A 72,089-nucleotide genomic window follows, 5' to 3' on the forward strand; every position below is an offset into this window, starting at 1 on the left:
TAAAAGCTGCTGAGAGCACTGGAAAAATAAACATCACAATAGCCCTGTGCAGTGTGTAATGGAACAGGGCACCCCTGACTGGGTACCTCTGTTGACAGATACTCCTAGTGCTTCCCGAGGGCTCCAAGCTCTCCACCAGACACCGTAACCACTTCAGACCCCACAAACCGATGCAGCTTGGTTAGGGACTCGCCGTCTCTTACCCACCCTGGACCTACGACGAGGCTCCAGGTTCCAGTGGGTGAACCTCTCTTTCCCCAGAGAGTGAAGCAGAACAAGCTCTTACACAAGCTCAAGAGCTTAGTGATTATCCAAGGGAGTATGGAAGACCATAGCAATCCCTTGCAGCATATTCCCCCAATAAGAGACAGGACTCTAGATTGAGGGTGAAGTAACTCTAGAACAACTTTATTGAACAAGAAACATACTTATATACAGTTTTCACCCACAAGGTTACCACCCAGGTGGACCTTGTTGAAGACTGGACGTAACATTCACAATCCAATAGGAACAGAGTTTTACACATACAGTGTACACAATCCCTCCCATCTGGCTGATTACAGTAGCATATACAGATGAAAGTGTATACAGGAACTAAACTAATTACAGTATCTAGCCATCTGGACAGAACAATGTGAGTTCATTAACATTTAACAATGGGACAGACAGGTAAACTTTAACACAATACACATTCCCTTCCAATACACAAACAATAGGGAAGTCTGCGAATGACAGTCTTTGTGTCTTTCTCACAGCCAAGCATGGAATACACTGTGTAAGGTGGTATTAAATCTTCATATTTCTATATGAAGATTTTGTTGACAAATATTGAAGCAATCCAAACCATTACTTATCTGTCTTTCACTCATAGTGACGGTTAGTACCGTACCACAGTGTAAGTTACATTATGTCAGAGGAATATGGTTCCAGTGTTACAAATTTCCTGCAAATTGAGGGCAGGGCAATGTGCATTTATTCTTTTGATTAGAAGTGATTAAATGAAAGCTATTTAATTTGCAAGAGCACTATGTAACAAAAAGAAAACATGGTGCACGTTTTTAAATCCTATTACTGCTCTCTATTGCTCATCTCCTGCGACCACTATACAGCTACTTAATGACTACATGCATCCCAATGATGGCTGCAACAATGGACCATGCCTGCTTAACATGTATTGAAAAAGAGTCTTTATCAGAAACCCATTTCATGGGATGATTAGGAAATCGCACATTGGGAGACAGGGACAAATGTTGTCACTCTATATCAGGAAGGTCCCAGGCGTATGAAAGTGAGCGCTGGTGATATATGAAAACAACAGCTAGCACCAATAGGTGAATATATAACCTTCAAAGAGATATGTAACCTTCATGGTATATTCGCCAGATATTATTTTAAAGAATGCTTTGGATTTTAAAATATTTTAATTTACTTTTGAAATCACATTAACAAATTAAAGCTAATATGCTATTTTAGTAATTGAGTTTACATGTGTTACATTTATTATCGTGTGTGTTATTACAAATCAAGAACAAATTCAATACCAGCATTGCCATCAACAAACAAAGCCATAACTTCCATTGACCACCACTAACAAAATCTATGACTCCTTATAACTGTCATACTAGTTTTAAAAAGCTGCACAGTGTGCTCAATTTTCAGAAAAGGCCCCTATATGTTCTGACCTTGAAAATGTTCCTGGTATTTTATAACTCAGTCTTTTCTTTTTTTTTTTGTATGCTGAACACATTTGCTACTCTGTATCTATAGAAAAGAGAGAAAACAGCACAAAAGCTCCAAACACTGCAAAGAGCCAATGAGGGATGCTTATGATTTATGATAAAAGATGCGCTTTTTTTTCCCCAAGAATACTGTGATACATTTCTACAAGCACCAAAAAGGCTTTTATATATAAAATATCATACCGAACATAAAAACTTCTATTTAGAAGTCAGACAGATACTTTGGGTATATTTAAAAATATTTCACTAAACATTCACTGGTGGTAGATTAATAACTGTCATTTAAAAAAAAAAGCACATTCACCTGGAAGATTCACTGCTTTATGAATATATGTGAACCAAAGATAAAAATGCATTTACTGTACATACATAAAAAAAATAAAACTGTACAGAAATCTCCTTACAATCCTGTCTATGGGCAACGATGAGGCAATTCAACTTACCATTGCTCACAAAAAACTGATATATTACATGGGCACTGGTGAGTTGAATGCCCATAAACTGGCTTCTCCAGAGCAGACACTTTGGGCATGCAATTTTTTTAAATTATGAATAGGTATATAGTTAAGAGTATGGGGTGATGGGGTGATTTACTAAAGGTAAATCCACTGTGCACTAGAAGTGCTCTTGGAAGTGCAGTCGCTGTAGATCTGAGGGGAAGATCTGAAATGAGGGGAAGCGCTGCTGATTTCTATCATCTAATCATCAAGAAAAAATGCTGTTTTTTATTTTCCTTGCATGTGTAGCCAGGTTGGAATATGGCGTTATATTATTGACTTGCAATTTAAGCCTGGATCAGTTGCTCCTTTAAGAACTGTGGAAAAGAAGATGGGTCTCTCCCAGGAAGCCTCAAACTAGATTATGGGGATGTAGTTTCAAAGAAGGCGGAGACCATGGATTGATGGATTGACTGGATCACACTCCCAGGGAGCCTTGAGAGTATGCAGCGGATCATGGGGAGAGAGATAAATTGGGGGCGGGTTCAGATGTGCGCTCTCTTGCTTCAAAGGACTGGTGGAGTGCGGGTGTGCGGAGGAGAGCAGCTGGGCGGACTGATCAGGAGAGAGGCCGGAGGACAAGGCCTAGCTTGCGGAGAGAGAAAAGGACAGCAGAAGTCACAGTGAGGTGACCGGTCCAGTGCGGGGGATTGAAAGGAGAGAGAGTGGTGCGGAGATAGAGAGGCCTACACACTAAGAGTGCTGAAGTTGCCTGTGACGCAGCATCAGAGAGAGAAAGAATCTTGTGAAGGGCTGTGACGATCACTGCTGGACACTGTCGCTACAGTAAAGTGCCTGGTGATCTGTGGAAAATCGCAAGTATATCTATATCTGCATACAGCCTACATTTACACTAGGATCTGGATATCACTTATACCCCTTTTGTGAAGTACAAATATCACTTAACTAAGTGATTAGAGCTCCAACTGCCAGCAAAGAACTGCAAGGCCTTGCTAGGGTAGTGACTCCATTTATAAATTCTTAAAGGGGGCCCCCAGATTGCTTAAGCCAGTAGTTTAGACTAAATCTTTTTAATCTAGATGACATAATAGTTATTGCTGAGTGTATTAAGTTTAAGTTGCTTAATAGTGAATAATACATTATTGCATCATAGTCACTCTCACTTACTACCTATATATAAAACAATATATATTGTTAATTATCTGATTTAAGTTGGAGTTTGTGTCTCAAGTCCCACATTCATTATTGGAACTTGGGAGATCAAAATCTCCCTAATTTCTGATTGCATATTTGTTGTGTTAATTCTGTATCTGTTACCTTCAAATTAATCCAGTAAACAGTTACACTAGTATATAAGTGTCAAGAGTATTACTATTCTAATATGTCTGAACCTGTAGTGCCCAGAGAGTTGGAGATGCCTCAGGGTCTAGAGAGTGCAGAGGAGGTGCTATTACCAAGCAGCCCCCATGGGGGTCCTGCTACACATGTCTCCCTCAGATCTACAGCAATTGCACTTCCCGGTGCACTTGTAGTGCACAGTGGATTTGCCTGTAGTAATTAAACCCCTATGTGCCACGGTTCTGAATACAAGAGGCTATTAAAGTTTTTGTGGTATACAGACAGTCCCCGGGTTACAAACAAAATAGATTCTGTAGGTTTGTTCTTAAAGTGGTTCTAAAATCAGAAGGATTTTTTATCTTATTTCAGCCCCCCTAATACTTACCTGAGCCTATCTCTATCCAGCATTCTTGCAGGAGTGTCTCGGCTGCCCAATACTGTTCCTCCTGATTGGCTGAGACGGCAGTGCGGCACAATTGGCTCCCGCTGCTGTCAATCAAATTCAGTGAGCCAATCAGGAGAGAGAGGTGCGGGCCCAAATCTGTGTCTGAATGGACACAGGGAGCTGCAGCTCAGGTGCCCCCATTTCACCTCACTTTCTGTCCCTGTGACAATTGGATTTTGACAATGTTGGGTTGTTGTGGAAGCAAGGATTGGTGATAAAGCTTCACTGGAGACAACTTTTTCCCATGATGACTCTTACTGGAGTGAATTTCCCTTCCTAGGGGTAAATTTCTTCTCACTTCCTGTTGTCTCCCTCAGTTTGTAAGTATGAGTCGTATGTAAGCCGGATGTTTGTAACTCAGGGACTTCTTGCAATGGTTCTGGTTCTTTTTGCCTAAAATCCACTGGTAGTCCTTGAACACACAATGGGAATCTTCAGAAACCTGTCATCTGGCCATTTTACTCCAGGTCATGATGGCATCTAACCATTCCTTGCATTATTTAAAGTGATACTAAACCACATCATTTAAAATGGTCTGTCTGCTTTTCTGAAACGCCACCTTTTTTGTATGCATGGATGACCCCCAAACTGCTACCTCCCCCCATCTTGTTTGTGGGTATCTCCTTTGTCTAGCTGACACATGTGCATGTGTGCTCCTAGCTGGGGCTGGGACTCAGCAAGCCATCGCTCTGCTCCCTCCTCCCAGCTCCTGACAGACAGCTTCAGAAACCAATAGCTCACCTCTACCATACAACCAGGAAGCTAGGGTGAACAGTGCGATCATGGATGACCCAGCTGTGGTGACAAGAGCAGCAGGTAGGTTTTGGAGATGAAAAGGGGGTTGTACTCCTTTTTTACCCTAATGTTGTAAATGTGTTAGGATAAAAAAGAATGAGCATTTAATACTTCTTTAAGGGCACACACAAATGGGCTAGGTCTTCTATGTGGAGACAAGGACAGCTAACCAAGTGTGCTAGGGGGGGGATGGCGAGAACATTGGGCAAGAAGAGGTTGTAATCGGGGGGTAGAGTTGGTGTCTTGGGTAGCCTAGGAAACCTACCATCCTAGGAATAGCCGATCTTTTAACCACTTGCCGACTGCCTAACGCCGATCTACGTCGGCAGTCAGCCCCTCACAGGCAAAGTGACGTAGGGCTACGTCACTAGCTTGTGAGGGTCTAGGGAGCGAGCGCGCGCCCCCGGAGGCGCGCTCCCGCTCCCGCGTGGTCACGGACCCCCCCGCGCGTGTGACCGGCGGACCCGATGTCCGCCGGTCACTCGGCGATCGGCGGGGGAGAGGGAGAATGTCAGGCAGCTTGTGTAAACAAGCTGCCTGTCATTCTCCTTGCTGTTAGGATACTGATCACTCGGATCTAGTATGTAGATCCGTTGATCAGTGTCCAAACAGCTCAAGCCCCAGCCAATCACAGTAGAAAGCACGCCCCTAGGGATACACACAGCCCCTCCCTCCCAAATAAAGTTAACCCCTTCACTACCAGTGTATTTTTACAGTAACAGTGCATATATATAGCACTGATTACTGTAGAAATGTCACTGGTAACCCCAAAAGTGTCAAAAATGTCAGTCAAGGGTCCGATCTGTCCACCCCAATGTCGCAGTACCGCAAAAAAAATCGCAGATCGCCGCCATTACACGTTAAAAAAAAAAAACAACAAAAATGACAGAAATCTTTCCCTTTGTTAGTAAACGCGATAACTTTTGCGCAAACCAATCAAAATACGCTTTTTGCGATTTTTTTTACCAAACATAGGTAGCATAAAACAAATTGGCCGAAAAAGTAAAAAAATTTTGATTTTTAAATTTTTTTTTTTGGGGAATTTCATATAAAAAATGTGAAAAATATTGCTATTTTTGCAAAATTGACGCTCTTTTTTTGTTTATAGCGCGTGATCAAAAAATCGCACAGGTGATCAAATACCACCAAAAGAAAGCTCTGTTTGTGGGAAAAAAGGACGCCAAATTCGTTTAGGTACAGCGTCGCACGACCGCGCAATTGTCCGTTAAAGTCACGCAGTGCCGAATCGCAAAATACCCCCTGGTCGGAATGGGGGTAAAATCTTCCGGGGCTTAAGTGGTTAAAGCTTCAGCAAAAAAAAACCTCAGAAAACCCAAATGATGCAACATTTCCTTCTGAATATCCTTGTTGCAAGGCTGTTATGCAGATCCCTCTGCTTAAGCATTGACAAATTTACAAATTTAAACCACAAAATGAGGTAGTTAAAAAAAATTAAAATGTTTATATCTCTTGGGGACTCTGTAGGCGAGGTCTCAGCTTTGTACTAGGATCTGTACACCTGCTGTGGTCATTATGAGGGGTTTCCACTGTCTCTTGTTTGATATGGGAATTCGGATACGAAGATTTCAGTTTTGAAGTATCCACATACAAACATAATACTGTGCACTGACCTATTAAAGCTTCACTTTAGGATAGACAAAACCCCCCTTGGAGCACTAACCTCTCCCACCCCTTTAACCCCTCCACCCTACATTGGAAGCACTCGGTCTTGCAATTTTAAAAAACATTTAGTACATACATATGTTTTTAAAAGCTGTCCTCAGTTTGGTCAGATGATATCTCTTGGTCCTTATTTTTGTTTCTACAAAATCATGTGGCACTGTTCCCGACATCAGGCTCCCGTGAGTCTAGGGTAGCTTGATGTCATGCACCCGGTGGGTTCATCCTTGGTTTACTGGGCTCACAAAAAGTGGGTTGGATGACACTGGGTGTCATTTGGTCTAAAAGAAGACCAAAAACCAGAACCAGAACCAGAAATAGACAAGGAGCACATTGCTGAACAAGGAGATGTTAAGAACTATTTGGGATTTTTTTTTTTTTTTAATGAAAAGTGGAGGGTAGGGATTTCAAAATAAAAAGCCCTAGGAGTAGGGCTATGATTAATATTTTCAAGTGTAAACAAAAGCTAAATTCTTTTTTAGAACAATAAATAAAACATGCTATTTTTTGCTTTGGAGTCTCCATGATTTTATTATTCTTCCCAGCATAAAACTCAATCTTTCACAATGGAATTGTGCTTAACTAAGTAGAAAGTAGGTATGTTTTTTTTTGTTTTTTTTTATTTAAGGAAACACTAATGCTTCTGAAACAGCAAAACACATTCATCCTCAGCACTATATTTTCATAAATAATGTTTCGCTTGTAATAATTTAATAGCATTTCTCGTCTCAGTCACATATCTATGACATGTAACCCTGATGTTATAAATATTTCAGGAGCAAAGTTGCCACCATCAGTTAATTATGCCGACCATACGTGCAGCGGCTTTGGCAATTTGCCGAATACATTGTGTGCGCACGGTGCCGACTGAATGATTTAAAAAGGTGTCTGTTGGATTACTATGGTCATCAGCATATCTGTGCAGTCACCTGCTTATCATGCTAACGGGCCCCCATGTCACTCAACCATTCTCTCTAATTTGGCCATGCAAATGAGCAATCAATTGAGTAACAGATATTTGTGCTTGGCATTCAGATTGTGCACCTGGTTTAGCCAACATGTGACAGACATTAGTGATAATGCCGATGACAGTTTTCAGTAGCATTTGAAAAACTGCCAAACAGCAATACCTATGCTTAAATTCTTCAGATAGACTAGCTTATATAATATATTGGCATGTACTGTATGATGTGGCTGCCATATAAGCATGCTGAGTGTACAACTGCCAACTTTCCAAGATGAGAAGCACAAAGTATCTACCAATAGACCCAACCCTGCTAAATCACCAGTTAGGTGGACCATAAAGAGATAATACATCATAAATGATTGGTTTAGCCTTCAAGCACTTTTTTACCATTATACTGTTTTTTTTTTTGTTTTTATTTTACTTTTTAAGATAACATAACTAGAGTTGAGCAGACACCTGGATGTCCGTGTTCCGCGGGTTCGGCCGAACTTGAAAAAAAAGTCCGGGTCCGTGTCCCGGACTTTTTTCGAACTTTACCCGGACACCGAACCCCATTGAAGTCACTTTCAGGCACTAAAATGGCTCTAAAAAACCAATGGAAAGGGCTAGAGTGCTGCAAATGGCAGCAAAATGTAGTTAAGAGCATGGCAAATGCTCTTAAAAAAATCCCCTTTAAAATTGTAATTTTTAAATAGCAGATTAGAACAGCACTCTGTAGTAAAATATAGCTGAACGCTGCACACAACAGACTGATAAAAATATATTTGTTTCTCCCTCCTCCTCCTCCTCCTCAGTGGGCTCAAGTGAGGGCAAAAAGATTGTTCACTGCACCACCCCCCACACAGCAAAATCGATGTAGATCGCTAACGGACGATTGTTCTGTCCTGTGTCTCCTAATCTCTCCCTGCCTAACCTCTCCAGCCTGTCCCTAAAATGCTCAAATATCTTTCCCTGCCTACACTCCGACCTGTCCCTGCATTCTTTTCAGCACAATGTTGTTTTACCCTGTCTGTCCCTAATCAGCAGCAGCCAGCACCGTTCAACCCGAACATACAGTAAAGTTTTCGGGTCCGTGTCCGGGTAACAAAAATCCAATTATCCAGTCCGTGTTCGCTCAACACTAAACATAACCAGTCATTTAGAGTTTGGATAAAAGTTTTGGTAGTAGAGATCTCTACATCCAACCGAAAAAGAGGTACACCTTATAAAGAAAGAGGGGCAGAGGGATTTCATACTGAAAGAAGTTTAGTTCCTCCAAATTGAGGTCAGGTTCTGTATGGATAAGTATTTAGTTTTCTTGCCAGCCAGCAAAAAAAATTAGATGCAAACACAACCAGAACACTACCCGCTTGGGGTTTGTATCTACTGCCCCTATTCCAAGAACATTTTGGTAGGCTAACAGGAAAGGGCAATTGATGATGAGAAATTTCCCCAACAGGGACAGAGACAAAAACACGTTTTTAAAACTTTTTGTAAAGGAAAAACTTTTTTTTGTAATTACTTTTGAATAGAGCAGGTAAGGATTATGCTCAATTGTCAAGTGTTTTTTTTTATCAAACACACATGAATCAGCACAACTGTGCATGCAGAAAAAATATGAACTCAACAAAACTTAACCAAAAAAACTTTAGCACCACCATATATTAATGCATGTATAGAAAAAGTTTGTCAGTAGTAAGCAGGATCTAATATATACAAACCAGACACCCATAGTGGCCTAGTGGCTACCCTAAAATGCACATCACATGTATTAAAAAAATTACAAATAACCCTGAACACCCAAACCCATACTATTGGCCTAAATAATTATGGTTTGACCAACCAATCCTAAGATTCACCAACTGTCTCTGATTGAAGTGACTTGGGTCACAACCAAATATAGCGCACCAAATCAAATTCAAAATACATATATCAGCAAAATAGACACATATAGAGAGAAATTAGCAATATGAATAACACAATAAGGTGCTATAACAAGTTTTTGTTAGTGTCTGTGTTCACACTGAATAGAGTGGCTTCATTTGTCCTAGTGACCATTGTCACTGAGATAGAAAATCCACAATTTTAGAGTTGCCACCTTAACAAGAGTTGAGGGTAAATTTTTCAATAGACTCAGCAGGTGACAACTGTCTAAAATGGAAATTCCCCTCACATTAGGTAGGTTTCCCTATTATTCCTGGTGCGCGGCTGGGAAAGAAAATTGAAGTGGAACTTTACCCACAACAACTTGATAAAAATAATGTTGTTTAGCAAGGAATATACATTCCACATTATTATTTATGCTAGTGTGTGCTGTAAATTACCTCCAGCATTGTTCCTGCTTCTTCTTGCTAAAGGCTGCCATTTTGCTGAAGCCCAGAGCAATATATACTTGCAGAGTAATTTTACAGAAAATAAAAAAATAAAAAGTGACAAATGGTATTAAACAATGTTAAATCCGGAAATAAAGTCCTACAAAGAAAGTGACATGTGCTAAAAAATGATTATTATAAGTCCATATATTATTATCCAGATATCGCAGTGTGCCGGTGGTCTCACACGTGCTCCCTTTTTTGTAGGACTTTGTTTCTGGATTTAACATTGTTTAATAGCATTTGTCATTTTATTGACATGGGACCTGTCACTTTTATTTTTTTTTCTGTAAAATTACTCTACAAGTATATACAGTATATATTTTGTTTGGATTGATTTCACAGCTTATATGAATACAGTAAACATACACTTGGTTGTATACCTTTTGTAAATTTATCAATTTGAATTATTTGAATTATTATTGGAATCACTATACCATATCTAGTCACTTTATATAATATAGTTTTTAAAAATAAGCAGCGCCACACCCACTTTCACTAAATCCATTTTACAATGTCTGTCACATGTTGGCTAAACCAGGTGCACAATCATAAAGCAAAGCACAAGTATCTGTTACTCTATTGATTGCTCATTTGCATGGCCAAATTAGAGAGAATGGTTGCGTGACATCGGGGCCCGTTAGCATGATAAGCAGGTGACTTCACAGACATGCTGATGACCATGGTAATCCGACAGGTGCAAGAGACATGGGAAATTATCAGTTCACAAGATTTATGGCAGGATCACCAGATATTTTTGTACTGGTCATATACAGTAGATATAATGAAATAAATCTTTTTAATAGTATATTTAACTGACCAGAAGGGAAAACAAACAGAGCATGCTCAACCTGCATCTGAAAAACCTCTCTGGGACTGAAAAAGATTTGAAAAGAGTAAAACCATTATAGTTTTTGCAAACTTTTTTATACTTTTATGTTAAATTGCATGTTACCATTGAGAGAAAATCAACAGTGACACTCATGCTGTAAAACTTTTCAGTTCCAGAGAGGTTTTTCAGATGCAGATTGAGTGTGCTCTGTTTTTTTACGTTGTGGTCAGTTAAATATACTATTACAAAGATTTCATTATATCTATATGACAAGTGCAAAAATATCTGTTGGTCCTACCATAAATCTCAGAAAACAAACAGGCGAAGCGCCTCTAAGTGCAGTACGTTTATTGAAATTAAGGCACACAAGATGAAGCAACTCACATGGGATGAGAATAATTAGGCTCAATCAGAAGTCCCTCGTCGAACTTGAAATCCAGAGTCCTGAGTCCGGGAGAGGAGATGGTCAAGGCCGGTAGATGGAGGTGGAGGACAGAACAAGCCGGCTGCTGTCTTCCGGGACCGGCTGATTTCCGCGTATCAGGCTGGGACGCAGCGTCTGCAGCGTGACGTCACCAAGGTCAGAGGGATACACGACGCGTTTCAGAGCATGCGCCAAGCTCGCAAAGAGCATGCGCGCTCTTTTCTCAAGTGTTGATGAATATGTCTACATGCCATGTAATTTAGGTACTGTTTTGTAACCCTGTTTTGATCTTTTTATTCCTTGGCTCCCCCCCGCCCCCTCCTCCCTCCTTCCTCCTCCCTCCTCCCCCCCTTTTTATGGTTACACTCGTCACACCGACCTAATCACATTAGACTAGAGCGCTAGCCATTCACTGATTTTCTCTACCATAAATCTCGTGAACTGATAACTTCCCGTGTCCCTTGCACCCGTTGACTACAAACAATTAACATTGTTCACAGTTCTCTTGGTGGACTACAGAAAAACATTAGATGAGAGGGGGAGAAGTTCTGTAGTCCTAAAGCATTTGCCGTCCTAGGGTGACCACACTGCTCCTCTAGAGGTAGAGTTCATTGAGTAAGTGTTAATTCCCTTAGGACAGGAACTGTGTTACTGGCATGATCACCAGGTAAAAATGAAAAAAAGAAATAAAAATAATAATAATATAAATAAATAAATACATAAAGATGGAAGCTAACTCAACCACCACATCTAAGGAACCCTATGCTGCATTACATGAAATTTTTGTTCTTGGGTTTAGACATCCTTCAAGCTTTTTCCACCCTTCCATAACGTGACTTCATCCAGCAAAGCAAATTTGCACATTTAAAAAGGTGGCTACAGAAGTTAATTGAAAAATGTAAGACAAAGTTAGTTTTAACACTTTTGATGTAGTGCTGATTCTGTTCTGCTCCTCTGTTGTAAGTTGATGGTAGGCCTGCTTTTAAACTCTTTCCTTTTTATCAATTTGTCTCCCTGTTAGGCTTTTGAGTTTCTTGGCAATAATAACAGGACATAAGTCATTAAATGCAGACAACTGTTAATTATTAGGCTATATTTACGGTTGTTTTCTCTTTTACCAAGCTTGAGCTTTTGAGATTAGAATTGGAGGTTGTGAATGAAAGTCTCCAAGTGCACACAAAGCTGCTGATTGCTGTGGATGATACTGGCACAGTTGCAATTTGTTCAGTTTTTTTGTTTTAGGACACAGTACTAGATATTTAGATGTCAAAGAATTAAACTGGAGCTTCTCAGCCTGAAAGTTGACAGCAAATTAAAAGTTTGAATAAGACAAAAGACTCAACATTTGCTGAGTTCTAAGGCCTAACTGGAATTTAATGTACTACAAGAAAAATGATGATGTATTTGGCAGGAGCCCAGTTTGAAGTCTTGGTTTTTGTTACTGTTATGCAGTCTGGCTGCATAAAATGTACAGAATATGTTATTTTTTATGTGTTAGTTCTCAGAACTATATGAAGCTGCCTTGTTTCAGAAACGTGTTGGAGATCTGGACCTCTACTCTCACACAGAGCACGGTGGTCCAGATCTCTAGTGGTCCAAAACATCCCCTGCACAGTACTCCTGCAGTTAAAGCAGCTCACTGGAGAGTCTGGGATATGACGACATCAGCACATTAGTGCCCTTCCAGCAGGTTCCAGCAGGTTCCAGCAGCTTCAGCGCTGTTGGGGAAACATTAACTTTGATAGGCCTCCAGGAATCTGCCTTCGGGATCCCAGTGCAACATCCAAGCCCATGAGACAGTAGGGAAGAAAGGCAGAAGGTTTAGGGTACATTTAGGAGAAGGGGAGAAGGGGAACCCATGCATCCCATGCCACAGTGGTAGTGACACATTAGCAGGCCTACTACCCCAAGCTAGAGTACCTTTTCTACTCTTCACTTGTTCTTGATTTTCATCACAGCAATTTTACTCTAACATAACTTGTTAAACAATCTTTTCTTCACAAAGAGGCATTTCCACTATTTAGCTACTGACATACTGCTTTATTAATTCTACTGTCTTATTGTTTTATCGTTTTAGTCTTTGTAATGTACTTGTTGTACCATGTATTATTATACTTGTGTTTCAATAAAAACGAATGAAACAAAAAAAAGAGGCATTTCCAGCATGCTCTCACAGCAACTAAATTTAAGGATTTTCCCATTTCCCTTTCTGTCCCAGTGACAATGGCTAGCAGCGGGACATAAAGTAAAAATAAAATGTTGGCAAAGAGTCTAACTCTGTCAACTACTAAAAAGAAAAATTTTGCAGATGCATGTACTTTCATTTTGACTTTTCTATCGACTGCATTGTTGAAGTTTCTCCAACAATGTTTAAAAAGAAATTTAGCAACAATAATTTTCCTCATCCCTAATAACACACCTAGATCTACAGAAAAGGCAAGTATATTTCTACAGCATCGGCCCCGTGTATCCAACCATCGTATTTCCAAGCTCAGGACTAGTTCTGATTAGAGCTACTGACAGCCAGCCAGAGGGTATGTTAGGAGTTCTGCCCAAGAATTATCCATTGATGAACTGATTGAGTGGTAAGACATATATACACATGCATCTCAAGGAAACAGCTGAAAAATGCTTGGGGAAAGAAAAGACAACAACGTGCTTCACATAAGAAGACCATATAACTGTTTTTGGTTTGGCAGATTGAGCTGCATAGCAGAGGTACACTGCAAGCCATAACAGCTAAAGACGGCGCTTCATTAGTCTATTTCCACAACAGAACTCTTTGGACAAAGAGATAAACAGTATAGTGGTTTTATCTGAAATATATAAATGGAGGATTTAAAGGGGCTCTGACCTCTGTTTGCACAATATAAGATATCAGTGGCTGAAGTGTGGAACACCACTACAGGAAACTATGCAAAAATAGAAGGATTGTGAGCTTGCCCATGAAAGATTTTTTGTGTTCTATTAGGCCAGTGGTGTCCAAACCTTTTTCAAAGGGGGCCAGATTTGATGAAGTGAACATGCGTGAGGGCCGACCATTTTGCCTGACATTAGAACCATTAAAATTAAATATACACACACATTATATATATATAGAAAATAATAAGCATCAGTACTTTATGAATAAAATCACACTTACTGAAACAGGCAATAGGATTGTAGAAGTGACACCTCCTCACACACGCACGCACGCACGCACGCACGCACGCACGCACGCACGCACGCACGCACGCACGCACGCACACACGCACACACACACACACACCTCCACACACCTCCACACACCTCCACCTCCACAGGATCCTTGGTCGGCTCCTACAGGTGGCTGTGTGCAGTGAAGGAGAGAAGGCATTTTGCACTCCTGCGCAGTCGTGGATGGCACTGGGAAGATAGAGCCGATCGGGGGGGGGCGGAGCTGGACTCGGTGGGACTCAGGAGCAGCCGAGCCATCGCATCGGGGCGGGGAATTGAGGAGGCATTGACAAAAGTCAGCAGTGTCTCAGGGGGCCGTATAAAACTAAAGGACGGGCCGCAACTGGCCCATGGGCCGGACTTTGGACATGACTGTATTAGGGGGATTTTGCTTCACTTCCTGTCCTTTAGACACAATAGTAACCTAGATAGCAACTCACTGAATGTGTGTTGAATTGTAAGTCTGTTAACTTGCTGCATATTTTCACTGCCAAGTTGTACACTTGCCGAACACTTGAAGCACAAGTTCTAGTTGACACTTTTCCAATTTGTATCAAATTTGTGAGGCAAGTTTCTAGCAAGAGCAAAGTTGCAGTGGCGAAAGAAAGTTGATCTAGAGTCATGCAATGTGGACTTGCTGCAATTGTGCAACAAACTTGTTGAAGCCTGGCAAGTCTAGCAATAGCTTAGCAAGTCATTTTCAAACGTGCAGCACAATTGCTTGCTATCTGGGAAGTGAGAGGGTATTTCCAAAGTATGTGAAATCTCCTTTTACACAATTCCTCTCAACGGGAAGCATAAACTTTGCAGAGCTATACATCTGACTTAGTAGGGGGCATGCTGGGCCTCTGCAATGGGACCTCTGCTTCTACCCAGTGACCAATGGTCTCCACTGTCAGGGGACTGGCTTTTCTATGGAGGCTATAGATGCTTTAGAAAGAAAATAAACAGGAAGACAATGTAAGACACAAGACCTTTTGATTTGATGCACCTGGGCTCTATTTAGCTGATTTAAACCAAGGGTTCAATTGGACTTTAACTGCTGGTACATCAACTTTGTTGGAGGAAACTGGATTACGGGAGAGTTGGGGTTTTTCATTTCTTCACATCAGCTGCAAGTTTAGGTTTTTCTTTTTTTTTTTTTGTTTTCACAGACTTTTATATCTTTATAATTCTATCAGTCTATCAGTTAAGCAGCTCCATATCACTACACACTCCAGTACTTTTATGGATAAACAACTTCTGGCTGCTGGAATACAAGCATATGTTGGTTTTAACAGATGTAAGCAGTAATGGCCAGTGTTTTGCTAGTTATTGTGTTACAACAAAAGGCTAGTGATCGACATATACAAGATGCTCTACTTCCTCTTAGACATACAGCTGTTATTTTATAGTAAGAGCACCAAGGTGTTCAACATTGAAGTAAAGAGTATATGTTTCACTATACCGATCTCATACAACAGACATCTCTTGAAGGATAAACAATGATACTTATTTATTAGCAGGTTTATTGTATGATAGGCTATGGTGGTTAAATCATGCAGTTGCAAGATTTATGTGCTTAATTTACTTGATTATTATATCCAGGGGGTTTGCAGCGCTGTATGCAAATCTAACAACATTGTCGATTTTGAAAAGGGTTTTGTGGTGGTCTTTTTGTTTAAAGGTGAATTCTGCATATGGAAATTGTTATGTAGCTACATTGGTCCAGCTGGGGCCTATATAAATATGTATGTGCCATACCTGTTTGGTCGCCGTTGAAGCAAGAAACCACTGTAGTAGGCCACGTTAATAGGAATCTCCACTAGATTCTGGAGCCAATACGGAGTCGCTTGTCTGGCTACTTACTGAACACAGGAGGTTGACCGCTTGGCATGGGCAATCTTCATAGAAAGCATTGCATATTTTCGATGAATGCAGAGTATTCTTTGACTGGATTGTGACATCATAGGCCTGACTCTCAATCTTGTCCTATCACAGAAGTGTTAGTATTCATTAACCACTTGGTGCCAGCCCTATAGCAAATTGACGGCGGCAAAGTGGTTGCACTATCCTTATTGGCCGTCATATGACGTCCAGCAGGATAGAGCGCTGCGCGCAGAGTGGCGATCGGTGCTGCTTTTTGTCACTTAGACTCACCGCATCTCCGATCTCGGTAAAGAGCCTAATGATGTAGGCTCTTTACCATGTGACCAGCTGTGTCCAAGCACAGCTGGTCACATAGTAAATAAGAAGTGCCGTTGATCGGCTTTCCTCAGTTCGTGCATGACAGGCACGAGTATAGAAGAGCCGATCGGCGGCTCTCCTGGCAGGGGGGGTCTGTGCTGGTAATCAGAGCATTGATTACCAGTGCAGATCCTTGGGGATGCCACTAGAGCCACCAGGGATGTCCACCCATGGCCACCAGGGATGGCAATCAGGGCTCAGGGACCCTTTCAGTGCCCTCCCAATCAGAGCTGCCCATGATTGCCATCTATCAGTGCCACCCACCAGTGCCCATCATTGCAATCTAACAGTGCCAACCACCAGTGCCAAATATTGCCCACCAGTGCCGCCTATCAGTGCCCATCAGGGCCTATCAATGCCGCCTATCAGTGCCCATCAGTGCCGCCTATCAATGCCCATCAGTACCGCCTATCAGCGCCCACCAATGCTGCATATCAGTGCTACCTATAAGTGCCACATATCAGTGCCCATCAGTGCTGCATATTAGTGCCGCCTATCAGTGCCCATCAGTGCTGCATATTAGTGCCACCCCATCAGTTTCACCCCATCAGTTCCTCCTCATCAGTGCCTGTCATGCAGCCTCATCAGTGCTAACCAGTGCAGGAAATAAACTTGCACAGTAAATGCACAGTATTCCCCAAATGGTGCATGTACCGTGCAATCAACCTGCTGCTTTCACATTGCAGCAGAGCAGCCGTTCAGCACGGGACTCGGGAGCTAGTGGAGATCACCGGTGTGGTATCTACCTTAGTGATTTCCAGCTTCCATGGGAATCACCAGGTATGGCACATACAGTACACATACTTACATAGGTCCAAGCAGGACCCATGTAATTATATAAAAATGTCATACCTAAAAACTTCGGCTTTAGGCCGAATCCACATTTAGCTATTTGAAACGCATATTTTTTTGCGCCTTCTTTTGAGGGTTTTTGTGTGTTTTTCCAACAAGATTTATAGGGCAACCATTGATTTTAATGGAATGCCCTATGCATGACAAAGTTGCTCTTCGAGCATTTTTGTGCTTTCAGGTTTGCGTATTTTATACCATACATTTTGCTACTTTTGATGCACTTTTGGCACATGGCAAAACCTGTAACTGCTTTCTGCGTTTGTGATGCCAGTAACAATTAATGTAAAAACCCTCAGAAATCCACAAGACCCAGCCAGCCCAGGACAGATGCAAAAAGCTTTTGTTTTTCCAATCTCTGAGTACGTTTCTAACAAGGTCTTTCCCTGGTGGAAAAAACGGCCAATGACAGGGTATGCATTGCTGGGAATGTGAGTCTCCTGCATCAGGATTGAGGGATACACCTTTCTTAAAGAGCCACAGTGAAGGATATATAGAGAAGGCTTGTTACAAGTTGCTGATCCATTTTGCCCTGTTTTCAACACATGCAGTTATTGACTTCTCTATAATTTGAGGGTCAGTGAAATCTAGTAGGCAAGTTTGCCCCCTTCCTATTAGTGCATCCTATTCCTTTTCATAAAAGTTGGTGTGGGGACATCTTTACCTTCTTCAGCTGGTAGACGTTGCGTGTAGTCCTTCTTTTTTGGACTTTCTTGAACTTTTATGTGACGCTGCACCCTGTATGTATTGCAATTAACAATTAATGGCACCGCAAGCGTGAAGCACGTTTTTTGCGTGTTCTGGGAACTCATGCGGGTTTCTGTGCGCATTCCCAATATATGCAAATGCTAATGGAGCCTTAAAGCTGGACTTCAGGTATGATTTTTATTGCATAGTTACATTGATCCAGCTTGGACCAATCTAAGTAAGCAAATCTCATACCTAAGTAATCACCGTGGTAGCTGCAAATTACAATAATAGTTGATGCTACAGTGATGGCAGTGATCTTCCAGCCTATGTGCAGAGTGGCTTCCCTTCTGCACACTGATCACAGGATGACCTACCTGCACCATCACCATTCACAGAATAGCTTGTATTTTTATTTCATGAATTCCAGCGCTCTGATTGGATAAGGTAGAAAGGTGAGGCAGTGATGTAACGATCCCCACCTTGTCCAATCAGAGAATACTTTCACAGTCATTTGCAGCTTCCACAACAGTTATTTAGGTATGAGATATGCTAAGGAATAAGTATTTCTGTCCATCTACTCCTGAGATTTACAGAGCCCAGCTAACCTGGTGACCTGATTTTTCTCTACTGCAGCCACACAATAAAACTAGTTCACCTTCTGCCCCCCAACTTCCCCCAGTTTGTGATTGGACAATGGTGAAGCAGTCACAGACTTATGTGCTGCACAACTGGAATATAAAATTACCTATCACAGGAATGGGTTAAAGCTGTGTTCTAGCCTGGGAAAAAAATTTAAAAAGTTAGCAGCTACAAATGCTGTAGCTGCTGACTTTTAATATATAGACCCTTACCTGTCCTGGGAGCCCATGATGTCGGCACCCCAGACGATTTTCCAGATCGGCTGCTGGGTGCTGCCGCTGCCATTCGTTGTAAGGGAAATCGGCAGTGAAGCCTTTTGACTTCAAAGCCGGTTCCCTACTGCACATGTGGAAAGCGTGCTGCGTTTTCTAATTGGCCTGGCGGCGGAGGAAGGAGGAGGGGGGCAAGACTTCCAAGGGACGACACCGCGGCCCAGCCCCTGGAAGTGGGGAAGGGTACATGTCGAAAACAGGTACCCATTCCTCCCTCCCCCCTGAAAGGTGGCAAATGGGGCACCGGAGGCGGGGGGGGGGCAGAATTGGATCAGCGGAAGTTCCACTTTTGGGTGAATAGTAGGCAGGAGAGTTTGGGCCAGTGGTGGATAATATGTGCATGTCAGAGTGCTGTGATATTGCCCTGCTATAGATACAAACCGATTTGCTTGATCTGTACTGGTATGCCCCCCATCAGCCATCAGGCTTGGTGAAGTGACAAGCAGGTGCAGGTCAAACTGCAATGAAAGTTTTTACTGTATTCTCTATTCTGTTCTGTCAGTTAGTGTGGTGGTGGTGGTGGTTATTGGGGGAGGGGTTGCACAGAGATGAAATACAAAGCAAGAACAGTAATCCTGTTGTGTAAAAAGAAATGAGTCCAATATATGCAACAGCTATACTGAAACAAACCAATCCCCCAAGCGATGCTTAAAAATGAATAACACAATTCAGACAGCTCTTACACGGATACGGCATAAAAGCACTTATATCCGTACCATTGAATGCTTTCTATCAAACATCAAGTATCAAATGTCTCTCCCTCTGCAACCCTGTATCAAATCCTCCATAAAAGGTAACACATGTAAAAACCGTGGATGTGACTAGATTCAGATGGTAAGTTTAGAAGTGAGCACGTACTAAGCATAGGTTCACATCTATGCGTTTTGGTGCTTGCAAGCGTTACCGCAATTGCGCGGGCACAGTAACCAAATTTTCAATGTGTGGGGAAACCATTAAGAATTTATTGCACACCTGCGCGCTGTTAAACAGCACATTTTGGGTGCAGAAACATGCGCGTTCTACACGCAGTCCTGCACCTGCATATGTGTGCACCTAGCCTCAAAGTCCACACACTGCTAAATCAATCATCTGCTAGGTAAATCATCTAAAGTCTAGTTCACATGAGCAGCCAGGGGGAGGTAAAGCAGGAGGTTGAGCCGTCGTTTTACCACCAACTGACCACCCACCTAAACCAGAGCATGCAGCTGCACAGGTCTGTATACATCCCTCTTTAAGCCACTCCCACTTTAAGGCCATTATTTGCTACTATGTGCTACACGTACTGCAGTACTTATTCTTTGGCTTCATCCCGGGTTTCTCAGGTCCTTCATAATCATTTTTTATAAGCTCTCTATCTATTTTCAGTGTATACAAAACCAGATGCATTGGAAGTAATTTTCTAAATGATTGTGTAGAGGTTTATATGTATCCCAGAGACTCCAACTTGTGGCAAAGCAATCAAAGCATGTTTTATAGGTATGAGAAAGCCCACGTTTCGTTTAACCACGGTCCTTAAGCCCCTCCCACTATCATTTTCGACCACACCCACTTTTTGCCAAATCAGCTAGTGCGCCACTGGTCGCTATCACGCTAAAATATCCCTCATTCTCAAGTTCAAAAGTTGGGAGGTATGCCCTAAGTCAATGATGGCGAACCTTGGCACCCTAGATGTTTTGGAACTACATTTCCCATGATGCTCCATTACATTGCAGAATGCATGAGCATCATGGGAAATGTAGTTCCAAAACATCTGGGGTGCCAAAGTTTGCCAGCACTGCTCTAAGTGTTTGCCGAGTCTTATAATCCTTCTGTACAATATTCACCTCTATACTCAATGGAAGAGTGAAAAAGTCCCCACCCTCCTCATATTAACCCCTGCAGCCGTAAACTTTAATCTTAACTTTAATACAAACCTGAACCTGTCAAAGACACTTGTCAAGAGTGCCCTCCCCTTTTCCATTCATAGAAGCTGTACTATTGCCTCAATCAATGAAAAGTGCTCTATGAATTGAGGAAGCTGACCTTCCATTCATCCGCCCATTCTTTTATTTACAGAGCGCTTCTCATTCATAGAAGCTATAGTACAGCTTCTATGAATGGAGGGGGGCGGTGGAAAGGTGGGCATAGTCAGAACTCTTGATGAGTGCCTATGACAGGTTCAACACTCATATTAACCTCTGCAGCACTGGAAGGACAGCAAGCACCAGCACAATGGACACTTCTTATTGGAAGTCATTTTCTTTGTAATTTCAGCTAACTTGAGCTTTAAAGTGATTGTAAAGTCTAATTTTTTTCCCAATAAAAATAAAAATGTATACTTACCTGCCCTGTGCAGTGGTTTTGCACAGAGCAGCCTGGGTGCTCCTCTTCTCGGGTCCCTTTTTGGCTCTCCTGGCCCCTCCCTCCCTTTGGGTGCGCCCACAGCAAGCAGCTTGCTATGGGAGCACCTGAGCCAATCCACAGCTCCATGTAACCATTCAAACACGGAGCTGCGATTCGGCCCCGTCCCCTCTCTCTCCTCATTGGCTAACTGACTTTAGCTAGCCAATGAGGAGAGCCAATGGTGTCTCTGCTTATCTTAGCCAATGAGGAGGGGAGTCCCAGATGGCGGAGACAGTCGTGGACATCGCTGGATTGGGAGGGGGGGGGGGCTGAGTGGATCTGCTACACACAGAAGGTTTTTTATCTAATGCATAGAACTAAACTCTTTCAATCAACATTAAATATTTCTAATTTAGCATTAGTAAATAGATAAGAAGGTATTGTAGCGTCACCCTGGAGAGACAGTTAAGAATTACCCAGTTTTCCTTTACCAGTTCAGAGGCTGCCAGGCCCAGACACCAGTTTCAAGCATACTGACAAACACAGGCTCAGTCTAGGGCAGTGATGGCAAACCTTTTTGAGCCAGAGTGCCAAAACTTCAACACAAAATCAATTAATTTTTTTCAAAGTGCCAACACTGCAATTAAACTGCAGACATCCAGCCATCCAGGTGATGATCGCACACACCAAGAAGGATTGCAGTCAATTCAGCACTCCCGTCTCGGGCAACCAGTGTCGGTGTGCCTGGCAGCAGCTTCTCTTTTTATTGGTGCCTTTGATTACCCTCCTCACACTTGATCGTGTCCTCTCAGCACTGTCCTCTTGCTCCTCTCTGGCTGGTTCAACTCCAGGGACTGTTGTGGCTTGGGCTCTCCCTCCCTTCCAAACAACCTCAGCCTCCTCTCACTCTGGTCTTCACAGTCCTCTCACCCTTGCTCTCCCTTCTCCCTCAGACCTTTTTTTTCCCCGGGCTCCAGGCTGTTCCTCCTATTTTCTCAAGGCATGCTGGGGCTGTAGTCTTTCTTTAATTGATTAAAATAGAGCCATAGTCTTCTGGGACTATATGTCCCATGGTACACTTGTCCTGGCTCCTCATTGGTCCCTGGGTGCAGCCAATGGGGAGGCAAGAGGAATCAGAGTGGGCGGCAATCTCTGAAGCGCTGCTCTGTCCCTGTCCCATGCTGCTCGACAGAAGAAGGGGAGCGAGCAGGGGAAGCCCAAGCTCGCTTCTCCCCTTGTCACAGCCTGGGCAGTGGCGGCTTCTCTTGCATGCCCACAGATAGGGCTCTGTGTGCCAGCTGTGGCACGCGTGCCATGGGTTCCCCATCATTGGTCTAGGGGATGTCTTCTTACCAGGAGAGAGGGATGAGGGTGCAGGATATGCCAAAATGCAAAACAGAAACAGGAAGACAGATTTTTGAGCAAAAAAAACTTTACCAGCAGCCTTTGTTGGCAGTAGAGAGGATAGCCAGTTAACCTCAGACTCTACTATGAGCAGTAATAGTCCATGTAGCAGCCTCTGGCATTTAGTTCCCCAAAGCACAAGCACACCTGGAGTCCCAGATCAGGGTCCAGTACTCACAATGTCCAAGTAAACTCAATAAATAACCAAAGTGCATAAAATATGAAAAGATAATGGTAATTAAAACTATGTTCATTAATTCAGATTCATGATGGATATCATATATCCATGAACTGTGAAGAACTAAAAAAGCATCTGCAGCTTTATTTCACAAAATAAGATCTGGGAACCCTTGCTGAGCGCAATCATGTAAAACAAATGTACTCTACCCCCGAAGGAGTTGCTTGGCAACTTGGGTTCTCTGTTCTGTGCCTCAATTCTAAGAACAACCTTAACCTCTCTGGCATTAAAGGTTGAGTAAAAGTTACTGCATGCACTTATAGGAACACAAGCGTGGATACCTTTAAATTGACTGTGAATTAGTGTCAGGAAATAGGCACACAACTGTTTATTGGTAAATTAATTCAATGTATTGGTATGGGTCAAAGTAAATGAGGATTTGAGCATAAATGAGCATACAGTAGGTAAGTTCAGACTGCTAGATTGGAATCAACTCATAAATCAGCAAAGCCAACAATAAACAGTGCATATAAGCATTAACTGCAATTTGTATGGTAATGCTATAACTAGTCAAGAGTACACTAGCTAGGATGTTGTGCAATGTCCCTTGAGATGTATCTCTTAGCATAGACAATAAGTAAAGGTCTCTTTGTAGCAGCTGTAAAGGGGTAGTCTTTTGTCCTAACTCTTCAGCCAGCTAGCATTGGGGCCCAATTGTACCGTTGATCCACATGAGAATAGTCCCAGTCCAGTTTGCAGCCAGCAATAAGACTACTAGATGGCTGTATGGTCACTTGCTAAGGCGCTCAGTCTCTCTAGCAGCAGATAGTAAATCCCCACAGCAGCAGCTCAGCAATCCCAGTGATATTGCAGCTCACCATCCGGTCACACACAGCAATTGGTACACTCTCTTCTCTGCACCCAGGTGACTCTGGCTGTTGGCACATCTGGATCCAGCACTCAGGATCCTGCTTAGGCTACTGTTATGGAGCAGTGGTGGTGCACATTGGACAGCGATGTGCACTCTAATGACAAGAGGCAGCTGTGTCCTCTACTGCCTGAGATAATGCAGCCCTTTCCCTTCCTCTTGGCAATCTCTCTCTGGGAAATGCGGTTCAAAAACTCTTGATTACAGTAGATTCTCTCTCTCTTTGGACTACAGTTTCTACAGTGCAATGCTGCCTGACTCAGTGTTCTGAACTCTTCCTTCTCAGCAGCAACATCCTCTTGCTGATATAGTGGTTAACCAGTTCAGTACTGCAGGGCAGCAGCTACAGAGTGCAGTTGCAGCCAGTGTTTCTCTCACTCTTCATTCTCACTTGGCTGCACAAATATACAGAAGGAAGAAGCAGGCTTTATAAGAGGGGCAGCCCTGCCACGTGCTCCACATCACATGTAATGTCATCAGCAGTGCAGCTTGGTGATAATGCTGACGTGTGTTCTCTGGCAGCCCTCTAGGGCTCTATACACAGTGGTTTTCATCTACACACCTATTCATGTTTTTCTGGAGAGACGCACTGCCATCTGTTGGACAAATCTGCGATTGCTTTATTTACTCACGTGAGTGCATTTATTTTTATGCTCCTACTACACTGAGATAACATATCCTTCTCCAGACCAGGCACCACAGATTATGCCCTCTGGCAAATATCTTTCAGTCCTGGTTATTCCAGGCCCTCAGCCAAGCACATGCTGAGGTTTAACAACAGCTCTTCAACAAATTGGCTGCTTTCCAGGGGCAGCAGCCCCCGGGAGAAATAACACTGCTGAATTTATTTTCTGAACATTTATCTTATCCCCAGCCACCTTCTGGGCACCCTCTCCCAAGGATTGGCTGAAGTTAATTATTCATAACTTCAGTGGCTGATCCTCCCACTCTATCTCTTGAAACCAGAAAGAGGCAATCAAGCACCATATTTAAGGAAACCTGGCCAGACCTAGAAAATAAATTGTTACATCACTGTGTACAGCAGAGTGAAAAAATAAATTTAGCCTAACTAACACAGGGTGTAACAGTATATTTCTAGGTACTTTATTTTAAACTTTTTTTATACATTTCTTCAGTTAGTTGCTTCCTGGTTTCTGGCCTAGGCCAAATTATGTCCTACATCCCAAGAGTCTTCATGGGCATTTTTTTCTTTCATCTGGGAGAGGGACGAAGTAGATTTCACAGGTAAGTACACCCTCCTGCCTGCATGCCTGAGCTAGGGGGAGATGGATTCCATTAAGTAAATGCTACAGGAATCATCTAAACTTACTTAAGATGACAAAAGCTGGAAATACTAGGGGGGGGGGGGGTATTTTCTAAAGTGATTACTCAAATAAAATATGGAGACATAGATGGATGGATGAGTTTGCTTTGGATATTAAACATGAATGAAATTTTGTTTTCAGTTTGTGGTGCTCAGATGCAGCCTAATTCTGCTTTAAAGCATTTGTTACCCCAACACTTCATATTACAGATATGTGCCTACCCTACCATGTACTTGTATAAAAAAGTATCCTTCCTGTCCTCTTTGTATTGCTTCCTTTATGTGAAATCCCTGGTGTTCCTGACGGTTTCCCTTGCTTTCCTATTAAAAACTGATCACACTAAGCAGGAGATCACACTAAGCAGGAGAGCACACTGTGGTCAGTTCTCTAGCTATGCTGGGAACTCAGTGTGCTCTCCTCCAATGATCAGACTTGTCCTGACATGCCCCTGCTGCATATCCCTTCAATTGGAAGCTCAGTGTCCTGCTGCTTCTACTCCCCCTAGCTCTTATGTAGCTGAGAACATAGGGAATGTGATCACTACTTATAAAAAAGGGGGAAAAAAGTATTTTTTTATTTTTTTTACTATTTATACACATATGCTTTGCCTTTTATTTCCATCTTAAACCAAATGGATTGTTTACATAGTGATAGTTTAAGAACATTTTTTTTTTTTTTTTATATTTACTGCTTTTATTTATATGGACATTTCCTACACATAGTCGTGACAAGAGTGTGAGGGCTTACAAATAGTTTACCTTTCTCGTTGATCGTATTTGCTCAGCCATTGTACACACGCATACTATAAAAAGGCTACACTATTCCTTTAATACAATAATATTCCTATTCAGAATGGATTCCATACATTGTTCCTTCAAGGTGAACTGCCTCAGCCATTCCCTTTGGCTACTGAACAGAAATGGGCAGTCTACATTGTTCGGAGTTGGAGAGAATCTGCCAAGAATTTAGCTTCTCCCGCACACTATGTGAGGTATGAAGCAGTCAAGTCGCAGACTCCAACGCGATGTGCTCCCCACAGGAATGACAAGCTAACAGGCTGATTGCCATTACCAATTACATGCATTATTTGAAAACAATGTTCAGGATTTCTCTTCTGCCAAGGCAGCCAAGATGCTGCCATAGGAACGAAGAGAGGGAGCAAAAAATTTACATTAAGCTTCAGCCAATGACAAGTTCCTTGTACCTTCATATAGCCCTGAGCCATGCTATAGAAATACTGCACACAGAGGTAAAATGAACAGACGACAGAAAAAGTGAGAGGAGTCAGACAAGGGGCCGTGAATCTTATACAGTTAATTCTATATATGGCCTTACGGTAATGTAAAGGGCTTGTTCAAACCATATCTGCAAAGAACAACGCAGGCTCAACACAAGGGCACATAGAGAACAATTGTTTTTTAGGTACCCTGTTCACATCATAGATGTAGCATGTATGCATTTTTCCACAGCCCAACTCACCACACTGTGGGGTTCATTTACTAAAGGCAAACAGACAGTGCAAAATGGAAATGGCAGTTGCACTCTGCAATAGCAGTTACTCCAGAGCTCAGTAAATGAGCAGAAGCTCTGCTGACTTTCATCATCCAATCATGTGCAAGAAAAAAAGCATTTTTTTTTTCAAATTTTACTTGCACGTGATTGGGTATTCTTGTGTAGCACCCTCCTAGGTAGGTGCTAGAGAGTGCATAGATTTTGGGTTTCCCTGCTTTACAGAGGGAATGTCAGGCAAATGTAGGTGTTCTCTGCCTAAAATGGAAGAGTGATCTATTGATAGGGTCTGCTCAGTGTGATCAGATTCTACTCATGTTGTCTGCCTTTCACAATGGACCAATAGGAAGGGGCATATTTGACAGTGGGAGGAAACCTGACAAATCGGAGTATGGGTGTAGATACAGCCCTGGCCATTGGCAGAGGAAGGTGCCTCATGGCATGCTGGGTTGCTGTATTTATAGCAAGAGAGCACATGTGCACGGGGTCTTTGGCTGCCCCTCCTCTGTACAGGCTGCCATGCGGCCTCAGGTAGTCGACCTGAGGGCCAGAGTCACAGAAGCTGCATCCCAGATGTCCTGCAGAGCTGACTGAGAGAGACACACCTAGAAGGATTTGTGAGTACAGACCTAAGGCTAAGGACCTGTTCTGTGAGGGCCATTCCTTTAAGCTCGTAAAGTCAGTGGGGTGAAGGGGATACTAGTCAGTGTCCTGAGGAATCAGAGTTCATTGAGTCTGCTGCCAGAGCAAGAAAAGGACTTATTCATAGTTACATAGTAGTTTTGGTTGAGTAAAGATAACAGTCCATCCAGTTCAACCTGTGTAGATTTGTGTGTCAGTGACGATATTCATTTCCCATATCCCTGAATATTGTGTTCTTTGAGATGTACATTCAGGAGTCTTTTAAAATTATTGATACTCCCCGCTGATACCACCAATTGTGGAAGAGAGTTCCACATTCTTACCGCCCTGACAGTGAAAAACCCCCTACGCAGCTTAAAGCGGAGTTCCGGGCACAAAAACGATATTTTTTTTTGTGCCCCTCCGCTAGGTAGACCTCACCTGAAAAGGAATTGGATAGTTATTTTTTTTTTTTTGTTTACTTACCTTGTAATTGAAGATCGAAGATACTCACCTCAGAGTACTTCCTCCCTCGGAGCCGCGGCTCACCCCGTCACTTCCTGTCTCGCTATGATTCCTGGGAGCTGAACGTCATAGCTCCCAGGAATCAATGCGACGGCACCGGCCCCGCTCGTCATTTCCGGGCGACGCCGCATTCCCCTGCTAAACAGCTTCTGGGCATGCCCAGAAGCTGTGGAGGAATGCGGCACCGCGCCGGAAGTGACGAGAGGGGCCGGTGCAGGAACATTCTGGGACAAGAAGACGCGGAAGAAGACACAGAAGAGGACTGCGCCGGCTTCAGCTGCCCACAAGAGAGATGGAAACGCTGTGGAAGAAATTTTATAAGTAAGTATTTCTTCTAAAAGGTAAGTGCGAACCGGGACAGATCAGAGGCTAGCCATTGTGGAATGTGCTAGCCCTGACTGTCCCGGGGGTATGTTTAGTAAAAAATGACCTCTGTGCCCGGAACTCCGCTTTAAGGTTAAACCGCTTCTCCTCTAATCTTATTGTGTGGCCACATGTCCTCTTACACTCTCTTAGACTAAATTGTTTATTTCCTATGCTGGGATCGCCATTGAGGTATTTGTAAATCGCTATTATGTCCCCTCTCAGGCGTCTTTTTTCCAGGGAGAATAAGTTGCGCGTGTAATCGTTCCTCGTAATTAAGGTCCTCCAATCCCCTAATTAGTTTAGTTGCCCTTTTTTGGACTCTCTCCAGTTCCAGCACATCCCTTCTGAGGATTGGTGACCAGAACTATTCTTACATATAAATGCTGAGTCTGCTATTCACTTCAACCAAGTGAGGCCAAGTGAGAGTTGTCCTCTTCTGTTTATATTTAAAGTTGGAGTATCCCACTAATCCCTTCTCCTATCCAAGTTCTACCAATAAATACAAAAATACAATTCCCCTAGACTGGTCATTGGATGATGAGCGGATGAATGGGCACCTGGTCGTGTGGAACTACCCAAGCATCTGGCTGCAGGATAGCCAGAGGAAGACCCAGGGAAATCTATATTCAGTAACCCCTATGGGGGCAGTGCTACATTTTCAAAGTGAAGCTTTACCTCATTTACTAAGCTCTGGAGCAATTGCACTTTGCAAATGGTAAATCAACCCCTTTGTGTCACTACTCTGCAGCGCCTCACAACTAAGTCTTTGCACTGCAGCTGCAGTGCATAGAGCTGAATGAAGTGTCATTTTGTCACGCTGCAATAAAAAAAAAATGTAAAACAGTGCAATGCGTCATAATGACTTCTAGCATGTGGGCTGATGTGAACTAGCCCTAAAGTTCAACACCTGGGCACAATAACCATACCAGTAGGAGTATGCTGCCAATGAAGCAAAGTGAAGTAACCACCACTGGTGGCAATCAGTGAGGGTGGCACAGAGGCAGAAGTGTCTATATCTGACAAGCCATCCTCATTGCAGCTGTATGCACAGGGCAGCATTTCTGTGCTGGTTGCTAGGATGCTGGTGGCTGAGCCCCATGGCATATTTGGCTGTCATGTTGCAGTCAAAAATGGCTTCCTCAGGTGCCAAGTTAACTAAGATACACTCCTGCTCAGCTTAAAGCAGTAAAACATTCCTTTTCCATAAAAGCAACCCCCTGTTATGCAGGCTTTTCTCTAAGTCCTGCAAATCTGCTTGTTTACATGCCAGATGTCTAGGAAATAAGTGAAAAAAGGCAACATACTGGGGCACCAACTAAGTGCAGTATTAAGAGACAAGTTTAGTAAAAAGGCAATGGGCTATATCTTAATACTGCACTTAGTTGGCACCCCTATTATTCCTTTTTGTGTATCTACACTGTTTGCTTCACTTTATGGGAATACTGCCACTTATGCTGTGAAGTTTTCTTCCTTACAACCATAGACTATTATGAACACTAATTTATTCATATGCTGTGTTCTATCCTGTTAACTAGGGTATGTTTACCTCCTCCAGTGCCATTCATACCTATTGTGTTTGATAGAAGTGAGGCTGTTTTCAAACCAGCGGATACGTAATAAAGTTATAGTGTAGGTGAAAATTGCTATGGTCACAGCAGATAATGAACTCTTGGATGGGTATTGAGAAGAACCTAGTAAAAAAGTTCATATCACTCAGATCTTTTTGAAACATTTATTGATTAAGAACATCGTGTAAAGCCAATGTGTTTTTAGGGAAAGACCTCCCCACTTCCTCAGGATATGAGCAGTTGATGTTACTGGAATCACAATGAGATGCAATAGGAGACCCAAGTTATCCCGTCACGGCACTATGAACTCACAAATGAGTTACTACAGCACCTGATGTATTTCTGGGCTGCTCAAATGAAAGTGTTGCAGGTCTCATGGGCTCCAGAGCTGTGTGTACCTCTGTCTCCCTTACCTCCTGGTCATTCACCAAAGAAAGCCTGGGGCTGTGTATTTTGTGAAGGGCATGGAGGCCAGGAGGGCAGAGACATGACTGCAGCACTGGAGTCTGTCAGACCTACAACACTTACATCTGAGCGGCCTCTAAGCACAACATATAAGTGGGGAGCAGGGACAATAATCCACAGTCAGGTGCAATGGAAAACTTGCATTGAATTAATACAGCAGAAAGTTCACTACAGACCCTGTGGGACAGCTACCCATCCGGGCACAATCACAGTTCCAAAAACATGACGATGTAGGTTCCAGCCTAACCAACAGTGTCTGTTAAGATGGGCCAGAATTTTGCCTTCCCGTCTCGTGCCCAATCAGGAAGGTATCGAGAGAGATGTAACCCTACGCTTTCCCTCTTCATCAGGAACCTTTCCCTATCGCTAGTACGGTCCCTCACAGGCCTTTTCCTACTCTACCCACTTGCATAAAGCATGCCAAACCCTGGGCCCTGGTCTTAATTAGACTCTGGCACACCTAAGATGACTACCAGAGTCACATGGGCAGCCAACATCCAGTTGGTTCACTGCCCCAGTGACTTAGGAAACCATAAAGGAACCCTGTTCCTCTGGACTTTCTCTCCCTCTGCATTGCTGTTACAGTTGGGCACTACCTGCAGTGGAGGCAGCAGACTGCACCTACCTACAAGCAGATCCATTCTAATCCTGGCATATAAATAAGCCAACTTAAAGAGGTTGTAAAGCCACTTTAATAACTTGTACTTATAGGTAAGCCTTATTACAGGCTTACCTATTGGTACTGTAAATATCTTGCACCATTTAGGAGATATTTACATTGCATGGTGCCGATAATGTCAACGGCGCATGCACTCTGAAGGAACGGTCGCCCGTGCTGTTCTTTCAGAGCCCTGTGCCATGAATGGCGGCTCCCATGCGCATGCACAGGAGTGAGGTCATCGTGCCTCCGGCCAATCAGGTGGCCGGAGGATGCGAACCAGGAAGCAGGATGGCCTAACATGTCTGCCATGTTACCGGTGAGTGGGTGGCACTGCGGGGGTTTTTTGTTCTAAGCTATTTCATAATGAGCTAGTATGCAATGAATATTAGCTCATTATGCCTTTGTCTTTCAGGTGGTTTTTCTTTTTCTGAGGTTTACAACCTCTTTATTAGAAAGCCTGCATGATGGGAGGTTGTTTTTTAGGGAAACAAAATGCTTTACTGCTTTAACGTTGGTAAGACTATTCTGTGAAGAGGTTGGCTTTAAGCTTGTACAGAAACATTTTTGTTGATCCTGCTAGAAATCCATTGAGCCCCTAACTTCCTGTAGAAGGCTGACAACACTCGCTTTTCTGCACTGAAATCCCAGGTTATCAACCCTACCCAATTCCCTTCTTCTGGACCTTAGAGCCCCTTCCTCCTATGTTATGGAGAGCTGTATATTTTATGTAAAGTAATTAAACTCAGAGGAATAAGGCTAATTTGTGGTGGAAATCAATCACTTTGGGAGACAGAGAGTAGGTAAGTGTTGCAGTCACAAATAAATCACTTGACTACTTCTAAACAGAGTCCAATTCTGCCACATTGTTCAAAGGAGAAATATAAAAAAAAGGACTGAATAACTTTTCTTACATTGAAATATTAGAAAAATTAGGTATATTTAGTCTGGAAAAAGTCATCTTAGAGTGGACTCAATTAGCATGCTCAAATATATCCGAAGCCGGTATAAAGATTTGGCAAATTCATTTTTTAAATTAAGGACAAGAGGACATCAGCTGCATGCGGGAAGAGCTTTGTCAGTTTAGGAAGGACTTCTTTAGGTCAGATTTAGATTTGCTGATAAATACGCCACCATGATTGAGGGGTGTTTGCGGCCTTTCCCCATCTACTTTAATGTGAAGTATTCAGGGGGCTTGCTGCCTGCTGATTGCTACATGTTGGGTCAACTTGCTGCGGGCATGAAGGAGAGCATTGCAGCTAGGCCATGTAAACTTCCCCATTTCCTGCCTATTGCAGCTTAAGTATGGGCAGTTGGTGGGTGGAAAAAACATGGCTCGACTGTGCATTTTTTCAGCCTCCCCCCAAGTGCAACCGCAAGTCTAAACAAAGCCTTACAGTAAGGCCACATGCACATGACTGTATTGAAGGATTAAATGATTCCTAGTGTAAAATCCCAGTGTTTTTCTGTGCATACAGCCAGCCATAGAAGTAAATGGCTGTACACTCCTGTACTCAGATGTACTGTATGCCAATACTTTAGTAGAAACTTTAGCATAAACACAAGCATGTGTGTATAGAATTTAGTTTAGAGGAACATGTTGTTGAGGAAATAATATTAGGACTAGTGTGGACATTTTTCAGGATGTGTTTATTTAGCTTGTCATTATGGCTCTTGTTGTCAGTTTGCTTGCAATACTCTCATTGGAGCGTGTACGGGCGAACCGACATTGAGGAAAGACTACTGGCCGTGAAAACCTTCCCTTAGACGTGTAGACGCGTTCGCTCTACATAGACATCTCCGCCGGCAAACACTCCATGCGCTATGCGCGGGTCTGTTTGCCAGTAGAGATCTATGTGTATTGTGGTGCGGAGTTCAAGGATCAAGCAGCAAGGATAGGACCACCAGCGGGGGCACCTGTATAATCCGCAGATTTGTTCACTCCGCGGGGATATGTTTGCTCTGTGAAGTCAATATAATTTTGATATCTATCTGCCTCTATGAAGGGATTCCCGCTCATGTCTTTCTACTGTGCCTGATCACCATAGTGGAAACAGCATGGCTCTGTCCCTGCAGATAGCCTCACGTCTATGGGAACAGTAGTATAATCCTATTAGGCATTGTTTGATGAGCCTTGCAGAGTGGGATTCACACCAGTAGTAGTGTCAGGATTGCATGCACGAGTTTGATCAGAGCAGCGTTCACAGTTCTACACGCTGGTTTCGTTGTGTAGTGTTAGGCCTAATTCCGCTACATGTGGGTTTCATTGTTAACAACGGTGTGCGGATTTCCACACACCAATGGTGGGAAGCCATGCACGCTGTTCTGCTCGTTCATGATCGTGTACTCCCCTTTCTATTGTATGATCGAATGTATACAGGTGTGTTATTGCTAATTCTATGTGAGTAACTTGTGTCAAGTGACTGTACATTTGGAACTGATTGGCTGATGTTGTATAGCCATCACTTCCTGCTGTTATCCCTGTGTTGTCCCATAAAGAAAAGGAGCTCAATACTTTAGGCAGGACATTCTTTCGAGCATCCAATGGAATAACAGCCTGTGTGTCTGTATTACTGGGTACAGTACTGCTGAGCACACTCCATTACCTTATACAAAAGAGCTGAGAGCTGTGCTTTTTAGCACAATGGGATTAATAGCGCTTGGCGTATATTAATATTCAAAAGTGCACTTATTAGCGCAACAGAATTACTTAAGCGTACATTAAGATCCAAGACAACGTCATATGCATATGTTTATGTTGATGCACTAAAGCATATCCAAGTACAAGCATGTGCAGCCATTCACTTTTATGGCTGTCTGTATGCACCGCCTGTGGCTCCCAAGGTGCAGAAAAATGCTGAAATTTTATGCTAGGCATATTTTTATGCCTAAATACAGTCATGTGCATGTAGTCTAACAGCAGTTGAACTTTGCAATGCAGGGCAGTAATAGCAATCATAACAATGCAAATAATGATGGTAATAATTATTGGCTCTGTTAACAATTCATAACATTTATCTTTTTATTCTTGCTTTTAGTTGTTAGCATCATTTTACCTTTGTTATTATTACCATCATTATTTGCAAATGGCGTATATCTATGGCTGGTTTGTATACACAGGGGTAGCAGTTTGCACTGTGTGGTCACTTTTGTGGATGTTATAGACCATGAGTAAACAAACTCCATCCCAGCTATCTAAAACCTTGACCTTTGCCCCTTGTGGGGCGGAGCTGAGTAATGAGGGTGGTACAAACTGGCTATATCTCACCTTGTGAATTTATGGTGGGTAAGTTCTTTTGGCTCTGAAGAAGAGGGTTCTCCCTTGCAACGCATCAGCCAGGCATATGTGGACACCTTCACGTCATCCAGCACCATAGGAGTATCCTAGCAGTCCTGGCGGCGATTGGTTCCATTTTCCTTACATGTGTGCTATTATCATGTGTTTGTGTGTGCAATGTATGCTTTTTTAGATTTTAATACATTTTTTAAGTGGTAATGCACGAGGTCGGTGAGCCCTTCTTTTGTTGTTGTTTTTCAGTATATTTGGATACCCTTGGTCCTGAGGGAGCAGAAAGACCCTAGGTGGTGATAACAAAGACCACACAAGACCACTCGCCTTCCTACATACCACTTGAGCGCAAGAGAGATACTGTTTTTGAGTGACTTTGAGGAGTCTGTTTTCCGCTGGGCCTCCTCTCTGGGAAAGGGGTGGGCTAGCTGCTGAAACTTCTTAGAGCCTACTGCCTGAGGGGGTGACCATGTGGCTGGACAGAGGGTCCTGGATTCTGGGCCTAGCCTGTGAAAGCTGGGGACTAAGGAGCCATGGAGGACCTCTAGATGTCTCGAGGGTCCAGAAGAAGCTCAGGAGTGGAAATTGGACCTCACTGAAGTGTGGAATTCTTTGCTCAGGGTTCTGGCAACTGAATTTCAAATGTCTTGCAGTCAGGAGCTACAAATACAAACTCCTGGGTCAGTTTCAAGGTTCTTTATCTATGAAGACTGTGAGAACTTCAGTTTTAATTTTGTGGAGTTTGCTGGTTCATGGGTGCCTTGTACCCTATCCCTCTTTCCCCAGAGTTTTAGTATGAGCTAATAAACTCAAATTGTTTTTGCAACGTAAAGGATAAGGTCACCTTTCGTAAAACGTTACATGTTACACCCATATTCAGGGAAAATGTAAAACGTTAGCCCACCCCATCTCTGGGGGTACCACCATGCTTCCAGGAGTCATGAGGGTGCTACATAAAAAATTGCATTTGAATGTCACAGTGAAGCATGCAGTGTTTCGGGGCCTTACAGGAACCTTCATTAGGTCTTGTGTGAGGGCACAATGAAGGAGCCTTGCTTACCTTTTCTACCACTGAACAGCACTCTGTTGCTGAGAAATGGTCCCCTGAAGTTCTTTGGGAAAACGTCATTACCAGGAGTATGGCTCTTTTGGGTCTGCATAGCTTTCCCTGGTGCATCTTGCTGACCTGCACGTCATTACAAGACATAGCAATGACATGGAGGTCAACAGGGGGAACCAGTGAGTGCTGCAGGAGACCCAGAAGATTAGCAAGTGTTAAGACTGGACATTTTGGTTTCACAGCAGACATTGGAAGACCATTTCTGAACAACAGAGTTTTGTTTAGTGGTGCAGATAGGTGGAACGACAAATAAAATATTTTTTAATAGAGAGATGCTTTGTTGAGTTAAAAACAGATGGATGGCATTCGCTAATGATATTCAGAGGTATATTTGCTAAAGGATAAGATTTCAGGAATAGACCCATTACTTTTTTGGGGGGTTGATTGGGAATCAAGAAAGCCCTCTTTTACATCCTGTGTGCCAATTTGTTAACAGCTGCATAGTTTTTTTCTTTGTTTTCTATCGTGGCCGTTTAAGCCTTCCTCTATCTCCTGATCTCGGAGGACAAGTATCAAGCCTTCTTCTGTAAACCTCTAACCTAGTCTCATCTGCATTATGTGATCAGACTTGTTCTGGCCATATGCTTTAGACCTCAAGGGCAGGTAATGATCACACATTTTTTGACTTTCTTGGATTCTCTTTAATGTTAGAATTGTTCCTCTCATGGGGTAAATGATTGTGACCATACAGAGTCATATCTCACAGTTTTTATACTAGTGGAAAGCTTAAAACAAAATTGTTCCTACCATTTGTCTGATATCCCCTTGCTGTATTTTTTTTTTATATAACTTTAAATGAAAAATAAAAATAAATAAATAAATAAAATTAACTACTTCCTGCCCAAGGCAACGTCCTACACTTTGAGTGGAGATATCATTTTTTTCAGCCAGCAATTCCCTGCACTGTAAGAACAATCATAGCGGTAGAGGGGACACCCCCCTGCCACCCTCCAGTGCTTCTACCGTCTCGCCTGTATGATCGGCGAGCTGGAGAAGAAATCCGCCGGCAGCGGGAGTTCACCATAGAGAATACCGAGGACCAGATGGTCCCTGACAGTCTCTCTATGTCTCTATGACCTTCAGAGGCCCTGGCGCAACGTTAGGACGTCATGTCCGGCTGGACCTGTCATGTCCTGTTTCTATTACAAGGACTGTTTACATTAGTTGTAATAGGAATAAAAGGGATGGAAAAAAATAAAATAAAATAAACAAAACAAAAAGGAAAGCGCCCCGTCCCAGCATGCTTGCACACAAGTGAGCTCATACGTACGCCACGCCCACATATGTAAACGGCGTTCAAACCACACGTGAAGTATCTCCACGAATGTTAGAGTGAGAGCAACAATTCTAGCCCAATACCTCCTCTGTAACTCTAAACTGGTAACCTGTAAAAAATTTTAAAGCGTCGCCTATCGAGATTTTTAAGTATCGAAGTTTGGCGTCATTTCACGATTGTGTTCAAATTTTGAAGCATGACATGTTTGCTATCTATTAACTCAGTGTAACATCATCTTTCACTTTATATAAAAAATTGGGCTAACTTTAATGTTTTGATTTTTTGTATTTCATGAAACAGTTTTTTCTCCCAAAAAACTTGTTTAAAAAATTGTTGCGCAAATACCGTGTGCAATAAAAAGTTGGAACGACTGCCATTTTATTCCCTAAGGTCTCTGCTAAAAAACATATATAATGTTTGGGGGTTCTGAGTAATTTTCTAGCAAAAAAATATGATTTTTACATGTAGGAGAACAGTGCCAGAATAGGCCCGACATAGAAGTGGTTAAAGGTTCGTCAAAAGTAAAAAAAAAAAAAACAGCTGCATAGTTGTCTTCCTTTGGTTCAAACCTGCAGGACTAGTGAGGGGTTGAACTTAAAGCGGAACTAAACTCTCTTATCCTTTACAGCCAAAGACGCAGCCATCTTAGCCTCTGTTTGATATGCAGTTACCATGGTGCTGCCCATGTGATTAGTTATTATGACATCAATATCTTGACAGTTTGGTGTAGAGTAATAGCTCCTGTGAAAGGTATGATTCATGGAATGCCTTGAATGCAACAATTTTACATTATAAGCTTTGTAAACTTTTTTCAGTCTCACTAATTATGTAACCATAAGTATGAATTTCGTGTGATAATAGAGTAGAGTAGACAACTGTGGATGACAACATAAAATGTCACTGCGTGCATTTTCATGCTTTAAAATATCCTTTTTTTTTCTCTGCACAGGAAAAAGGCAATACAAATCTGATTTTCATTCTGTTTCATGAAGTGCTGTAATATGCATGATGTCACGCAGGTCAATAACTTGAAGGAAATGTCTCATGTAAAAATGTAATATACTTCTTTAATTAATGATGTGACCACAATCTATACGAACGTTAGCAAGTGTTTTATTGGAAAGCCATTTCGTATACGCCTCCACCTCCCTGCCGAAGTACAGGAAGAAGCATTTCATCTCAGCAGTTGTCACAGATTGTACCAACTGTAAGAATTCTCACAATCTGTACTGAGTCAAACAATTCCATATTGTAGGTATGTACCAGAATATTATACTTCCATACTGGGGGATGAGGTCATGGGTTTGCTATGAATCCCAGGGATTTGCAAAGTATGTGAGTTGCAATCTTTTGGCCAAAAAGTTTGATTTTTCCACACCAGAAATAAGGAACAACCTATAAGCAATGTGTAGGGATGTAGTATTTTTGTTAAAATCCTTTTTATATTTTTTTTCTGAATTCTGCAGCTGGCAGTGGGTTGCAGTTCAGGCTAACTGTATCTTAATAGGAATGATTTTCGAAACAGTATATTTTTTGCCTAAATTCTGTTTAAGCTTGCTACAGCAGGGTATGCTAGAGACATATGATTATACAAAAGATGAACGTCCAATCAATAAATTCATGCACCTTCACCCTAGAAAGGATAGTCAAAATTTTTTTGTGAACTGTAAAAAACAGAGGGCTATATCAGTGCTGGACCAACCGCTATGAGACGGAGATCAAACAAAAATGTATATAAAAAATATATTTTATTTAGAATAAACCTAATAAAATACTATACAGCAATAGTACAGTAGACAATATACACCAACACACACATACAGACAGAATACCTATGTGGACCTCTTGTTAACACCCTACCCACACCCAGCCCCACACAGGTACATAAAGAGATGCCCTATAGTGGCGCAAGTTAAGGGTGTCCAATGCATTTCGCCTACTCGGCTTCTTCAGGGAAGGGTAGGTGTAGAGGATTCACAATATTATTATAAAATCAGAAATGGTCCCATATATATATATATAGAATAGTAAAGGCCGCTTATGAACGTTACAGAAGCTGGATCACCAGTACATGAGATCAATTTGTACTTATTTCAAAGCCTTTTCTGAGGAACAAGTTGTACTATTTGTCTTCAATGGGGAATAGATTGCATAGAGTAGCCAAGGCCTTGGGAAAAATTATCCACCGTGGTCCAAACAAAAGCATGGAGAAGAGCTGGGGCGTCAACCAAACGGCACAGAAAACCAGAGCCCTTGGTCACTGGCTCAAATAGAGCCCTCAGACAATATCCCTCTCCAGGGAATCCTAAGGAGTCTGGGGAAGCTGCTGTAATCTAGATTAGTCTTATGGGTAAGCTATACTAGCGACCCTTGGAGTGTGCTGGTATGCCCCTCTAGCCCATCCAGTCTGCTCTCACAGCAGTCTTGCAAGTGTGGGTGTGGGTAGGGTGTTAAGAAGAGGTCCACATATGTCTGTATGTGTGTGTTGGTGTATATTGTCTACTGTACTATTGCTGTACAGTATTTTATTAGGTTTATTCTAAATAAAATATATTTTTTATATACATTTTTGTTTGATCTCTGTCTCCCATAGCGGTTGGTCCAGCACCGGTATAGCCCTCTGTTTTATACAATTCACAAACATTTTTAGAGACATATGATTCTGTGCTATTAATATTTGATAGGCTGGCCAATCAGTGGGCTTGGGGAACCTGCTGGGGCATGCAGGGAGAACTAATACATATCTGAGCCACTTCCTGTTTTTTCTTCTCCCTTCTAGGCTTTTGCCCTCTGAGAAAGTCAGCTTAGAGCTCAGGCTCTCCAAGGCATATAGAAGAATGCAGGTATATTCCCTCTGGGGAGGACCCCTTGTAGGTTTTGGCTACTGGAGAAAAAGAGTGTACGGCCAAGGGGGAAAAAAAGCAAACCTGCAACTGTCTGCCACTCATGGATATGTGGTGAGATATGGTTGAGTGGGAAGTTTTGTAAAGGAGTCTTTCAATGCTGTCCTTCCTTGGAATTGAAGATTGACACAACATTTGAACCTCAGTTGCCACTGGATCCGAGCTCTGCAGGCGTCCAGCCAGCACAATTTGTGATTTGACAGTAACGTAGACTTTTGAGAAAGATTCAGAAGAAAATATTACCTAGTCTAGAGTATATGATCCATGTACTTTTGGGACATACTGATCCGCGCCCCACTTTCCTTCTCATATTTCCATGTGCAATAAACTATTTTCTCATTTTAACCCCTTGGCGCTGATGCCTCCTGGCCTTTTGAGGGGTTTCAGATGCTGGGAGGTGGGGTTTATAATCTTGTGACTGCTGTGATCATGTGACCGCGATCAGGAGCTTCCCATTAGCCGACAGGAGCGCTCAGGGAGCACGCTCTAGGCACAGCTGTGTTTACATTTTGGTACAAGAATATTCGGCCTCCCGGCATTAGGGCCCACACGCCGAGAGGCCGCATATTTGCGTACTGTCGGTGCCAAAAAGTTCAAATCTACTGGTGACTGGTGCATATTATTTCTGAGCATCCAGAGAAAAGAACCACACCTGAGATAAATGTATCTAGGACTTTACTGTGAGATAATGGACTCAGAGCATTCTTAATGTAGCTGTTGTAATGGTAAGCTGCAGAACTACGTCCCTTCAAAATATAGCACTCTAGTTACTAATAGAGTTTTTTTTTTACATTAAATTTTTATTGAAATTTTACAAGAACAGCGTTATATAGATAACAATACAGAGTAGGGAAATGACAGTGACTAGGTAAGTAACACTCTTACCTATATGAGATATCCATATGGAAGGTAAACCGTGTGGCATCAATACTCACACAATAGCTATCACAGCTAGCGGGTAGTAGGAGAAGAAGGGAAGAAGACAGGGAGGGAGGAGGAGGAGGGGGGGAAGGGGGGGGGGGAGGAGGTGAGGAGGAGGATGAAGAAGAAGAAGAAGGAGAGGAAGAAGAAAAGGAGGAGGAAGACAAAGGGAAGAACAGGGGAAGAGGAAGAGGGAGGGAGGGAAGGAAGGGAAGGGAGAGGAGGATGACAGGGGAGGCAAGGGGGAGGGAGGAGATTGAAGAAGAGGAAGAAGGGGGAAGGGGGGGGAAGGAGGATAGAGTATGAGACATAAGGTGGGGGAGGGGGAAGAAGAGAAGGGGAAAGTAGGGGGGAGGGAGGAGGAAGGGAGGGAGGAGGGGGGAAGGGGGGGAAGAGGGAGGGAAGAGGGGAGGAAGTAGGGCAGAAAATGGAGCAAGACGGGCTAAAGAAGGGGGGGGGGGAAGAGGAAGCAGGGAAGAGGAGGGACTGGCAAGTAATGCTAGCCAATATGTCGTTACCAATCCATAGCTTTATACACCACTTTAGTTACTAATAGAGTTACATGGAGCATAGCCTTTTCCTTGTTCAGCTGAGTCACAAATGCTAATAATTTGAAGGAATTGATAGCCTAGCCCCCTTTCTATAAATGTGTAGGCTCACAACAGTCAAATTATCAGTATGTGTTGGAGCTGTTAGGGGAAGATGAGATTACCGTGTAGTGAGAGATACTTTATTGATTTATTTTTTAATGGGATTTCTATATATCTTCAATGGCAGTACCTGGCCTCTCATTGTTTTTGTTTGACAATAGCTTGCTTATTAGTTCTACAAATGGCTAGATCTGAATAGCAAGATCCATCCCCCCAATAGACTTCAAGAGGGTTCATTGCAAAGTTCATGAACTTTGAGCAAGATTCTCGAAGCTGTGAACCAGGCAGATTTGCTTATCCCTTCTCTACTCTTCTAAACTACAGTAGTAATGGGGTATATGGCGCAATAAGTGTTGTGTCGTGTGTACATAAATGTCTATGCAGAACAGCTAAAAGTTCATAGAGGCTAATTGAAGCATTCATGATAACTTCCTTCTGATCTCAATGCACCAGATGCAGGACGTCTGGAGAGACTGAAGTATGACTAGGCAAACAGAGGCAATCTGATAGTGTAGTATATTAATATATTTATTGTGGTGAAAAGACAAATGGCAACTCGCATTGTGACAGTTAACATCAGGTTAAAGAGGAAGTAAACCTCCTCTGCAGACATTTACTTATAGATAAGCCTACAATAAGGCTTACCTATAGGTAGTGAAAATACCTCCTTAACATGTACTATATAGGAGATATTTACATTTCATGCAGCCAATGACATCATTGACGCATGTGCTCTGAAGGAACCGAGCCCTGTGCTGGAAACGGCGGCTCCGGCGCTCATGCGCAGGAGTGACGTCATCGCGGCTTCAGCCAATCACAGCGCCAGAGCCCGCAAACCCAGAAGAAGCTCCAGGGAAAATGTAAGCGGTGTGTGGGCGCCGCTGGAACAGCTTCGTTCTAAGGTATGTATTGCCTATAATAAGGTAGTAAGCCTATAATAAGGCTTACCTACAGGTACTATAAATATCTCCTAAACTTGTACCATTTACTGTATACTGCGCCGATGATGTCATCAGCGCATGCGCTCTGGAGGAACGGCCGCCCTTGCCTTCTCTACAGAGCCCTGTGCCGTGACTGGCAGGCTCCCGCACGCATGCGCAGGAGTGACGTCATGCGGCTCTGATTAGTAGCACAGTCTGGAAGGAAGATGGGTGAAGATGGATGCGGCCTCCAGCGGGGACAATGAGGGCTTCGTTTGCAGGTAAGTGTCACATAATGTGCTAGTATGCGAGTAGGGCACCCTTGTGGGCTTGCTCCCGAGTCCTGCTGCTGCGTCCATTGACACAGACAACAGGACTCGTCCCCGCCCCTTGTCACTGGATTGGCAGCAGGAGCCAATCTGTCCAATGAGGAAAGAGGCTGCAGCCGCTTTGCTGGTGCACATTGCTCGATTGGACCGGGCTCAGGTAAGAAAGAGGGGTGGTCTGGGGGGATCTGTAGCACAGAAGGTATTTTCACCTTAATGCATAGAATACATTAAGCTGAAAAAGCTTGAGGCTTTACAACCACTTAAGCTTTGGAGCAACTGCAAAATGCAACAGTGTAACTGCACTTTGCAAAGTGCACAGTCTATTTATCTTTAGTAAATCAACCCCTAAGTGCTCTATGTGTGGTTTGCTTGAGCTGCCAAAATTCATTTTTGAAAAACAGTACATTATACCAGTCCAGAGTTTTACAGATGATGGTCAGCAAAATATTACTTACCAATATACATTTAATAAAAGAAAATATGTTTTTATTATACATTTTATTTTATTTTTTTTATATATTTTATATATTTATTACAATATTATATACACATTTTTAACATAGTTTTATAACATTTTTGTATAGAGCGGGGCCCCTTCTGTGAGGGGGGCCAAAGGCAATTCTCCCCTTTGCCCCCTTATAAATTCTGCCCTGCCCAGTGTCTCTGCAAGGGTTTAATTTGACCCTTTGCATCCAGTGACACTGCCCAGCACTTTTGGCTATGTGGGAAACATGTGACCAGCTCCCATGGGAAAATGGTTGGTTCTAATCAGCAATTGCTAGGACAAGGTATACAAAAACATATATAGAGAAGGGACTTTGAGTAAGGCCAAAAACTTTACCAAAGTAGATATATAGAGTACATACGTTAACAAGTTGGTTAGAGAAATAGAACAATACAGCAAAAATAAATGCAAAAAATAAATAAAAAATTCCTGAATGAAGTAAAAATATACCGTAAACCCCCCTCCATCACTGGGGTTATGTTCTAGACCCACCCCCAATAAGTGAAAATCTGCAAAATAGAAATACCCTATTTAAATACACCCTATCCATGTTTTTTAACTTCCACTGTACTTTTAAAAGGATTTTAAGGTCTTTAAACACACTTTTAAAACAATAGAAACTAATTTAAACACATAAAAGATACTGAGAGACAGAGCAAGAGCAATGTAAAACACAAACATATTTAATTAACAATGTTTAAATAAATAAAACAATAGTAATAGGTCTTACAGAAAAAAAAAACGCAAAATACCGAGACCACGAAAACTGAACCGCGATATAACCAGGGGTTACTGTATATGTATTTGAGAAATGACATATAACAATTCAGGATAGATACAGTAAATCCATAATACAATTACATGATAATATATATAAGAAATAAATACATGATTGATATAGACCTAATGAATAAAACCACTTGGCACTCTGACGTGTTTCGCAGAGCCCTATCCGATTCTTCAAGAGTATAATGCAAAGAGATCTAAAAATCAGTATCTACCAGCTTCTTCAAAAGTATAATGCAAAGAGATCTAAAAATCTAAATAAATGAAAACATATATAAAAATAATGAATGGTTAAAAAAATATATATATAAAAAATATAATTATTATTAAACGCTGTACCCAAATTAAATTGACATCCTTTTTTTCCCACAAATAGAGCTTTATTTTGGTGGTATTTGGTCACCTGTGCCATTTTTATTTTTTGCGCTATAAACAAAAAAAGAGCGAAATTTAGAAAAAAACACAATATTTTTCACATTCTGCTATATGAAATTCTCAAAAAAAAAAAATGTAAAAAACAAAATTTTTAACATTTTAGGCCAATTTGTTTTCTGCTACATATTTTTGGTTAAAAAAAAAAAAAAAATCGCAATAAGCGTATTTTGATTGGTTTGTGCAAAAGTTATTGCATTTACTAACTACGGGAAAGATTTATGTAATTTATATTGTTTTTTTACCAATAATGGCGGCGATCTGCGTTTTTTTGCGGGACTGCGACATTGCGGCGGATAGATCGGACCCCAACTGACATTTTTGACACTTTTGGGGGTACCAGTGACATTACTACAGTAATCAATGCTAAAAATATGCACTGTTACTGTAAAAATGACACTGGCAGGGAAGGGATTAACCCTGTTTGTGATGAAGGGGTTAAATGTGACCCTAGGGGCGTGATTCTAACTGTGGGGGGGTAGTGGCTTGTGAAGTCATCACAGAGACATGTGATCCTATATAGCAGGATCACATGACAGCTGTGATCACTTCAGGGAGAAGTACGGACGGCTGTGTCTACATCAGCCATCTGTCCTTCTCTGTCAGCGGCGGGAGATCGCGAGTGGCCGGCGGCCATCGGAGCCGCCTGCCACAAGCACTAGCTTCCCCGCTGACGAGCACGCCTCCGGCGGCGCACAATCGCCCCCTAGCTCCTCCCAGGCGAGCACTGTACATGTACGGGCTTTGGCCTGGGAGTGCCAGCCTGCCGCCGTACATCTGCGGCGGCTGGTGCTAAAGTGGTTAATTACCAGCATCTAAAAAGAAGGGTGGAGGCCCCCCACTGTGGTTGCTCTGGGTTACTAAAATGTTTTTTGCTAGGACGAGGTATCATTACATGACCAAGGGTGTGATATTACTGCTTCCCTTGGATATCAGCACTGCTGTGATGGAGGAGGGAGTGGCAGTGAGGGAGCAAAAGGAGTATAAAGCAATCAGGAAACTTTCTAAATGACTGTAGCAAAAGTTGCAACCTTCTTGTAGCTGGATTTCCCAATTATTGCTATGTTTGTATATAATAAAGAATCCATCTAAGGAGCATGACACCATCATCTGGCTTTGCAATAGGGGCAGCAGCTGGCTGACATAGAAATTCTCATCAAAGACTTCATGAGAGATAGAAAGAGTCGTATCACCAGGTGTATATTAGATACAACATGTCTGCAGACCTATAAGACCAAAATACGAGGACCGGGTGGAGTAGACCTTCAGACTGGCTATTCACATCTTCGTGGCAGGCAATTTGCTTTGAATATAAAGTTGCATAAAACAGAAATCCCATATTTACATAAACTAAGACCAAAAGTGAGATTGCGTTTGCTATATGCATCATGGCACAGCTTCCCTATAGAGAGAATCTTCTCAGCTTAAATTATTTTTATTTATTTTTTTTGTTAAATCCTTTGATGTCTAATTAATTAATGCATTTTTATTTATTCTACGCTTTTTAGTTATTAATTTTGTGCTTTTATTTTTCTATTTATAGAAATGTAATGTTCAGTGAATTATCTTGCCTAGGTTTCATTACTTCCGAATCAGCCCTTCTACAAAACGCTGCAGTGTTTAGTATTTGATGATGCAATCAAAATAAGTAAATAGGTTGCTCGTCTGCATTTTGCGGCCCTGAAGCGAGGTTTCCACAGAAAGAAGAGAGGAATAATCTTACCTCTAACCCTAGCTAGAGACCAAATTTTATTGAAACTATTTCACTAAACTAAAACAAAGAAATTGCTTTCACATACAAAGTACATCTGAGCAGGGCCGCTTATAGGGCAGGGACCACCGGTCTTCTTGTAGGGGGAACTAGCACACAGAGGCCCACACAGGGAGGGGGATTAGTGATGGTCCACAATTGCAGAACTCTTCCTCCAGCAGCTGGTCTCTCCTCCTCTCCCTGCTTCCAGCTTTTATTTGCTGAGAAAGAGACAGTTGTCCATCACTAATCTCCCTCCGTGTGTGGGCCTCTGTGTGCTTGTGCCCCCTACAAGAAGACCGGTTGTCCCCGCCCTATCAGCAGCCCTGCTCAGATGTACTTTGTATCTGAAAGCAATTACTTTGTTTTAGTTTAGTGAAAGAGTTTCAATAGCATTTGGTCTCTATCTAGGGTTAGAGGTAAGATTATTCCTCCCTCCCTCCCAGCCCTGTCTCTAATGCTAGCTCTGCTCCTAAGTTTGTTATCTCTGTAACTTTGTTTCTCTCCCCCTGTCTCTCTCATCCCGGAGCTCCAACTGCCCAGCCGGTATATTTTTTTCATCTCATCTTCCTTTTTATTAACCCAGTTTTGTCTTTTAGATTTATCAGGAATTCTGTGAGTTATGTTGTGGGGGGGGGGGGGTTTCAGGTAGTCTGTATGGGGCCCCGCTATTTCTATCAGCAGCCCTGCATCTGAGGATAGGTGTGACCTGCTGGGCACACATTTTTTTTTTGTAGATAATAGAAGATCTTTGGTTGGGTCTAAAAAAGTCTTGGTTTGGCAGCTCTCCATAAAGCAGGGGTCTTCCAAAACAAGGGGGTCACTGGGCTTGGTTTGTCTATACATATTTGAACCTGATAGAGCTTCAAACACATGCGATAGGAGTTCAAGTAGGTATTTTATGATCCACAAATGGCAAAAGTATAACCACAAGAAACCAACACATTTCAGGAGCCAAACAGCCCCCTTCATCAAGGCTTTCACTTATGAAACAGTTTCTACTGTACTCAATTGTTGATGACCTAGTTCTTTCAATCAGAGAAAGGTAGATCTTTATTACACCAGTATCAGCATTACACAGCCTTGCAGCAGGCACCTAGAGGTGAACGCAACCTTCAGATTCCTGCCATTTTCCGAATGCTGGTCCATTCTGGCAGACAAAGCTGTGACACTTTTAGGTAGTTTCAAACTTGCAACTCCCTCCTGCCTCCCTTGATATATTCCTACTGGTCCATAAATGTACTCCTAAAAAGTTCAGATGCTGTTTGGAGAACCAACATATGGCAGTCTGTGTAATGAATGTTAGCCCTCTGCAGCTAGAGGGGACCCAAATCATCAGAGATGGTATGAAAAAGAACGTTGTCCACTTGGGGCCTCTCTATATCATTGACCCTCAATCAGTGGTCTGTCAGCCTTTCCATTAGGTGGATGCCCATGCAACATCTGATGCCTACACACCTTTTGGCCGCCCCCAGCACCGACCCTCATTTGGGTGAGATTGAGGTTCATAATCAAGCATGATGTTTAACATTGATTGTCTGTCAGTCATATTTGAACCCTTTCCATTCTTGGAATCCTTTGACTTGACTTGATTTCACAATAATTCTTTTAATCACAAACCGTGGCATAGACATTTTTATGACTTTTCTGTGGTATGCCTCAAGTGTTTTGTAGCCATCACCCCCAACGCTGGACTAAGAGGAATCTTTTGTTGTTTGTTCTACTGGTCCATCACTATGATGGACTACCCCACTGGTCAATAAATTACCAGCTAGCTGGCACCCTCTAGCAACTAGTAGTTCTCACGTTAGCACATTTTTTTTAATACATAAGCTCTAATGCTGTTTTAGATAAGGCTTCATTCCCTTCTAAAGTTCGAAAATTGCTTGATGCATTTGTATTTTTTTCTGATGGTGGGGTTGATTACTAGAGCTAAGGCTGACCTCAGATAAGTCAGTTTTTTCATTCAAAGAGCAGGTTGAGTGAAAAAAGCTGTGTCTTTGTATTCTGACAGCGGGTAGATTTCCCCTCTTTAACCTCTTGCCGACCGCCCATCGTAGTATTACTGGGGCAGGGTGGCTCGGCTGTGCAAAATCATGTAGTGATTAGACACAGCGGGAGGCGGGCCGCAGGAGGACGGCGGCAGGAGGAACCGACAGAAGACTTGCCTGCTTATGTAAACAAAGCAGGTGAGTCTTCTGTCAGACAGGCAGGGAGAGATCAGGAGTTTCAGCTAAGCTGAAACTCCGATCTCTCTCTGCCTGTCACAGAATCCGACCCCGACCCCACACAGTCAGTAATCACAGTTAGGCATACATTAACCCTTTTGATCACCCCCAGTGTTAACCCCTTCCCTGCCAGTGTCATTTATACAGTAACAGTGCATAATATTTAGCACTGATTACTGTATTAATGTCACTGGTTCCCAAAAAGTGGCAAAAATGTTAGTTAGGGGCCCGATCTGTCCACCGCAATGTCGCAGTCCCGTTAAAAATCGGTGATCGCCGCCATTACTAATAAAAACAAAAAAATAAATAAAATTTCCAAAAATCTATCCCGTAGTTTGTAAACGCTGTAACTTTTGTGCAAACCAATTAAAATACACTTTTTGGGATTTTTTTTTTTTTTACCAAAAATGTGTAGCAGAATACAAATTGGCCTAAACTGATAAAAAAAAATAGATTTTTTCAATTTTTTTTATTGGAAATGTTTTATAGCAGAAAGTAAAAAACATGGCGTTTTTTTCAAAATTGTTGTTCTTTTTTTGTTTACAGCGCAAAATCTAAAAACCGCAGAGGTGATCAAATACCACCAAAAGAAAGCTCTATTTGTTGTAAAAAAAGGACATCAATTGTATTTGGGTACAGCGTCGCACAACCGCACAATTTGTTGTGAAAGTAACGCAGTGCCGAATCACAAAAAATGGCCTGGTCATTAAGGGGGTAAAACCTTCCGGCGCTGAAGTGGTTAAGGACAGATTTATTTGCATATTTAGAGGCAAATTTTGTGTTCTTTTTACAATAAATTTTGTCAATAGACCTGAGAAGTCTTTGAACCCGCACCAAGCATCGCTCAAATTTCCAGTGACAGCAGAAAGCTTCAACCTACACAGATGAGTTCCGATCGGAGTGAAACAATCTGCCTGATAATAGATTCTATTTCAGCTACTGCTTGCGTCACACTGTGCCAGGCCTGGCGCAGACATCTAGGTAGGCTTGAAAGACTGCAATTTCTGTCTCTTCAATCAGCCAATAAAACTTATCACTAGCATTACATTTTCCCATCCGAGGATAAGGCAGTGATTTAAAAGGTTGCTGTATAAAAGGTATACTCGGAAGTATATCGTCGGAAGCAACTGCAATAATTTAAATGCTTATTTGACCATTGAGCCAAGAATATAATTCAAAGTTCCATGTTCCCAGTAGGACAATTTGTGATCAGGCAGCCTGCAACTTTCTCTAGAGTAGTGAAAGCAGACACCCCATTAACACCTAGGTGCGGATATAAAAATGACACTCACTAGTTATTTCTCTCTTTACAGGAGTAAGATGGATTGCACTTAGCATTCACTATAATGCTGTCTGGCTATGTAATCATTTGCTTAAGCTTTGCATGTATGTAAGGTTGCATTAATAATAAAACTCCTATTCTTTATTTTAATAATTTACCATCGTTTCAACTGTGCATCAAAGGGGAACTCGCTCAGGACAAAATTAGGCAGAAAAAGAACACTACATTAGGTAGTAGATATTTTTATTTTTTTATGAGCTCGTGGAAATAAAACGCTTTGGAACGTTGGTAAGCACCATTCACATCTAAACTGTCCTCATAAGCAGAGCTCAATGTAGTTTCAGAAGAACAAATACCCTGTCTGCGCAAAATCACTTACTGGTTAGGAGGTCATTAGGAGACCAAGGAGGTCTTCCCAGAAGGGCTTTGGTTTTACGGGTTTGATTTTGCTTCAAAGAGACACTGTCCGTCACCTCTCCCCCCCCCAAAAAAAAAAAAAATATTAAAGCTAAACTCCAATCTTTCTTTCAGTCTTGCTCAGTTGTAAAGGTTCTTTACCAGTACAGAAATTGTTTTCTCTGATTTCACTGGACATTTAAAGCTGCAGCAACTCTAATAAATCCTGTGCTATTTGGATGTCCAGCGTCATCTTGTTCACCACTTAACCACTTCTGGATCTGAAGGTTTTTACCCGCTTAAAGCGGAGTTCCACCCAAAAGTGGAACTTCCGCTTTAGGGAGTCCTGACCCCCTGACATGCCACATTTGGCATGTAATTTTTTTGGGGGGGGGGGGAGCGGGTACCTAGTTTTGAAAGGTACCCGCTCCCACTTCCGCTCGGAGCGCCGCGGCGCCCTGAACGGAAGTTCTCCTCTCCCCCTCCCTCCCTGCAATCTTCTGGGACACGTCAGAGGTCCCAGAAGATTGCCGGCCAATCACGGCACGCAGCGCGACTCGCGCATGCGCAGTGGGTACCCGGCTGTCACAGCCGGGTGCCCACAGCAGTGATGCCGGCGCCGAGGGAGAGGATCGAGGCTTTGGGCGGCCGCATCGCTGGACCGTTGGACAGGTGAGTGAATGGCTGGAACTCCGCTTTAATGACGAGGCCATTTTTTGCGATACGGCATTGCATTACTGATTGACTGACAATTGCGCAGTTGTGCAACGCTGTACCCAAATAAAATTTATGTCCTTCCCCCCCCCCCCCAAATAGCGCTTTCTTTTGGTGGTATTTGATCACCTCTGCGGTTTTTGCGCTATAAACGAAAAAAGAGCGACAATTTTGGAAAAAAACAAAACAATATATTTTACTTTCTGCTATAAAACACAGCCAAAAAAATTTAAAAATTCATTTTTTTTTTCAATAATTTAGGCCAATATGCATTCTGCTACATATTTTTGTTAAAAAAAAATATTCCCAATAAGTTTATATTGATTGGTTTGCACAAAAGTTATAGCGTCTACAAACAATGGGATATTTTTATGGTATTTTTATTTATTTAATTTTTTTTACTAGTAATGGCGGCGATCAGCAATTTTTAGGGGGACTGCAACATTGCGGACAAATGAACACCAAACGATATGTCTGGCAGGAATCCAATACAACTCACCATCCCTACTGTAAAGCATGGAGGTGGTAATATCCTGTTATGGGGATGTTTCTCTGCAGCAAGGACTGGAGCACTTGTCAGGATAGAAGGAAAAATGGATTGGGCAAAATACCATCAAATTCTTGAGGAAAATCTGCTGCCCTCTGCCTTAAAGTTGTCAATGGCAGGAAGATTTTCCTTCCAACATGACAATGACCCAAAGCACACAGCAAAAATGGCCACACAGTGGTTGAAGGAGAAAAAGGTGAATGCCCTTGCATGGCTTACTCAGAGCCCAGACTTGAACCACATTGAAAATCTGTGGAATGACTTGAAGACTGAAGTCCACAAACGGTCACCATAAGATTTAACTAACCTTGAGCAGTTCTGCAAAGAAGAGTGGGCAAATATTTATCTTCCATGAGAAAAATGGGGCGAAACAGAAAATAAAAGGCATACAAAAGTAATAAAATACTACAATTATCTATAAGTATCTGTTTGTAGATTGTTATTATCAAACATTTATAAATGTGCTTTTTTTTTGTAATTTTTCTGAGAAGGGTGAGGTTCTTGTTTAGCCACTTCCAGTCCGGGCCAATTCTTACATTCCTCTCCTACATAAAACTTGATTTTTTTTTTTTGCTAGAAAGCTGCTTAGAACCCCAAATTGTTCCCCTATTGTTCGTGTTAACCCTGGAACCATTACTGGCAAAAATTAGACAAAATGTAGACATAAAAGGAGTGAAGGTAAATCAAGAAGAACACAAAGTCGCAGCATACGCTGACGACTTGCTTTTCATCGTCACAAATCCAAGGATTACTCTCCCAAATATTCAAAAGGAGCTAAAAGATTATGGAAAGTTGTCAAACTTTAAAATAAATCCAATAAAATCAGAGATTCTCAACATAAGGTTAAATACTCAGGAAGAACAAAGTATAAAAACACACTTCCCATATACGTGGACAAAAGAAAAATTAAAATACCTAGGGATATATTTAACTCCTCAAACTGAAAAATTATATCAAGCTAATTATATACCGTTACTGAACGAAATAAAAACAGAAATAAGAAAGAAATCAAATGGTCAAATCTCATGGATTGGAAGAAACAATGTTGTTAAGATGTTCATTTTGCCAAAAATCTTATATACCTTCTCTCTATTGCCAATAAACATCCCCGCAAATTTTTTTAGGGTGATTAGAAACCTACTGACAAAGTATATATGGCAGTGGAAAAAACCCAGAGTACAGTACAAGATCCTGACAAGAAGCAAAGCACAGGGAGGATTAGCCACCCCAGACATAGAGAGGTACTATAAGGCGGTAATTATTACACGAATGGTGGATTGGACAAAAATAGAAAGGAGAGAAAAAAGATGGGTAGAGATAGAATGTACACAAAATAATAATCAGTTACACAAAACAATTTGGATTCCACCAAAATATAGGGAAACGCAGGGAGCACATGAATTGACAAAAGTAGTTTATAAAATATGGGATGGAATAAATAAACAACTGAAATGGGAATATAACTCACCAATGATAGCATTAAATGGCACTAAATACTTCCCACCCGGGGAGGAAGAACAGGGGGGAAACTGGATAGGGAACACTCAATTAAAAGATATTTTACACAAAGGGCACATAAAAACACTTCAGAAATTAAAACAAGAAAATAATAATATAAAAATAGATAATTGGAGATATCTCCAGCTGAAACATTTTGTCAGCTCATTACCACAACCGATTAGGTCGGAAAAAAATCTTAACAATATCGAGAAACTGAGCTACTCTCCCATGCAAAGGCATGGAGTGTCTCAGATTTACAAAATGCTGACGGAATGGCACAGTATGGAGAAACCTCCATATATAGGAAAATGGGAGAAAGAAATAGGAACACATTTGCAAGGACAGGAGCTAGGGACTGTACTGGGGATGGCTGGATCCACAGCCATAGATGTCAGTACTACAGAATTAAACTATAAATGTCTATATAGGTGGTACATCACCCCAGAAGTGATAAACAAATACCAACCAGGCAAGACAGATAAATGTTGGCGGGAATGCGGCAACATAGGTACAATTTATCATTTATTTTGGGACTGTCCCAAAATAAGAGATTTTTGACTAGAGGTAAGACAACTGATTGAAGACATCACCGAAATAAAAGTGCCGGACGATCCATGGGCATGCCTATTCCACAAAACAACAATACATTTAAAAAAATATAAAATGACTCTGGTCCCAACAATGCTGAATACAGCAAAAGGAACCATACCAAAAAAGTGGAGAGAAAAGGAGAGCCCGAAAATAAAGGAATGGTGTAAAAAGATAAATAATAACTATAATATGGAATACCTATGTAATACACAAGAGGAGATTCCAAGGAATATGATAAGAAAATGGGGGAAATGGAAAGAATTTAAAAAATCAACTAAATATATTGAAATAAACAATTAGCATATCTACTATGGGGAGGCATTCTAGAGCGAAAAGGCTGGCAAGAAGGGGAGGAATCCTGGGAGGTTGGGGGAGGGTGGGAAGGGAAAAATGTATATGTATTTCTTTTGTGTGCCTTTTTGATGCATAACTTAATTATGTAACTTGCGAATCTAAATCAAATTGGTGGAACTCTGTATATTGAGATTTTATATGCAAATAAAAATAAAGTAAAAAAAAAAAAAAAAAAAAAAAGAACCCCAAATATAATATATTTTTAAGCAGAGGCCCTAGAAAGGAAAATGGTGGTTGCATATATTTTATGTCACACCATTTTTCCGCAGTGGTTTTTAAAATTAAATTTTTGGGGAAAAATATACTTTTTAATGCATAAAAACACAATATAATACCAAATTGTTAGGTAAAACCTAAAAGATGAGGTTATGTTGAGTAAATGGATACCAAACATGTCACACTTTAAAATTGTATCTGCCCGTAGCTATACGTCGGACGCGTGTGGGCAGCTAGGGGGCCAGCGGCGCGCTCCGGCCCCCACTCGTCAGCGGGGAAGCCCGAAGAAATGGGTCAGGTGGCTCCAATTGGTGCCTGACACCCGCGATCGTTCCCCGCTGAGAGAGAAGAACGGTCAGTTGTTGTAAACACAGCTGACCGTTCTTCTCCCTGGAATGATCACAGAGCTCCTGTGATCCTTCTATATAGGAACACAGGTCTCTATGATCATTTCACAAGCCACACCCACCGCAGTTAGAAACACGCCCCTAGGTACACATTTAACCCCTTGATCATCCACAGTGTTAACCCCTTCCCTGTGTGATTATTACAGTAAGTGTATATTTTTAGCACTGATTACTGTAGTAATGTCACTGGTCCCCCCAAAGTGTCAAAAATGTCAGTCAGGGGTCCGATTTGTCCGCTGCAATGTCGCAGTCCTGCAAAAAATCACAGATTGCCACCATTACTAGTAAAAAACAAAACAAAAAAAACAATAAAAATGACATAAATCTTTCCCGTAGTTAGTAGACGCGATAACTTTTGCGCAAACCAATCAAAATATGCTTATTGCAATTTTTTACCAGAAATATGTAGCAGAAAACAAATTTTTATTTTTTAGGGAATGTTATATAGCAGAATGTGAAAAATATTGTTTTTTTTCAGAATTGTCGCTCTTTTTTTGTTTATAGCTCTAAAAAGAAAAATCGCACAGGTGATCAAATACCACCAAAAGAAAGCTCTATTTGTGGGAAAAAAGGACATTGATTTTATTTAGATACAGTGTTGCATGACCGCGCAATTGTTCGTTAACCACCTCAATACTGGGCACTTAAACCCCCTTCCTTCCCAGACCAATTTTCATCTTTTAGCGCTGTTGCATTTTGAATGACAATTGCGCAGTCATGCAACACTGTACCTAAACCAAATTTGTGTCATTTTTTCCCCACAAATAGAGCTTTCTTTTGGTGGTATTTGATCACTGCCAGGTTTTTTCTTTTTTGGTGCACAAATAAAAAAAGCCCGAAAAGTTTGAAAAAAAAAAAAAAGTTTTTTTGTTTAGGTTATAAAATTTTGTGAATAGATACGTTTTTTCCTGCACTGATGAGCACTGATGACGCTGCACTGACAGGCACTGATGAGGAGACACTGATTGGGTGGCACTGATATGCAGCACTGATGGGCACTGATAGGTAGCACTGATATGCAGCACTGATGGGCACTGATATGTGGCACTGATAGATAGCACTGATATGTAGCATTGGTGGGCACTGATAGGCAGCGCTGATGGGCACTGATAGGCAGCACTGATGGGCACTGATCGGCAGCACTGATGGGCACTGATAGGTGGCACTGATCGGCACTGATGGGTGGCACTGATTGGCACTGATGGGCACTGATGGGGGGCACTGATGGGCACTGATAGGCAGCACTGGTGGGCAATAATGGGCACTGGTGGGCGGCACTGGTGGATGGCAATAACGGGCACTGGTGGGCAGCACTGATATATGGCATTGGTGGGCAGCACTGATAGGAGGGCACCACTGGCAGGCTGTTTGCCATCCCTGGTGGCCATGGTGGGCATCCCTGGTGGTCATGGGGGGGCATCCCTGGTGGCTCTAGTGGCACCCCACCCCCCCCCCCCCAGGGCTGCACTGGTAATCAATGTTCTGATTACCAGCACAGACCCCCCCTGTGATCAGTGAGTACTTAAAAATACTCACTGATCACCCCAGCTCCAGTATCGATCCTCTTCTTCTCCTCCCTGACAGGATCTGTCAGGGAGGAGAAGAGATCGAAGCCGTTACAACGGCTGTATTTACATTGCATGACGGCTGTGATTGGACACAGCCGTCATGTGATCAGGAGGGCCAATCACAGGGCCCTCCTGACGCATCTTGTTGCGCTGTGTCCGAGGGACACAGGCACATCGATATCGCGCCGCTGCGCATGCCCACGGCGGCGCGATCTCGCTTCTTCTGAAGGACGTTCCGGAACGAGGTGGTTAAAGTAATTCAGTGCCGAATCACAAAATATGGCCTGGTCATTAACCACTTGCCGACCGCCGCACGACTATCTACGGCGGCGGTCAGCCCCTCACAGGCAAAGTGACGTAGGGCTACGTCACTAGCTTGTGAGGGTCTAGGGAGCGAGCGCGCGCCGCCGGAGGCGCGCTCCCGCTCCCGCGTGGTCACGGACCCCCCCCGCGCGTGTGACCGGCGGACCCGATGTCCGCCGGCTACTCTGCGATCGGCGGGGGAGAGGGAGAAAGTCAGGCAGCTTGTGTAAACAAGCTGCCTGTCATTCTCCCCTCTGTATGAGAGATGATCATATGGATCTACTATGTAGATCCGTTGATCACTCTGCATACAGCTGAAGCCACAGCCAATCACAGTTAGAATCACGCCCCTAGGGACACACACAGCCCCTCCCTCTCAAATAAAGTTAACCCCTTCACTACCAGTGTATTTTTACAGTAACAGTGCATATATATAGCACTGATTACTGTAGAAATGTCACTGGTAACCCCAAAAGTGTCAAAAATGTCAGTCAAGGGTCCGATCTGTCCGCCGCAATGTCGCAGTACCGCAAAAAAAATCGCAGATCGCCGCCATTACGCGTTTAAAAAAAAAACAACAAAAATGACAAAAATCTTTCCCTTAGTTAGTAAACGCAATAACTTTTGCGCAAACCAATCAAAATACGCTTTTTGCGATTTTTTTACCAAACATATGTAGCATAAAACAAATTGGCCGAAAATGTTAAAAAAATTTGATTTTTACATTTTTTTGGGGGGGAATTTCATATAAAAAAAAGGGAAAAATATTGCTATTTTTGCAAAATTTACGCTCTTTTTTTGTTTATAGCGCGTGATCAAAAAATCGCACAGGTGATCAAATACCGCCAAAAGAAAGCTCTGTTTGTGGGAAAAAAAGGACGCCAAATTCGTTTAGGTACAGCGTCGCACGACCGCGCAATTGTCCGTTAAATTCACGCAGTGCCGAATCGCAAAATACCCCCTGGTCAGGAAGGGGGTAAAATCTTCCGGGGCTTAAGTGGTTAAGGGGGCAAATCCTTCCGGTCCAGAAGTGGTTAGGAAGCTTTACAGGCTACCAGTTTAGGGTTACCCAGGGGATCAGGAGCTAGAATTATTGCTCTCACTCTGACTCTTGCAGCGATACCTCACGTGTGGTGTAATCGCTGTTTTAACATATGTGTGCGGGACTGGCATGTGTGTTTGCATTTGGAAACAAGCACAGGCGGGGTGCTTAATTTTATTTTTACATTTTATTATTATTTTTATTTATTTTTTATTTTTTGCACGGTTTCTTTTATATCACTTTTATTGCTATCACAAGAAATGTAAAAATCTCATGATACCAATAAGCAGTGATAAAGCAGTCTTTACTGAGACTTGGTCTATTAGACCCCAGATGTCTCCTCTGCCTGTGGAAGCTTTGGATCAAATTCCGATCACTTAGATCTGAAGCTTTCCTAAGCTGACAGTGACGGTAAAGAACAGGCAGAAAACTTCACACAGTGGGAGGAATGAAATCTGTTTCTTCCACCGTGTCAAAGGAACCGGATGCCACCAGATGTGTCCTTACCGGGCCCCTGATCACACATGAGAGCCCAGTAAAAGCGATGGCAGTGGGACCTCCTTCCTCCACCTGTGAAAGTAATCCAACTGCTCTTAATCTGCTTGGATTACTTTTACACAGAATGCCGAACTAAAGAAAATGATATCTTAAGTCATTGCTGCAGTGATACAATGAAAAAGAAGCAAGAGTGGCATACTCTATGTGATACACAGCGCTACCTCCCAAAAAAAGGTGAACACAAAAATCAACACTAACACATATTAGCCAATGTGAATGATACTATCGTGGAAGTGCTAGTGAAAAAACATATAATACTAGTGCAAAAATCAAAAAAAAGGAAAAAAGAGCTTCCGAAAACAAGGCTTCTGAAGACTTCAGGTTGATGATGAAACGTATCAAGCTGGGACTCACGTTGCCGGGTTCCTGTTTGCTAGTTGGAAGGTGGTTCGGCTTGCACGGCTACCTTTGCACAGTGTTTCCTATTGATTTTTTTATTCCAAAACAATATTTTTAACCTTCTTTTATTGTCCCTTAAAGGGACTTGTAACTAATAAAAATCACTCTACTTCTTTTCACTATGAGGAGCTTGCTTGTTGTTTTTTGTTTCCTCCCTCCGGGTTTGCACTGGCAATTTTTCATCCTCTCGAGGAAATTGACCGAGAGAACAGCTCTAAAGCCTACATCTTGGTCACAGAGACCACCAAAGCTCTGTTTGATCCCCATTGTCATAAGGTAAGAGGGATCAACATCGTCTGGTGAGTAGGAATTTTTTCTATATTTCTCACGGAGGGTGTCACCATCACTACTTCCAGAATATTTTCACACGACGCATCTGGTCCAAGTGACAGGAAGGTTGTGCCACTTCTGGGTGAAAATCCACGAAGGACTTAATACATATTGTTTGATGAACTGTTTTCACTTGGACTGTTACCTCATTTTTTGAGTGCACTGGGTCCTTAGGGAGTACTCCCTTCCCCTTTTTTTCTTCTTTTCTTCTTTTTTCCCCGTTTTTTCCTTTTTTTATTCTTTTATATGTTTTTTTTCTATTATATGTTTTTTCACTAGCACTTCCACAATAGCATCATTCACATTGGCTAATATGTGTAAGTGTTGATTTGTGTGTTCACATTTGTTTGGGAGCTAGCACTATGTATCCCATGAGTATACCACTCTTGTGGCTTTTCCATTGTATTTTTTTAAAGACTCAGTATTGGTTCTGTAGCAGCAGCAGCTTCATTGATTTACACGTTTATATACAAAATGTGGTTATATTTCTTTATTGGCGCGAGTGGATTTATAGGAATCACATTGCTGCAGTGATGATGGAGATATCACTCTTCCTATCCAATGACATGCCATTATGTCACTGGATGGGAAGTGGTTAAGGAAGCACTGTAATGAAAGACATGCAAAGCTGCCATTGCCGACATACTATGAAAACTAGCTGACTGGTTGTCTGTCTTTCAAGATTAACTCTAAGGAGGTGTAAAAGATTCAGAATAATGTCTCTCTGTGATAATTAAAATACAGTATCTCACAAAAATAAGTACACTACTCACATTTTTGTAAATATTTTATTATATTTTTTCCTGTGACAACACTGAAGAAATGACACTTTGCTACAATGTGAAGTAGTGAGTGTACAGCTTGTATAACAGTGTAAATTGGCTGTTCCCTCAAAATAACTCAACACACAGCCATAAATGTCTTAACCACTGGCAACAAAAGTGAGTACACCGCTAAGTAAAAATGTCAAAATTGGGCCCAATTAGCCATTTTCTCCTCCCTGGTGTCATATGACTCGTTAGTGTTACAAGGCCTCAGGTGTGAATGGGGAGCAGGTGTGTTAAATTTGGTGTTATAGCCCATACTCTCTCATACTGGTTACTGGAAGATCAACATGGCACCTCATGACAAACAACTCTCTAAGGATCTGAATAACAGAATTGTTGCTCTACATAAAGATGGCGTAGGCTATAGGAAGATTGACAAGACCCTGAAACAGAGCTGCAGCATGGTGGCCAAGACCATACAGCAGTTTAACAGGGCAGGTTCCACTCAGAACAGGCTTCGCCATGGTCGACCAAAAAAGTTGAGTGCACATGCTTAGCGTCATATCCAGAGGTTGTCTTTGGGAAATAGATGTATGAATGCTGCCAGCATTGCTGCAGAGGTTGAAGGGGTGGGGGGTCAGCCCATACGCCGCACACTGCATCAAATTGGTCTGCATGGCTGTCGTCCCAGAAGGAAGCCTCTTTTAAAGAGGATGCACAAGAAAGCCCGCAAACAGTTTGCTGAAGACAAGCAGATTAAGGACATGGATTACTGGAACCATGTCCTGTGGTCTGCTGAGACCAAGATACACTTATTTAGTTCAGATGGTGTCAAGTGTGTGTGGCAGTAACCAGGTGAGGAGTACAAAGACAAGTGTGTCTTGCCTACAGTAAAGCATGATGGTGGTGAGAGAATGCCAACGTGTACTGTGACATATTTAAGCAGAGCATGATCCCCTCCCTTCGGAGACTGGGCCACAGGGCAATATTCCAACATGATAACGACCCCAAACACACCTCCAAGATGACCACTGCTTTGCTAAAGAAGCTGAGGGTAAAGGTGATGGACTGACCAAGCATGTCACTCTCCAGACCTAAACCCTAATAAGCATCTGTGGGGCATCCTCAAAGGCGCGCAAGGTCTCTAACATTCACCAGCTCCGTGATGTCATCATGGAGAAGTGGAAGAGGACTCCAGTGGCAACCTGTGAAGCTCTGGTGAACTCCATGCCCAAGAGGGTTAAGGCAGTGCTGGAAAATAATGGTGGTCACACAAAATATTGACATTTTGGGCCCAATTTGGACTTTTTCACTTAGAGGTGTACTCACTTTTTTGCCAGTGGTTTAGACATTATTGGCTGTGTGTTGAGTTATTTTGAGGGGACAGCAAATTTACACTGGCATAGAAGCTGCACACTCAATACTTTACATTGTAGCAAAGTGCAATTTCTTCAGTGTTGTCACATGAAAAGATATAATAAAATACTTACAAAAATGTGAGGGGTGTACTCACTTTTGTGAGATACTGTATCATTACATGTTTGAAATGCAAGCAGTGTGAGTACAATAATTTGACCTGGCATCATCTTCTTACAGTTGGCTGTACAGGAGAGCTGGAGTGTGAGAGTAGAAACAATACAAGGAGCCAATATGCCAATGTGAGAGCAGGATGGTAGAGAGATGAGTTTATTACTGTGCTGCTTTTCTTTTCATTGTCCAGTCACTGGCTGTGTTAGGTCCAGCACAACCTGGACTCAGAGAAGTCAATTGAATGATGCTGGCCATCAAGCTGATCACCTCAAGTGCCAGAACTAAATGCTACAGAAGAAATCTCTGAATGAAATGTGCATATTATAGCAAAAAAAAATAGTTGTGTTAGTTTATCTTTGATTTGACTATTTATTTTTATCTTGTTATTTTTGGTTCTGCTTGAATACTTTCGGAGTCACTGACCTGGAACCAGCACACAGATTAGAAAGTTATAGTGAAGTCAGACCTCCCAATCTGCATTTGTTTTCCAGGTCAGTGCCTCAAAAAGCACTGAAGTGTCTAGAACAACATGTAAGCCAGGCAAACTGGCGTTTTCAGATGAAAATTCTAAATTAAATGTACTATATAAATCATAAAACAACCAATACAAGATCATTTTTTTTTAAATACTGTACTTGTTAATTAAGTCAATAAACTACTAAAAATCTATTTGTCTTTATTATCTGTCAAATATATATATTAAAACAAAATGTTCCAATACATATCAGTATTTTGAGTAGATGTGTACATCACTTGTCCTCTTATAAACAATTCCTAATCTTCAACCTCAGTTTGCCTATACCCACACAGCATCATAATACAGTATATACTAGGTCAACCCTTATCAGTTTGGTTGCTGGAGGAATTTTTTGACTTGTTTTCCAGGCCAACTGGCCTGCGTCTACAGAGTACAGAGTTAAATGCTTTGGCCAGCAAAGGTGGTATTACAACCATCATAAAAACCTTAGAAAATGGCATTTAGATCAACAACAATACCTCTATTCACCAGGAAATTGGCCACCAGGAGGGAAAAATAGGAGGAGGAAGGAAACCCCCAAGTGGACAGGTATGGGTGTATTAGCCCCTAGATGTCGTTCCGATATACGCGTCACTTAAAAAGTCTGTTGTTATATATGACAATCACATATATCCCACTCATTTAAAGTGGTTCTAAAGCTTCAAGGTTTTTTTTACCTTAATGCATTCTCTACATTAAGGTAAAAATCCTCCTGTGTCACAGACTCACCTCCTCACCCCCCTTTTTACTTACCTGAACCCCATCGTGATCCAGTGCTGTGAATGAGAGCTGCTCTCCTGACTTTGTCCCTCCTCCTTGGGCAGATCAATAGCATGTCGGAGATATGGGCTCCCGCTCCTGTCAATCAAGTCCAGTGACGAGGGAGCGGGACGAAGTCTTGCTTTCTGTGCCAATGGACGCAGCAGCAGGGCTCAGAAGCGAGCCCACACCAGTGCCCCCATGGGAATTGGTTTCCTATTGGGGACACCAGCATGAGAGGAAGAGGCTGGAGTGCCGGCAAGGGACCCGAGAAGAGGAGGATCGGGGCCACTTTGTGCAATTCTATTGCACAAAGCAGGTAAGTATAGACATGTTTCTTATTTTAAAAAATATATATATTTTACAACCACTTTAAATCCTGGGAATCGTGATATAGGAAAGGGATTTTTGCCACAAGATAATCTTAATTGTCCTCGTTCTTCCTCAAAGACCTATTGGTCATTGAACAAATACTCTGGATTTTTACTGCATGTTACAGGAAAATATGCTAGGGGTTCTTTGAGACTTTCTGCCTCTCAGATAACTAATCACTGACACCACTGATCTTAGTTAGCTATCTGTAAAGCCCTGTACACGAGTGCCGGCCGATGGGTTGAATGAAAAAAAAGCTAGTGGTGTGTACCAGGCTTAAGGGGGACATTGTTCCCAATGACCACAAGTGTACAGAACCTTTTTTTCCACTGAACATCATGCTAATGTACTAGGAGATCTAGACATAGGATTTATTAGCGGGGGATTTACTGAGACTCAAAAGTTATTTCAAGGGTTCCTCAACGTTAACCGCTTGCCGACCGCCGCAAGTAGATTTACTGCGGCGGTCAGCCCCTGCCAGGCAGAGTGACGTTAATTAACGTCACTAGCCTGGGAGGGTCTGGGGAGTGAGCGCGCGCCCGCGGAGGCGCGCTCCCGTTCCCGCGCGTTCACGGACCCCCCCCCGCGCGTGTGACCAGCGGACCCGATGTCTGCCGGTCACTCGGCGATCGTCGGGGGAGAGGGAGAATGTCAGGCAGCTTGTGTAAACAAGCCACCTGTCATTCTCCTCGGTGTAAAGACACTGATCACACGGATCTACTATGTAGATCCATTGATCAGTGTCCTTACAGCTCAAGCCACAGCCAATCACAGTAGAAAGCACGCCCCTAGGGACACACACAGCCCCTCCCTCCCAAATAAAGTTAACCCCTTCACTACCAGTGTATTTTTACAGTAACAGTGCATATGTATAGCACTGATTACTGTAGAAATGTCACTGGTAACCCCAAAAGTGTCAAAAATGTCAGTCAAGGGTCCGATCTGTCCGCCGCAATGTCGCAGTACCGCAAAAAAAAATCGCAGATCGCCGCCATTACGCGTTAAAAAAAAAAACAACAAAAATGACAAAAATCTTTCCCTTTGTTAGTAAACGCGATAACTTTTGCGCAAACCAATAAAAATACGCTTTTTGCGATTTTTTTTACCAAACATAGATAGGATAAAACAAATTGGCCGAAAATGTTAAAAAATTTTGATTTTTACATTTTTTTTTTGGGGAATTTCATATAAAAAAATGTGAAAAATATTGCTATTTTTGCAAAATTGTCGCTCTTTTTTTGTTTATAGCGTGTGATCAAAAAATCGCACAGGTGATCAAATACCACCAAAAGAAAGCTCTGTTTGTGGGAAAAAAAGGACGTCAAATTCGTTTAGGTTATAGCGTCGCACGACCGCGCAATTGTCCGTTAAAGTCACGCAGTGCCAAATTGCAAAATACCCCCTGGTCTTTTAGCAGGAAAATCCTCCGGGGCTTAAGTGGTTAAATAGGCCGCCCTAGGCATTGCCACCAAAGACGAAAAGTAGCTAGTACATATTTGATAGTGTATAATGTATTTTGTTTTCTACCTTCGTATTCCAATTGTACATCAATTGTTTATTATTTTTAAATCAATTGTTGTATTATTAATAAAATATATATTGCATTGACAAATCTTTACACACATTTGTACTATTGCATATTTACAATTGCTTGGATTGTGTACATTACTGAAGAAATAAAATGTAGTGAATATTTATGTATACATAAATGCATTTTATACGCATTTTCTTTTGCACTGTAAACAATAAAGGCGAGCTTTTGTTGTCTGCTTTGAAGATAATGATTCCCTATACAATGACAAATACATTTATTACTCTAAAAGGGTTACATTTCAGGAAAAACAATAACACAGACTACCCTAGTCAAGAAAGGAATGGTTTGTTATACTTGGTTGCATCTACAGATTTCTATAGTATTCTGACCATGACATTATGCTTTTTCATTCCCATTACCCACAATGGCAACACAATTTCTCTATAGTTTTTAATATATCATACCCTATTTAGTAACATCCAAAATGGAATTTTTTGACAGTCAATTAATAACAATATATAATTTGGCTACATAATAAATGTATAATAGTGGAAAATAATTTCTCTTGGGAATGGCATGGAAGCAGTGACAGAAAACAATAAGGCAAGCCAAGATTCAGAGAAACTGAAGTTTGAAAATACTAAAGATCAAAGGGTGTAATAATCCATGTTTTCAACCAAGATTTTAACCTTTTTTTCACGAAAGATTTAATTAGAAAAATTTGTAAATCTTGTGAGAAATTTGTTCGAATTTTCCCCAAATTCCACAATGCCACCATATGGGTACCATGTTACCCCGAGAAGTCCAAGATATTACCAGCACACCATGTTCAGATAATCAGACAGGACACTTTAAAAGTCGCCAACAGAAAGCAATGACATTTGAAGGCCACTAAGGACCTCTTCCTCAGCATGCAATGACCATGGTAGCCATTTGTGGCTTTGAAATGATTGTGCTTTCTGTTGATGACTTTAAAGTCTCCTGTTTGTTTATCTGAACATGGTGCTGGTGATATCTTGAACTGGATTTATGATTTGGTGTCACCAACCGCCATTTTACCACAGCACCCTTCTATGGCTGGTCTAATTGTTGTATAGAGTTTGCTGGAGTCTTTGTATTTATATTACCAGGAGAGTCACATCCCCTAATACGTTTATATAAAATGATTCTGATTTATTTTATGTGGATTGGTAATTTCAGTGCTAAAGACTTTTTTGGACATCAGATTTTTAGGCACGAGGGATTTGGCCTATTGTCAATTGATGCTAAGAATTTTCATCATAATTGCAGTTATTCTATTTATGTGACAGAACTATTTTATTGAACAAGACATTTGTTTTCATTTTAATTAGGTTCAAGTGGAACTACACTTAGCTCTGCTCCAGTGATATGACATCTGTAAGTTCCTTTGCTGGCACCAACATGTTGGCTTCTGCAGAGATCTTCAATCAACATCATTAGCCATCATGGGATGATGTAACCCCTGCACATGTGCATACGAGTTCATTCATCCCGCCACCCGGCAGATGCTGGGATTGTACATTGAGCAAAAGAAGATTTTGAACAGGAAGATTTTGAACAGGAAGCCTTTTTTTTTTTTTGCAAAAGAGACCTTCTTACTTGCTATTTCTTTCAAACTGAGAGGGTCTTCAGTCCTGTGTAGTCTCCAAGTTGTGACTTGGGGCTTACACAGAGCTTTTTGTCTTCACTTCAAGTTGGTCAGGGGAATGAAGGGAAAAAGCAGCCTGTAGGGCCAGGCATTAATGTGTACCTATTGTTGCATAAGCAAAATCACAGGTTTACTTTAAAATGGAACTAAAGCCTTTTGTTTTTTAAATTGTAAGCAGGCAAACTGTTTATTGCAGAAGAGAAATGTCTCTTCTGCAGTAAAATAAAACCACCTGCCTGGTTGGAGTCTTAGATTGCATACTTTCCAGCATTGTGCCTATGTGCCGGGGTAACTGAACTCCTGTGCATGCGCGAAAGTTATGTTCTCTCGCACTAGCCAATTAAAATGGAACCCGGAATAAGCCAGAATAAGCCTTGTTGGCGTTGGACAATTGAAGCTAAGGTAAGTATCTTGGACTTTGGTTCCACTTTAGGTTAACAGTTTGGTTAAAGTTAAATGGCACTTTTCCACTGCAAGTACCGGCTCGGCTCTACTCGGCCCTGCTTGGCCCGGTTTGCTTTTCCACTGCTGGTACCGCATGGTACGGTGTTGGAACGGTTCGGTACGGTACGGTATGGTTTGCTTTTCCACTAAAGTAGTACTAAAGTTAAGTGGGTGGGATAACAACAGGGTGGGTGAGATTCTCTGGCCAATCAGTGGCTAGTAGTGACTGCATGCAAAGGATTGTGGGATATGGTGCCGGGTATGGTACCTCTTGGAACCACAATCGAGGTGGTACTGTTTTTGAGAGCCGTACCGTTCGGTTCCATGCAGTGGAAAAGCGCCGCCGTACCGTACCGTACCGAACCGTTCCAACACCATACCATGCGGTACCAGCAGTGGAAAAGCACAAAAGCAAGCCAAACCGTTCGGTTCCATGCAGTGGAAAAGCGCCAAAAGTGGAACTGCTCTTGTGCTCTGCTCTATGTGTCAAAGTTTTACAATGCCTCATGGGATGTGTAGTTCTGCAACAGCTGCAGGGCCGTAGTTTGGGAATCCCTGCTATTGAGAGTTCGTATTCCAAAGAATAAGATTTAGACAAGTTGTGCTGCACTGAGCAGGCAGGTAAACAAAAATTTGATTTTTCCAACAGCTTACCTGTAAAAATGTATTGGAGTACATCACGGGACACAGAGCAGCCATATTAATTACTATGTGGGTTATGCGCCACCTATAGGTGAATGGACACTGGCAGATCAATCAAATAGGAAGTCCTCTCCTATATAACCCCTCCTACACAGGAAGTACCTCAGTTTTGAATATCCCAAAAAGAGGGAAGAGACCCTTGTTTCCCGTGATGTACTCCAAGGAAATGATTTTAAAGGTAAGCTGTAGGAAAAATATTTTTTTTTTTATCGTACATCACGGGACACAGAGCAGCCATAATAATTACTATGTGGGATATCGTCCCAAAGCAATACCCTTGAGGGGAGGGAGGCGCAATCACAGAAACTGCCACCTGAGAAGGACATATTCTGCTGCGCATAACATACTGTGGCCAAAGCAGTATCCCCTGTGGCTTTGATATCCATCTGTGAATGTATGAACCAAAGACCATGTAGTGGCCTTAAACACCAGAGCCACTGACACCCGATGGCCCAAGATGCCCCCACACACCTGGTAGTGAGCACTTTTACCAAAAAGGAGTGGGTACCTTCCTCTTTCAAGCCATAGGCTTGAATAGTTAACTGGCGGATCCAATGAAAAAAATTGTTAACTTGGATGCCTCCTGCCCTTCCTGGGCTCTGCTGGTAACATGCCTGATCTCTCATAGAAATGACCCACATTTCATTAAGTAGCCATGGGCTAAATTTATGTCTCAGAGGCCTTGCTGATCCTTCAGCCCACATAGTCCACCAAAAATGGCAACCCTTCTACTTCCTGTCTATACAGGAGTAGGCCATGCTGAGAGAAACCTGCACCCTGGCCACTGGGAGAAAGACCAGATCGATAGATATCTCTTTTTTTTTATTATTATTTAAAGAGAAACTGCAAAATGCAGACTTACCCTTCCTGCTGCAGGACCCTGAGCTAACAGTCCAATCTTCACCCATCACGACGGGCTTAGTCAAAAAATATTTTCAGGGACTTGGTTCCCCTAATCTAGGGTCCACTCCCCTAGACCTGTGTAGCTCTATGGTGGAAAACACCTTGGTCAGAACAAACACTTCACAGGGTTCCATTACGCAGTGTCCAGCGCTAAAAGGCTGCATTACAGGCATACCTCGAGGAATCTTCTCTCCTATCCAATGAGGCTTGGGTACCATCCATTGTGGCTGACAGCTTTTTCGAATGGATCTGAATGAAATCCCTGATTCTTAACAGAACAGACCAGACCTCTAAGTACATGTATCACACATCAGTGACCACCACCTTACAGACACTGACAAAAAACCGAGGTACTTCCTGTGTAGTAGGGGATATATAGGGGAGGACTTCCTGTTTGATTGATCTGCCAGTGTCCATTCACCTATAGGTGGCACATATCCCACATAGTAATTATTATGGCTACTCCGTCCCATTATGTATGATAAAGAAAAGGCATAGACACATGGATACAATTAAAAAAAAAATTTATTATCTATATTTATAACTGAAATTGATCCATAATTACATATATTAAGATGGTCTCTAATATGTTTGGGTAAAGCAAAAAATAGATGTGTATAACAACTCTGAAGGAATACTCTTTCCTTTTAAATATATCACTAAAAAACTGCCAAATATAGTATTCAATTGTTGCAAATATAGAAATGTTGTAGATTCTCTGAGCACTTTTTACTTTCAAGAGATTTGGTCACTACAGTGACTCTTCTGTTGTCATGGGATTGGCCGAGGTGTTGACCATTACTAAAATGTTTGGTTATGTACAATCCTTTAAAATATTAAATCTCAGTCAGTTATTGGAGAAACTGCCTGGGAGGCATAAATAACCATAATACATTTGAATCACTTTCAGTATATTGATTGAACAGTAAGGTGCCATTCCTAGCTTGGATCTGATGCATCATGTGGTATTTCAGTAAGTTCAGAAAGTTTTCTAGCTAACAAACCATTAAATTTATTAGTGTTCACATAAAAGTATCGTTTTATCCATCCCAGTGCTTTTTGCGGCATTGCCCTGTAGATATATTTGTATCTCTGATCTTGATTTTTGCAGTTCTTGTAGACTTGGTTTGCTACTTTTTATGTGCTTTATCTATATCGGTAATAAGCTGTGTCTGTTGGTTTATTCTGCCATTCTGTTGGATTTTTATAATGGGCAATTTATATAAATTCTAAAATGTTCCATTTTACAGTTTTCACTTCTGTATTGATTAACAATGGCTATATCTGTTGTGCACATAATACATAAGCACCCAAAGGGATTTCCATGGTAACCGTCAGGTATTGCCTTCAGTGCATGCAGATTTTTTTGAGTTTGCCTGTATTAAGGAAACAATTCATTTGAAACCCTGTATCAGATAATTCCTTGGAAGGACAGACTGTCTAATGTGTTTCTTGAAGCCAACAGAGATGCATTTTTTGTTTAAGATATTAAAGGGACTCTGCCATAAAAATATATATATTTAAAATACAGATGTACTTGTAATGAATAAACCTCTTCTGTTCTCTGTGCTGCCAAATGCTGTTCCAGTGAAGAACAGATGCATGAAGTTTCTTAAGAAACCGACACTTCCAGAAGTGTCAATCTACTGTGTTTCCTGCAGCACATGTTGCTTCCTCCTGCCATCCCTCAAACCATTACAGGGCACAGTGGTAACATGGAAGGTTTATTGGAGGAACAATAATACTTAAAGCGGAGTTCCACCCTGGGACATTTTTTTTTAATAAAAATACCCCCGTGACAGTCCGGGCTAGTGCATTCCACAATGGATAGCCTCTGATCTGTCCCAGGTTGCACTTACCTGAGAGAAGAAATACTTACCTTGAAAATGTATTGTCCAGCGCTGCCATCTCAGGCGTGGGCAGCTTGAAGCCAGCGCGATCCTCTTCTGTGTCCTCTTCCGTCTTCTTCGGTCCCACGATGCACTGCACCGGCCCCGCCGTCACTTCCGGTGCGGCAGCGTCATCCCTGCACAGCTTCTGGGCATGCCCAGAAGCTGTTTAGCAAGGTATGACGGCACCTGCACCGGAACTGACGTCGGGCCGGTGCAGGCGCATTGATTCCTGGGAGCGATGACGTTCAGCTCCCAGGAATCATTGCAAAGCCAGGAAGTGACGAATCGCCGTGGCCGCCGAGGGGAGGAAGAGGAAGTAAGGTAAGTATATTTTCTTCTAAACCAGGTAAGTAAAAAAAAAAAAAATTGCGATTATCCATTTGTTTTTCAGGTGATCTCGAGTGAGAAGATGGAGGTAAGTTTAATTTTAGGGTGGAACTCCGCTTTAAGTGTAAAATGCCGAAACAAAGTTCTCCTGCAGCATCAGATCTAATGCAAACCAATACACTCGATAGCTGTATCAAGATACGAAATACAAAACTCTTTTTTACCAATAACACTTTATTAAAACAGACAGATCTGAAACTCCAGAGGTTAACCCACTGTATCAGAACCTACTCTTAAAGTGCCGCTAAATAAGATCCTAAAAGCACAATATCTCTTCGTCAAAAGTCACAATTTATTTTCCCAATCCTGTGTTGTGGAAACATCTTTCAACGTGGTCATAAAATCTTATAACAAAGTTCATGCTGAATATAGAACTTCACAGAGCCCCAGCTGAGGATCCGTCATATAATACAAGTTAATTATGACTGAAGTGCTCTAAGGGGAGATAAGAGGAAACTGCCTTCAAACATCCTCGATGAAGCAATGTACCACTGATGTATATTATAAGTATAGCATATGGAACATTTTTTTGTAACAGCCCTTAAAATGGAACTTTATGTATAAATTAAAAACGAGTGACCAGACAAGCTTTTTTTCCCCCCAAAGAGATATACTAATGTAGCACACTTCCCAGCCATTTTGCTGGATATGGGTCCGCCTGGGTTACCACTAGAAACAACAGCACATTTAAGCATGTTCTCCAAGTGTGAACACTGAGACAATGACCAGTCCAGTATCTTTGGGTTTTTGTATTTATTTGGTAACTTGGATGGGAGAACGGATGAGTGGAATTCTCCTTTGGCTCAACTATGCACAAATTGCTAGGGACAAATGAAAAATGCTGATTGGCGCTGACCTGACGCTGGCTGGATGCCGGCCAACGCCGATTAACGCTGGTTAACGCTGGCCTGCTGCCTGTTAACACTGAACTGACTTCTGACTGCTTTCCTGGATAAAGAAGTCCTCTTTAGCCCCCTTAAGCACTCCTTGCTGAGGTAGCTACTTGTATACACTGCTGCACTGCTGAACACTTCAGGGCCCGCACCGGCGTCCCATTTCACTGTCTTATATTCAGGGCTTAGACTCTGGCACCCCATTTCTAAGCCTTCTCTACTGGTTAGCTGGCTCCCGGATCCCTTTGACCTTCTGGAGTGGTCCCCTCTCCTAGCAGACCCCTGGGCAGTTTCGAGTACTCCAAATACTGTGTTTCCTGGAAATTTCTGCCCAACAGCTCCACTCGGTCCACAGCACTCTGGATCCCTCTCTGCAGCCCAGCTCAACCTTCGACCTCTAGGCCGACCGCCCAGGACACCTTCTCTAACTCTGACAGGAGGAGAGACAGCCGTCAGCCTCCTCCTGGGGTTCTGCTTCCCGCCAAAGACACTCTGTCATGTGCTCCCCTCAGACTAATACCCCATCCCAGGATGTATTGCGGCAGATTGCACCCTCTGAGATAGATACAAGCCCCAGGACGCTATTGGCCAGGTTTCCTCCACTGCCCAACAAGAGCCCTTATTGGACACAGTGGGGAGACTCCCCAGACTCAACAGACACCCCTGGAAACACATGACAGCCTAGCTGAACAATCAGCCCCCCTGATAAGCAGACAGGGCCGTATAAATGCTTTTTCCTAGGACCTACCTAGGAGGGTGCTACATCAACTAAGGCAGGCCATACAATAACCACATTTCTTTCCTTCAACCACTTGTAGAAGGAAAGGAAATTGCTAGATTTCCCTAACAACACATTTAATGCTGATAGAGCAATCCCTCCCGTGGAGTTCTTGTATTCTGACAGCGGGAGGTTTCCCAGCCGTCAGAATACAATGATCACTGCTAGCGGCTTTAGCTGCCTGAAGTAATTGCATGAAAAACCTGACAGGCTGGTTGTACTGAACTCAAATGAGGGATTTGACTTCAGTACAACCAGCCTGCCTATACATGGATCAAAATGTTGCCAGTTCCTGCTGCACTGGCCACATTTTAATCCATCTATGGCAGGCTTAGGTCTATGGCTGGCTTGGGTCTCTTTTGCAGTAAATTACTTTTACTTATCTGTTCAGTAAACAATGTCAGGATATGCGGGAATGAATGAATATGCTGGTGTTATGTTATCTCGACAGAGTCTGTCCAAATGGCCGAAGATCCTGAACACAAATGAAGACTGGGTAAAGATGTCAGCATCACTAAGGGGGCGTCCGCATCACTGAGGGGGCTTGCGGACGTCACTGTGGGGATGTGAGTATAGTTTCAAATCAATTTAGGTGCTTTGATCATGGATATTCCACAAATGATACATAGTGCTTAGGTATGAACTTAGCAGATGTGTCCCCCCTCTTACCGCACGCCGGATACATCTCATGCTTTCAAAGATTGTAAAATGACAAAGATTTGTATAGATTTATCCCCTGCAAGTTTATCATTTTATCTTAAATTTGAATATAAAGTGTGTATACAACACATACCAGGGTTTATCCTGGTGAAGTCGTGGTTTTAAGATAACATGTATTATTGTAGTTAGTCCCCAAT

The sequence above is a fragment of the Pelophylax lessonae genome (genome assembly GCF_965119305.1).
Source record: "Pelophylax lessonae genome assembly, chromosome: 11".
NCBI lineage: Eukaryota > Metazoa > Chordata > Amphibia > Anura > Ranidae > Pelophylax > Pelophylax lessonae.